The sequence below is a fragment of the Hydractinia symbiolongicarpus genome, chromosome 3 (assembly GCF_029227915.1).
Source record: "Hydractinia symbiolongicarpus strain clone_291-10 chromosome 3, HSymV2.1, whole genome shotgun sequence".
NCBI lineage: Eukaryota > Metazoa > Cnidaria > Hydrozoa > Anthoathecata > Hydractiniidae > Hydractinia > Hydractinia symbiolongicarpus.
The window spans coordinates 33665819-33737907 of NC_079877.1; the positions used below are offsets into that span (position 1 = coordinate 33665819).

The 72089-nt window shown below is 32.6% G+C and overlaps 5 protein-coding genes and 1 long non-coding RNA gene across 9 annotated transcripts in view; 3 read left to right on the forward strand and 3 right to left on the reverse strand.

Moving 5' to 3' along the window:
* Nucleotides 1-2369, reverse strand: part of LOC130636787 (uncharacterized) — a 6913-nt gene extending 4544 nt beyond the window's left edge. The window contains exon 1 of the mRNA XM_057446631.1: nucleotides 2177-2369. The gene's annotated coding sequence lies outside the window, so the exon portion shown is untranslated. The remainder of the gene's footprint in view (nucleotides 1-2176) is intronic.
* An 8677-nt stretch (nucleotides 2370-11046) lies between these two features.
* Nucleotides 11047-15605, forward strand: LOC130635484 (uncharacterized). 2 transcript variants are annotated; one of them, XM_057444819.1, is made up of 2 exons: nucleotides 11047-11085; nucleotides 14401-15605. In XM_057444819.1, exon 2 carries the CDS (start codon nucleotides 14412-14414, stop codon nucleotides 15372-15374), a length of 963 nt encoding a protein of 320 aa, XP_057300802.1. In that variant the 5' UTR covers nucleotides 11047-11085; nucleotides 14401-14411; the 3' UTR covers nucleotides 15375-15605. The 2 variants fall into 2 exon arrangements, with proteins under 2 accessions (XP_057300802.1, XP_057300801.1); XM_057444818.1 differs by lacking the exon at nucleotides 11047-11085 and adding an exon at nucleotides 12235-12535.
* A 15994-nt stretch (nucleotides 15606-31599) lies between these two features.
* On the reverse strand, nucleotides 31600-34051 carry LOC130636790 (uncharacterized). Its single transcript, XR_008982289.1, has 2 exons — nucleotides 33353-34051; nucleotides 31600-32473 (listed from the first exon to the last, which is right to left on the reverse strand). It is a non-coding gene; the product is annotated as an uncharacterized LOC130636790 (long non-coding RNA).
* Nucleotides 34052-34873: 822 nt separating this feature from the next.
* Nucleotides 34874-50911, forward strand: LOC130636788 (uncharacterized). Of its 3 annotated transcripts, XM_057446632.1 has the most exons (28): nucleotides 34874-35521; nucleotides 38115-38223; nucleotides 38296-38446; nucleotides 38717-38915; nucleotides 40564-40620; nucleotides 40698-40727; nucleotides 40808-40840; nucleotides 41378-41440; nucleotides 41514-41547; nucleotides 42390-43414; nucleotides 43488-43532; nucleotides 43603-43661; nucleotides 43860-43881; nucleotides 44320-44340; nucleotides 45165-45209; nucleotides 45279-45335; nucleotides 45457-45561; nucleotides 45721-46168; nucleotides 46869-48044; nucleotides 48470-48532; nucleotides 48764-48826; nucleotides 48913-48999; nucleotides 49096-49128; nucleotides 49506-49544; nucleotides 49733-49777; nucleotides 50128-50160; nucleotides 50267-50365; nucleotides 50516-50911. In XM_057446632.1, the coding sequence occupies exons 1-28, from the start codon at nucleotides 35513-35515 to the stop codon at nucleotides 50659-50661; spliced, it is 4296 nt and encodes a 1431-aa protein (XP_057302615.1). In that variant the 5' UTR covers nucleotides 34874-35512; the 3' UTR covers nucleotides 50662-50911. The 3 variants fall into 3 exon arrangements, with proteins under 3 accessions (XP_057302615.1, XP_057302616.1, XP_057302617.1); XM_057446633.1 differs by lacking the exon at nucleotides 38296-38446 and having other exon boundaries at nucleotides 34875-35521; XM_057446634.1 differs by lacking the exons at nucleotides 34874-35521; nucleotides 38115-38223 and having other exon boundaries at nucleotides 38316-38446; nucleotides 38703-38915.
* Nucleotides 50912-59003: 8092 nt separating this feature from the next.
* Nucleotides 59004-59942, forward strand: LOC130637041 (uncharacterized). Its single transcript, XM_057446894.1, has one exon. The coding sequence runs from the start codon at nucleotides 59004-59006 to the stop codon at nucleotides 59940-59942; it is 939 nt and encodes a 312-aa protein (XP_057302877.1).
* A 7121-nt stretch (nucleotides 59943-67063) lies between these two features.
* LOC130637042 (uncharacterized) lies at nucleotides 67064-68092 on the reverse strand. Its single transcript, XM_057446895.1, has 2 exons — nucleotides 68033-68092; nucleotides 67064-67915 (listed from the first exon to the last, which is right to left on the reverse strand). Exons 1-2 carry the CDS (start codon nucleotides 68090-68092, stop codon nucleotides 67064-67066), a joined length of 912 nt encoding a protein of 303 aa, XP_057302878.1.
* Between the last annotated feature and the right edge of the window lie 3997 nt (nucleotides 68093-72089).

Sequence of the window (72089 nt, forward strand, 5' to 3'; positions counted from 1 at the left end):
AACGTCGAGTGTTTTTCCTCCACAGAACAAAACAGTATCATCAGCGTATTTGATGATCTTAGAATGTTTCCAGTTGTCAGCAAGATCGTTAAAATGTAACAAAAATAACAGCGAACCTAAAATTGTACCGTGGGGTACACCAACAGTGAGGTACTCCTTTCCCGAAAGTACACCATTATAGACAACAAACTGTCCACGTCCAAACAAGTAGTCAGTAAAGTGAATAAATAAAAGATCCTTTTCCCATATACCATAAGCAATAAGCTTTGACAAGAGTTTGTTCTGGCTTAACGTATCGAAAGCTTTACTTAAATCTATGTAAACCGCTCCGACAATTTCTCCTCTGTCTACATGATGTCTTATACTATCAGTGAAAGATATGGTTGCTAGATTGGTGGATTTTCTCGCTCTGAAACCATATTGATTACGATGGAGAAGGTTGTTCATTTCAAGATAATTAATCAATGGACTATGTACTATTTTCTCCATGATTTTTGTCACCGCTGGTATTACAGAAATGGGTCGATAGTTGTCGAAGTTACTTTTCGGTCCACTTTTGTATACAGGTATAATTTTCGCAGTTTTCCAATCTGATGGAACCAGGCCACTGAATAGTGACAAATTTATCACGTACGTTAATGGAACTGCTTATACTCTGATACAATCTTTTAACATAAAATTAGGCCGATACCAACTGCCATTAGTAATTTATGCTCACGTCAGCGCATCACAACTCTTCACTTTCTCGAACCTTTCCAGAATGCGGAGCAGATTGTTTCATAATGCATCGCGGAAAGTCCAGCTAGCGAATGTTTGACGTTGGTTATTCGGCTCAAAACCCGAAAACTGTGAGCATCACTTGGCCAGTTTCGAGAAATAGGCAAAAACGGCGTTTTGCAAATGTTATGTCATGCTTTATCTGGACTGTCATGGCAGCAACCTTGAGATTTCTTTGACGTTTAAACCAAATTTAATTAAGAAAAGATTGGGTAATTAAAAGCATTATATATTATATATATTAAGTATCATAAATTTGACAGTTCATATTCACACTATGATTAACAATTTGATACCAACTTGTTATCAATTGTTTTTTTTTTTCAAGGAGAGGCGAACAAAGAATTATTTTGTGGCAGCCAGAAAATAAATTTTAAGCGAGAAAATTTTTTTATAAATTTCGTAATCCTAAAATCTACTTAGATAACTACTTTAATAACAAGTAAATAATCATATTTCACAACTAAGTATCTATATATCTTCCTAGCAACATTTTTACAGAAGTTTAATGGCTGTATGGGGTGAAAATAAGTATGTTTGAATGTATTTGCCAACTGAAAACACCATAAATAAGATCTTTGGTTCGAGATAACTAAGAATATTTTACGTGCTATTGTAGTAACAGCAATATATGACCTTTGATGAAACTTCTTTGAACAAAAGAAGTATCTGCCATAACCACCAACAACACTTTTTTCATGTTGAAGTCCCTTTTCCACATGATACTACCAACTTCGAACGAAAAAGTTTGTTATGATGAGATGGCGCAAAAATTGAATAAATATACAGACCGGACAGACTTGCTTAAATACTTTGTGTATACTTACCCGTGACCGACACGAAGAGAAATATATTCCATCGTTTCTAACTTAGCCACCCGCTTGGCAAATGTGTAAAAATACTCACTTATAAGTAATTCAACACTCACAAAGATGTAAACAAAATTGATTTATAGTGAATAGTGATTTTATGGAGCAGAAAACTAAACCAATCAGTCAGGTCTTTAAAATCAACACTCCTCATGAACTTTTATTCAGCAGCCGTGCCGCAGCGCAGTTCGCTTCTCCTTTAAAGAAAAAAATTGAGAAGAATGAAGTGAACTCAAAGAAAGTACCAAGATTAGTAAAGTTTTTAACCGACGCAATGTCCATTCGCTTATTTGTACGTTTTTATGTCGTCACGACACAGGCGGAATGTCGCTTATAAATACTTAGTTACTCCGTATTTTCTGCACCTTTTATTTGACTTTAACTTTTTTAAACTCCTGAAGCTCTTCGTCACATTGAAAGCACAGTGCGTGTGTAACAATTTGGTTCACTAGACTTCCCTGCCTTGATCAAATCACCGCTAGAAAGGATAAAATAATCTAACAAGTAAAGTTATTAGATGGTTTTCCTACCTCTTACAATTCTTCTTACACATCTAATTATGAGTAAAAACAACGACAACTGTACCAGCAAATCGTTGAAGTTCCTGGTTATTGTTGCATCGAAAACAATTGAAAATAATTACAGAGATTAAGCCACTATTCAAGAAACTGCTTGTCTTCATGTTTCCAGGGTTTTTAATCTTGTTTAAATACACACTTGATCACTTTGCTTGCCAATAGCCTGTGAGGAAATTAGAGAGAACAATGGAGATGATGTCATTTAAATTTTAATTAAGTCAGCATTGACTTGTCGATACAAAAAAACCACTGTTTTTTAATTTGATTAGCTGCTGCCTTTATTGTGTCTAGTTTAAGACGCTGGTCAAGAAAATGTATAGAATCATGTGCTTCTAACAAATTGCTGAAGAGATATTGACGTCTAAATCCTTTCGTTAACGCACTTCATAGTTGTAAGACCACAAAGTTGCAAGTGCATTCCCACATTATTTTTCTTTTTTATGGCGCCGTAGATTAGTTGTTGTATGGCGCTGTAGCTTATCGGACCGGAACTCGATTCTCCTTGGCGGTGATTTAATATGTGCGAGTGAATATAACTGTAGTCCTGGACAGCGCTGGTTAAGTAAACCTTACCGCCAAGTCTTATAAAAAGCGGGGGTCTTATTTATTTTTTTTCGTCATATCTTAATGTTTTATTTGGTATTTATATCAGGTACGTAAACGAAATCGCGAATTAAAAAATGAAAGAGCTATGCTCCAATTTATTACCACCTAGTTTGGTTAAAAATTGTGCAAAAACCTGCTTGTTATTCATGTTAAAGAGGAGATGAGCTTGTAATTAATTTGTGGCCAAATAAATAAAAAAATAGATTTTTAAATCTTAAAGTCTGCCAAGATAACTACGCTAACAACAAATAAATAACTCTGTTTATAACTATATATCTATATTTATTAGCAGCATTTTTACATGTGTTAAAAGAAAATAAGTAAGCTAAGAAGCTCTTACCGTAAACATCAAAAATTAATATATAACTCAAAATATTTACACAGAATCGTAGTAAAAGAATATTGGGACAGTTTGTTATTACTCCTTGGAACTAAAGAAACATCTGTCATGGCCAATAATAATACATTTTCTCTTGATTTATATTCCTCTTCCATAACTAATTCTCAGTTTCGAGCGATCATGTTTGTTGTGTGAAATGACGACAAACCTAAACTTTGTTTTATCTTTGTTATATAAATTTTTTCTGCGGAAATTAATAACATAAAATCTCATCCTGGGATGAAACTCGTCCCGGGATAAGGTTATCCCTCTGCGTCTGGCCAAAGTCTTTATGCTGTTTACATGTCTCATCCCGGGGCGAGCTCATCCCGGTCAAAATGACCGAGATGAAATTTCAACCCGGAATGAAACTATGCTTAAATCTTCATGTAAACAAAAAAAAATATTTCATACCGGGGTGAAACTACGTTTATAGTCTGATGCTCAAAAGGAGTTTTAAATAAGTTTTGCTATTTTGATCTTTAACTTTCCGTAGTGTTAATTATTTTATAAAAAAGTGTATGATGCGTGGCAATTACAATAGAGAATTTTTTTTTGTTAATATTTTTGAATTTGCTCGTCCACTTGGTTAATGTGTAAAAATGCTGAACCATATAGCTATTATATTCTTCATACAATTATACAAACAAAACTGGTACTTCCTAGCAAATAATATGGAATAAGGACTTCTTTAACGGAGCAGAATGGACTAGCCAATCTGATCTTTAAAATTAACTTTGCAATTTTTTCCTTCATCTAACTGACAGGAACTAATGACGTTCGTGTCATTTAGGTAATTAAAATAAATTTTTAAAAACAGGAGCTAAAAAGACATGATAAAGTTTTATTGTTTCTGTTTACAGACATGTTTTTATCCCGTTTTAAAAGGTAATATAAGATTTTATCAAGACTAATGAGAAAATTACTCCGCGATGTTCACAAAAATCACCGCAATAAAACAACTATTGATAACGCGATGTGTAGTCGCTGATAAAAGAAGTATATATCAATTTTATTCTCCCTGTTCGTTGTTTTCGTCATGCCAACATGATAAATTTCTAGCTCTCAACATAAGATCACGTGATTATGACCATTGTTTAGTATTGTGATTCCCTGCTACTGAGCTGAGACTCACATTGTCATATACTTTCGATTGCTAATTTTAAATTTAATGTATGAAAGTTTCACCACTGATCACTTTTTTGTTTTATAGAAACGTGTTTTGTTTTGTTTTTCAGAAATTTTTAAGCCTAACACCTATTTTTAAACCTTAATAATACCCTCTATCAAAATCCATAGTATAACGTTTACTCCACGATTTGAGGAATCACTTGATTTTTACCGACGGGTGAATTCCTGGTTGAGGTCTTTTAAGAGCCGTGAACTGTTCCATACATTCGAGTGGAGCCTTCAAATTGAATAAAGCAAAAAAACAACTTTCCCATGACTTAAGCAAAAATAAAAACATAGTTTACAACCTGTTGTTACTCAGCCATTACAATAATAGTTGCTTCGATCTTCTCGCCAAATTTTAGACTGCTTTTGAGGGAGCGTAAAAAAAGCATTGCAATAAAGTCTAATCGATATCCAAAAATCTGCTCCTAATTGGTTCTTTATTTTAGCGGGAACTCGTTCTTGTGATACCCGAGTGCGCGGTAACACCGTTAAAAACAGACAGACGGGCAACGGCTATTATTAAAGAAATAAATTTGGTGATATAAAGATAGCTGAAATATAAAGTAGCGCTCCATTTTATATCAATTTTGACGTTGGTGATCTTAACTATGCAACATTTTAAGCCATAAATAATACGCGTTCTGTGAACATTATTAACCATAGTTAATAGACTGTACATTCATTGAAATGTCATTTAATAGAAAAAAAGTTCAATACCCTATATTTTTTTAAATTACGTATATTTTTCATTTTCCATACCAATTGGTCAAGCTTACCCACTGATTGAATTTCTATGCGTTTCTACCTTCAGCTAATCACATCCTCATCTGTTTCCGTACTTCAAAGTACATGCCTAAGTATCACCTTGTCTAGTTAGTAATATTTCATATCCGAGTTGGTCATTCAGCACAGCTATAATAAAGGGTAAGTGCTTCCAGTGGTGAAACATTTTCAATTTGATGTATTTTACGAGAAAATAACTTCTTTTGCTTTTTGAAAACATTCACTCTAAATTTTTAGACATTGGATCAGAAATGGCAGTTGTATTTTATAGCGGAATAATGAACTAGTATTCAAAGACATTTTGTTTCTACCTATGACTCTTCGAGAATGTTCATAAGAAATCATGCCTACCTGTTCAAATCACAGTATGTGTATTTTATGAAAGCATTATAAGGAAATGTAACTTGTTCCTAGTCCCTGGTTTTCACGTACAATCAACAAGTAAAGCTAAACGTAACGGTATTTAAATTGCTGATGGTAAACAAAAAATATAAATATTTAATTCCAAAGCAATAGGACCCTTGTCATATTTGATTTTATCAGAAAATGCCAAAAAACATACGTAGATTGTTTGTTAATTAATTTTATCAAATCAAAATACCGACATGGCTTTTTGATATAACTCATGACAACTAACTCAAGACGTTTTAAGATATTTCGTTTCATTATCGATTTACAGGGATTTTTTATAACAAAACACAAAATATGGCAAAGTTTCTATCTTTAGAGACTCAACTGTTTTTATACTTCTTGCTTTTTAACTACCTACTCGAGAAGACAATAATTAATGTGTTTACTAGTTCTGTTAGGCTGGTGTTTCAGTCAAAGTCAAACTTTTGATTTTATCACGTATTTTAAATCAAAATGACGAAGAGATGTTTTATAAATTATTGATGTTTTATATTCTGTGTTTAGGTCCTATTTTTATTTACTAACTTCACACTGGGCGTTTTTTATATACTAACTTCACACTGGGCGTTTTTTATACTAACTTCACACTGGGCGTTTTTTATTTACTAACTTCACACTGGGCGTTTTTTATTTACTAACTTCACACTGGGCGTTTTTTATTTATTAGCTTCACACTGAGTGTTTTTCATTTACTAACTTTACACTGGGGGTCTTTTATTTACTAACTTCACATTGGGCGATTTTTTATTTATCAGCTTCACACTGGGCGATTTTCATTTACTAACTTTACATTGGGCGTTTTTTATTTACTAACTTCACACTGGGCGTTTTTTATGTACTAACTTTACAATGGGCGATTTTTTTTTACTGATTTTACACTGGGCGTTTTTTATTTACTAACTTTACACTGGGCAATTTTTTATTTACTAACTTTACAATGGGCGATTTTTTTTTACTGATTTTACACTGGGCGTTTTTTATTTACTAACTTTACACTGGGCAATTTTTTATTTACTAACTTTACACTGGGCGTTTTTTATTTACTAACTTCACACTGGGCGTTTTTTATTTATTAGCTTCACACTGGGCTTTTTTTATTTACTAACTTTACACTGGGCGATTTTTTATTTACTAACTTAACACAGGGCGATTTTTTATCTACTAGATCTATACCGGGAAATTCTTGTAGAAGTTACTTTTTGTCGCTCAATCTTGATTGCAATTGAATTGGAAAATGCGGATGGTTGTTGACGAAAGAATTAAGTCTTTTTAGTGTTTCTTATATTAAAACAATCAATGATGAATGCATCGCCACTATCATCAAAAGTCGACAATATCGAAGTAACATGCGGAGAATAGCGTTAGTAGCAACAAGAAAGAAAGCCCTGACCAAGTTCTTACCCAGTATTTTGTTGAATTGTTTGGCAATTCAGTTAAGAGTCACACTGACTGATTTTAAACATAACAAGCCTGTATCTATCCCTGCTATCTCTAAATCACTCTTTACGACATTTGATTATATCTCCATCTTGCTTTTACAGTGGTTAGCGTTTTGATATATCGCATCAAAATCGGATAGATCTGTTGCAGATTTGGTCCTACAAATGGAAACGTTAGAGAATGTAAGCAATCAATCTGACACTGGTAGCGATATTCATTAAAATACAATCATATATTATTCGTGTTTGTATTTGTTAAAACATCTCGTTTCTTAGGTAATGTTTTTTTATTTTACCAGCTTTACAATTTATTTTATTTTTTAGTAGATGCGCAGCCATATTTTAATTCTGTTTAACTGTATCTGATGTACGTAACTTAATTTCGTTTTTATTGAACCTTTTCTTAGCATTTTAAGTTCTTTCTTATATAATAGGACCCAGCTGTACCTTAATATTGTCGAGCCGTACCTTATTTCAGCTAGCCGTACCTAACTCAATTCCCTTTTTATTGAACGTCTTTTAGCATTTGTATTTGTTTGTTATTTAAGAAGACCCAGCCGTACTTTATTAATATCCAGCCGTAATTTATTACTATCCAGCCGTACTTTATTTTAGCTAGCTTTACCTAACTTAATATTGTTTTTATTGATAATATAGATACTGTTTTCGAGTGAAATATATGTCGTTTTTATTTTCCTCTCTTTTACTTACCAATCCCCTTTATTTTACCTTATTCTATGGCGGCATTAAAATTCACCGTCCGTACTATTCACACATACTTGTTATAGCCAGCCGTATCTAATCTTTTGATTGTGGAATCGATTTCCCTCTGGTGTTTATAAAAGAAAGATGTTTCTCTAACATTTTTCGTATTTTACGGGTTCATTGAAACAGAAACAGAAATTGAGTGACACAACAAATTTACCACTACGATTAGCTCAGTTGTTTTCATTAAAATACATTACCTCACCTTAAAAATAAAAGTGTAGTTACGTTACGGGCTCAATTGATTCTTCTAAATTGATATTGATTTTGAATAAAATTGTTGCTTTAAAACCATCTCTCCATAGACCACGTGATACCGATCCAGAGCTTAAAACAATACTGCATTGTTGCAATCTTCCTTCATGCGCTGTGACAACTTCATTTCCAGGACGCGTTGTGTAGAATGCTTTCTATAATAACGCATTAATTTTTTTTAATTTACACTGTCAACTTTTTAAACTTGATTGTGGTTGGTGTGTTTAAATCACGTCCACGTTTTTTTCGATAACTTTACAATGTTCTTTTATTTTTTTTCTCCCAACTACCAGAGTGTGTAACTTCTATGAAACATTAGCTCATCTTAAAAAGAAAAGTGTAGTTACGTACGGCTTAGGTACGGCTAGCTTTACATAAGCATATCTTTTAGGTAGCTAGCTAAAAAATAATAATATGATTATAGATATAAGAAAACACATAGAATGAACAAAGCCATGCAACAGTAGCACTGTAGGATTGGAATCAAAACAAAAATCAAAGTCAAAATAAAAATAAACCTTAAAAAAACAAGTCATTATCCACAGCACAGTCATGATAAGCCATGTTAGAAATGTAAGACATTATTGTTTTTATGCTGCATAGCATGTGTAATCTGCAGAACAGATGATCTATGAAAAATATATATAAAAAAATAGGATTAATAGTCAATCTAAGGCTAAAACACAAACATAAAGGTGTTGTTAAGGTGTTGTTAAGGTGTTGTTAAGGTGTTGTTAAGGTGTTGTTAAGGTGCTGTTAAGGTGTTGTTAAGGTGTTGTTAAGGTGTTGTTAAGGTGTTGTTACGAATTAGAAAGATGTAAAGAAAACACGTTCTAAAATGTTGATAACTCATGTCTAGCACTTTTAAGAATTAACGAATTACACCTTTTCCACATTTGGTTTAAAAAAAGGTAACGCTTTTTCAATTTTTATGACTCTAATAAACTTACAGGAAAAGTTCCCATTACTCTGCAGAACCATTCTTATAGATAAAACCACATCTATAGTAAGATGTCTTTAGACTATTTATAAAAGACGTCTCGAAAACGCCTAAAACAACATGTTTTTATGTAAAATTTTCCTCGTACTTATTACAAAATTATATCAGTCACAGACGTTTTTTTAACCGACTAATCTTAAGACGTTCTTGTGCCGCTTTGGTACCAATTTCCCTCTACCAAGATGGTTTTCACCATTCAACAAACCAGAAAAATTTCTCTGACTACATAAATTCTCATTTTCCACAGAAGAACAGAGGGGCGTTTCCTGCAATTCAAAAGTTCAGTAATATGCACCCCTGCAGGTCTACAAGCCTTACTTAAGCTAGAAAGTGAAAATGCTGTGACCTTACCACCAAGTTCTAGACTAAATTTCCATCCATACACAAGGAATAGATCTGACTGAAATCATTCTTTTTTGAATTTTTTTCGCCGGGTCATAAGAACCCATAATGCCGTGAGATTTCTAGTCCAAATCCACATTAACAATTTAGCCATTTTTTCAACCCCTTTTGTTTCCCTGAAACTTGAGAAGAACCGAGGAACATCGATAATGCCTTGAATTTATATTTTTTTAGAAAATGCCTAACAGACGCTTCTCCTAACAAGTTAATCTATATGATATAAAAATCTTTTTTGTCAGAATCCGTGCCACAAGTTTCTATACAATGAACTTGCATAATATTGCTTTATGAGACAACGAAGAACAATAATAGACATATCTGATTTTTTTAGGAATAAATTTATAAAACTCTATCGTCGTGATAACAACCAAAGTGAGATTAAAAATGATTTTAATGAAAAGTTGGCAAGCAGAAAACGTTTCAGTTCAAGCGAGCAGCGTTCTACTAATTTTAATACAAAAGTTAGCTCATGATACAATCCATAATCCTTAAACTTCCATGCGCCACAATTACTACCCTTTCAGTAGAAGTGGGGCTAGACAAAAAGAAGACTTTGGTAAAACCACTATTTCACAATATTTGTTTTTTGGCTCGAATCAACATATAGATAACAACACTATAAAAGTAGCTTATTTATAGATATGTCTGAACACAAGAAAATAAAAAGATTCCGAGAATGTTCAGCAAGTTTGTGTTTTTAGAAGGAATAGTATAAAGGTAGTGGTAATACCTAAGAAATATTCAAAACGTGGTTTTTAACCAGAGAAAAAACATACAGTGCTTACTTCTTCTTGATTTTAAAGGTATTGTAAGTTTATTTGCTTCAACATTTGCTTAATTCTTTTAATTTTTCTATTAACAGCTCCATGGAAAGCACAGGAGAAGGAGAGAGACGATGGGGAGGGGCTTAGTCTTTCCAATAATCTTTCTAAAATTGTTGCTTGTAAAGAAAAAAGAGACATAGGACACAAAATTATTTACTTTTCTTTAAATACCAAATCCATTTTACTCGCCTTCCAAAAACTGATACATATCACTCGCCTTTAAAACCCGATCCATTTCACTCGCCTTTAAAACCCGATTCATTTCACTCGCTTTCAAAAACCAATCCATTTCACTGATTTTATTAATTTTTCATGCGTTTTCCGTCCTTCTAGAGGCTCTAGTTTTCACAATTTTACGTCTTGTGGCACTGATTAACTACATCAACAATTTCTTGTTGTTGCGTTTCACGGATGTAATACGACGCCAAATGTGTACAACGGTTGTTTCCAAAGAGACACGAATCACAGCAATCTATTTTATCTGTTTGTTCTGTTTGAGAGAGATGTTGTTTTTTGTTGGTGACAGATAAAAGACAATTTGAAGTTTTATAAGCCCATTCTTAAAAGTATTACAAAAAAAATAATATGCAACATGAGTTAATTGCAGCAGTGTTATATATGCTAATGACAAGAGGTTTGTGACTATAAAGCATAAAAAAAATGTCTTTGTGAAACAGCCAGGATTAACAACAACATGGTTTTGTTAATTTGTGTGTTTTATTATTTCACATGTCCCTAGGTTATTGTTTCGCTTAGTAAAAGTTACGGCTTTTTACAGAGCCTGCAACTGAGAGAAGAATTGTAACTGTCAAATGTTTTGTGTGGGTTATGTAATTTTTTTATATTTGTTTCTCTTTCTCTTGTATACTCGTTGCAATTTAGGTGAACTGCAATCAGTGCCCACATAACAGCCCAACATTTTAGCATTCTTTGAGACAGCTACTTACATGTTGCGTAGCCTTAGCAAAGTGTGCTGTATATCTTTTGTCGCTTACAAGCCGTAAAATTTTGCATGAAATTAGGCTTCTTTTTTAATACTAACACTTGATGCAAGTGCGTTCACAACATTACTTAATTTTCTTTTGGAAGATGTTTTCTTTTAATGTCTGAAGATATAATTGTTTATAATTTTACTCTTTAGTTCAGGGATGTTTGAAAAAGAAAGATAGATTATAGAAAGAGAAAAATAGAAGTTTTTTTTTTCATAAGAAAGGTAAAAATAAGAGGCTTAAATTTTTTAACAATGCAACTGGCGAAAAACCGCCAGGCTGAAAGTGCGTAACCCAAAAAAAGGGCAAAAACAGCGAACACACGACGTCGTACTGCCATCTATTGATAGTCGTTACTACGTGGCGACATCGGAAAAATCGTTACAACGTAGTTTTGACGTGGTAATTTCTGACGTCGTATTTCGATCACAAACGACGTCGATCCGATGTCGGGATTTTTTCGACGTTACATGTCAACTATGAAGCGACGTCAATCTGACGTTAGGATTTTCAGGCGTCAGAGATTTGTTTTAAGTCATTTTAAAGTAATTTAATTTCATTTTAACATCACAAAGCCTGAGCCAAAATTTTGTTTTGCGTATTAAAAATGTGTATCAATATGTTAAAAGACACTTGAATCTCTGTATTGTGATATTTTCGACTATTAAAAAAATTTACATTTTATTCCGAAATAGTTAACGTTTAATTAACGTGGTAATTTTTGTTACAATACACGATCTTTTGAATCTCATCCCTTATTATTAACATCTCTATAAATAAGTTTAGATTGAATTTAAAAGCAAAGAAAACTTGACAGTGGCAATCCTTTTAAAAACAAAGAAAAAGATAACAATGTTTTTTTTTACCTGATAAATGATTACTAAGTAAAGTTATGTGAAATGAACTTGATATGATAGTTTGGATCGTGTAAAAAACTGCTTGAGTTCTTAGTGAAAGTTTTTAGTAACAATTTAGCATTTAGGAGATACAGCTGCTTTATCGTTGTGCAAAGAATTAATGTAGAAAGTTATATTGGTTGAATTATTATTTGGTGCTGGTTTTGTGACTTCTCCAAAGATATATTTGATGTTTATAAGGTGCATAGGTATCTGTAATATTTCAAAAGTGATTAACATAGGGATGATTTTTCGTGAGTTGGTTCCGTGAATTGTATTTCCACCACACGGGCACACTGAATAAAAATATCAGAAGTTGATGATCATTAATAATTGAGCGTGGAAGTATTAATTAAAAGTTATAAGGAAGAAGGAACTTTCTAAAGGTAAAAAGTTAAAAACGAATAACCAGATCTATTTTTTAGGTGTTATTGTTGTTTTTATAGAGAATTCTTGGTACGATTTGCACAAAAACATTTTTCTAGAAAGCGATAAATGCTTCTTTATAAAGAACATTAGAAATATCAAATTGTAAAAGAAATGACAACTGCTTTTTGTTTATTGATGTCATTCGTCTTGTCACGGCATGTCCGAAGTACGACAGATGTCTCTGAGCCGGTGATGATGAAATGTTTCTTGAAGTGCTTAGTACGTATTACCATACACGTTGCTCTTAAAAAATGAAACTTATAATAATACAAATCAGGTGAAAAATCCTAAATCCTATTCGAATATAAATCCTTTCATCCTCACCTATAAGTCAATCACAAAGAGTAGCTTAAATTATAACCAACTTAGCATGCTTTTTGTCTATGTCAGGAAAATTAATTTGGGCAAAAAGTACTGTAACTCTTTCTATTCGTAAAATTTGCGAATATTATTAGCCATTAACAGTACCTTCTTCTCCTAATTTACCTCGCATTTATGTAGTAAATACTTGAATTTCAATTTTAGCAGCCTTTATTCATGACACCAATAAAAAGACAGTATAACTGAGGGAAGATTTTATGAATTTTTTTTACGAAATAATAGTTTATTTTATTTTCGCGAAAAATAATTCAGCCAAAATTTTTTTTCCTAAAAGTATCTAAAATTATTCCCTTCAGATATTTTTTTTGTTTATTTTGTCGATCGTATTGAAAAATATGCTCACTCTCGCTACAAAAGTCTTATTTACGAACATTTTGACTCTTTAGAGAAGCGGTCTGTAATTGCCTCAAGCTGCTTTACATAGCACGAAAAAGTTAGAGTTTAAAAAGATTCATTGAATTTATTTTTATTGATAAAAACTTTTTAAGTCAAATTATCTTTGTTCGGACTTCCAATGTTTAGGTTCAACTTTTGATGAGAGAAAAAAAGAAAGCAAACATATGGCAAACACATTGCGATGATTTAGAGAAATTATAGACAATTTAGAATAGTCCTATCGAAAAGTTTTGACCACGTGTCTGATTGTAGAATAAACTTTTTTAAGGTTCACAAAGGTTTGGTGAGGATAAGAAAAGAGACGAAAAGTGCAGAAACAAGAAGATCAAATGTCGTGTTTTTCAACGTTTTTCAACGTTTTTTAACGTTGTTTAACGATTTTGTTAGATAATAATATGCCTTGGTGTATGAGACGAAACTAAAACTTCACCTTCTCGACATCGTAGTTCTTGCAAACTCTAAAAAATCCAATATTGAACTTGGTTAACATTTCATACGAATGAGTTTTAATATATAGTTATGTCAAGCTAAAAGAGTAGCTACTCTGTTATGTTTTTCGGATAGAGCTATTATCTGGATAAATATTTTATTGTGCCTTTAGCCGTTCCAGGCAAGGTAATTCTTTACAATCAACACAAAAATTGAAGAGCCAAAGTCCTTTGATTTTGATTTTTGTAGCTAACTTACCCGCTTAAGTATGTGACAAATTTTTATCTTTTGTATGAGTATGCCTTATAAGAATATGAGACTGGACTGGCTGATAACCGGTGGAAGAATCCACTGAATCTTTCTTTGAGTCGATATGAGGGATTCCAAATATAAACATAAAACACAGTAATTTAAAGCTTTTTGGGATTTAAGATTAAAAACTATAGGTCTATTGTGTAGAACAATGGAGAAATAATATTAATGACCTCCTGGTTAGAAGAAAGTCTTTTCACTGGAACTAATTTGTAACTGTATTACATTAAACAACGGGAAATGTGAGACATAATAATATCGCCGATAAATTTTTATATAAAAATTTGTTTCCTATTTTTTTAAGGACAATTGAAGATGTTTAACAACACGACTATTTTAAAGACCGTATCACAAGAGAACTGGTGTATTAACTACAGCGCAACATTTTTATCAACACAAGCCGGAAAAATAAACCTCATAGCTTTTTGTGTTGCATCATTATTATGTTGTATTGTAAGTGTTGTCTTAAACACCATCTACATATGCGCAGTGTTAAAAAGCAAGACCTTACGAAAGTTGGTCAACGATTTATATCTCATGTTATCTATATGTGATCTGGTCTCTGGTTTATCGTTAATTCCTGTTTACTCTTTATGGTTGGACGGATTTTTGCATGAAAACCCTCGCTGTTTTCTTATTAATGTATGGACAGTAATGGCGTATAGTTTTATTATGATGTCCGTAACAGCTATTGGCTTAATCACATTGGAAATATATATAGCAGTGTTCAAACCATTTTCGTATAAGTATATAACAAAGAAGAGACTTTTATCCCTGTGTTTGTTAGGTCTATGGATACCATCTGTTGTATTTCCAACCTTGTCTGTATACGTGTTTTCCGATACAATTAGTATAATGAGAGCAGTCTCAACTGTTTATGCCTTGGTGATATTTTTAACTATGATTGTGTGTCAAAAGAGGATATATGGCTACATTAGAGCGAACGAAAGCAAATGTAGCAACCAGAGAAAGAAAGCTGCCAGAGTTGCCCTTCAGATTTTACTGGCGTACGGGTTATGCAGCGTGCCAGCAGTAATGGCAAATGTGATTAATAGATTGTTTTTCGATTCGGTGATTATTGATAACTATGTCAATCGCTGGTGTAATTTTTTGGTACTCTCGTACTCTCTGTGGGACACGTTCATCTATGGTTATCGTTCTTCTAGAGTTCGAAAAGAGGTTTTAAAGATGCTATTATGTGGATATGTAACCAATCCATCCATATCGCAACAAGAAAATCGAAAATCAGGAGCTTTTGTTGTATCAAATAACTTATAACAGACTGCTCATAGTGATACGCACAGCCAGTAGTAAGACGAATAGGTCATTTTTATTTTTAAGATAAACAGAAGAAGTATCTACTGAAGAGAATTGCATGTATCATGTACTCTGCTGTTTGAATTGTAGCTAATGTGCATTTCTCATTGTTACATATTATTTTTAGTAGATTTCTGTATTTAATTACCACAGAAAAATTCTACACTTGTTATTTTATACTGCTCTGTACCATGTTATAACTTAAATTAAGGATACTGTAATGGTATAAACAAAAAATTTTTACATAAAAAAATTTTTTTTTCAAAAATATGTGTAGTTTGATATTCTCGACCATAATAAAAATTTTTAATGAGTTGATTAGGCTATTGTTAAAAGATCAGGTTGCGAGAAACTCTTTTACGAGAAATTTAGATGTTCGTTCTTTTACGAGAAATTTAGATGTTCGTTTTTCACGATGTATACATGACTTCAAATGTCCGAAACTCCCTCCACGATGGAGAAACTCAACAAAACTTTGCACACGAGGTCATCGATACCTGCTGCAAATGACTTTGTCACTTTTTATGTATATTTTGATTATTTAAAGAAAAAGTGAGGTTAAAACACAAAAGAGCGAGCAAAAATTCATTTTTTCACTAATTTTTAAATAAAAAGCGAACGACTTTTTCAAAAAAATGTGACAAAGTATTGTTGCTATGGTAATGCTAAAGTGCACGCTCATTCAACATAGCCCGCGGCAGCGAACTTCAGAAACGCACATGCGCGAAAATTGGAAAACATAAATCGTAAAAATCCTAGGCGGCGATGACGTCATCACATTCAAAGTAATGCACTAACAGCCCAAATAAAGTCTATCACCTACATATTAGACCCAAAATGTGTTTTATTATGGTATGTGAGGCCACCGTCTCGTAGAAACAACAAAAATTGCAGCCATAGCCAGTGTTGTGGTTACGGAAATAACGAAACTATAACCGACGAGAAATCAGTGAATTTCCCCATTTTCCACGTTAAAATTACAAAAAATAAAAGTTTTTCTAGCAACATGGTATATATTCCTATAAAGGCACATCATTTAAGTTTTTAATTGTGAAAATTTCATTCTACTTACATATTTTTTCAGCTAAATATTAGGAGAAATGTAGAGCTCATATTTTGTCTAAACGCAGTTACAGCCGCTAGCCAAACGTTCCATAAAAACATGGCTGCTAAACACATGTTTGAATTGGACACACTATGTCGAATATGTGGATTTCTTCTCCCGAAAAATAAGAACAATACGTTCAAGGTTTCAAACCCTGAGGTCAGTAGAAGAATGCAGGAACATTTGTTTATAAACATTGAAAATGACACTGAGGCGCTCCACCCAACCAAAATCTGCATGAAGTGCTACTCTAGACTTGGACAATTGGACCATAGAAAAAGCACAAGTAACTTTGAGTTGTTTAAATGGACAGAGCATAGTGAGCAAAATTGCAATGTATGTGTAAACGAAATAAAGCGAAAAAAAGGGGGAAGGCCTGGAAAAAGGATGTCCACGGGACGTTATAGTGTCTCAAATTCACACTGGACCAGAAATGAGACATCAAAAATTAATGAAAAGTTAGGTGAAACAGTCGTGTTGATGAAGCAAAATTTTAAAGAAAAATTCAATGATAACCTTCATTTATGCATATGCCAGTTATGTGAAAATTTAATGCAGAAGCCTGTGCTTTTGAATAAATGTCAACACAGCTTTTGCTTCAAATGCTTCATACCAACAGTGGAGGGTCGCCCTCTCGAGAGTACCATATGTCCCGTTTGCTTCACTTTGGTGACTCCAGAATTCGTTACACACTCTCAAACCATATCCCATTTATTAAGTAATTTGAAAATTGATTGCGAAAAATGTGGTGAAGTTTTCAAACATGGGGAATATTGCAAAGAAAATCATCTCAGCATGTGTATCGGGCAAAAGTCGCCACTATTGAGTGATGTTTTTAAATTAAACAAGGAAAATGATATCCCGAGAGAATTTGAAAAAGCTGCTCTCCATGTGATCAAAACAAAATTGGCACAGTCAACATTACCAAATAATGGCATTAAGTTTATGACTGGTAGATCAAGAGTAAGAATAACATTATTTCAATCCAACATCACATATTAGTTTGTCCCAAAAACGATTAAAATTATATGTACTTTTTTTATAGCCCTTGGTCTTCACATCAACATCAAGCGTCATATTATCACTCACTGGTGAGTGATAATATGACGCAGAAAAAAATAAAACGGAGGGGAGTTTCGGACGTTTTAGTGAAAAACAAAGATGTGGATTTATGACTACCTGGAAAAAAGTTAAATTTCATACTTACATTATCCTACAGACAATTTAATTTGCTTTTATATTCAATAAATAATTTTGATGAAAAAAACATATTTTTTGAGAAATAATGAATATACTGAATATGTGTCTATACCCTTACAGTATCCTTAAATAAATGTAGTTCCAGTATCTCTGGCGGGGGTGCAGTTGGTGGTTTCAATATTTCGATATTTATGCTGCTTTTTGTCTGGAATTTCTCAATCTGACAAACGCAAGATTTATTATGGTTATTGTTGGTAAAATTTTCGGTCGCCAAAAGCTTGTCGGCGTTCGCAGCAAGTCATTACGATGATGTAAAGACAATACTTCTACAATTGAAATATTGCAATATAAGAAATAAAAAAAAAAATGCTTATCTGTAGTTTTTTTGTACGAATAAAATAATGCGAACAAAAATTTTTAAAGATTTAGGAGTATATTTTTTCAATAAACATCAAAATAAACTATTTCCCTTTCAACATTTGTTTGGAACACCAAATGTCAACTTCTTGTTGCGACAACAGGGAACGTAGCAAGTATATTTACCACCACTAACAGCAGAAGCTAGCGTATTTTCCACGAGATAAAAACAATTTTTATTTTTTTTTAAACAAAGGGTTTTCCACAAAAGAATTCAGACTGCTACCTCAACCTAATAAAAACCTTTTGAATTGATTTTCTTCGATGTACTGCACTTTTTTTAAAAATATTTAACAAAAACTTACTTATACTAAATCCTACTAAATCAGTAACCTAATACTCCTGTTGCTGAGGCGTTGACAATACAACAAAAGGATAAAGATGGCGCCATTTGTTTGAAATGTTAATAGCTAATAGTTTTTGACTTTATGAATTGTACTTCTTGGATATTTGTTTGTTTTGGATCCTGTAGATAGCCACTTGCATTATTACACAATAACGACATGGAGGAGTACGCCAAAATTTATCTTTATTTATTTTTAATTATTAATTCAAGTTTTATTCACGGGAGGATTTAGACTCCAGCCATTTCGGCACTTCCCTAAGTAGAATTTGCGAATTCGAAAATCCTGTGTATCTAAGACTAGTAATGTTGCCGCATTTCGGTGATTTTGTTCCTCTCGATTCCCTTATTTTCTGCCGTAAAATCAGTCGACTTCGGCGGCTGTTGAAGGGTGGACTTCTCGACCCTCTTAAAACAAAAAAAAAATTGTGACGTGAAGAAAAATCTCGCCGAAGTCGTCGAAATTTACGGTAACAGAAACAGTAATATTAGGCGATGGGTGCGTGTGAATAATTTACTCTTTCTATTCTTATTATTTTGCGGTAGCCGATCTGTTTGGTATGTTCTGCCAATTCCAGCAAGCTGTAATTCTGAATTATTGAAGAAAGTTTATCATTTTTTTTGAACATGATAGTTTAGTAGGCGACTTTCGGGAGATCCTTCTCCCATCATCGGCCAAAGTTAAATGATGTTGAGCATGTATATATGTAATAAGCAGAGGATTGAAATTCGTAAAAAAATAACCAATCAGGAACAAGCTGATAATTACAGTTAATTACGGTAATTAACATTACCGAAATTACCTAGATGGAGATAACTACTCCTTCTGTAGGACTGGTAACCAAATCTCAGGAAGTTGATACGAGATGCTGTTTATGTGTTTGTCACGTTCTACACTGTTGATGGTTTCTTTAATCTTCCTGGCCGTTGTTCTGGATTCTCTGTCAATGATTATACTCTTATTCCAATTAAACTGATGACTTCTGCTCCAGCCGTGGTCCGCAATTTTGTTTTTCTTCACATCTCCGTTTCTCACTGCGCGCATATGTTTTTGAACACGTTGCTTAAACTTTCTTTTTGTTACGCCTATATGCACTGCATCACAATCTTTACACGGGAATTTGTAAATATTGCTTTCTTCTTCCGGGGTTTATTTTGTCTTCTGCTTTAGACAAAGTGCTTCCTAGGGTGTCTTTAGAGTTAAGAATGCATTTGATCTTGTCTTGCTTGAAAAATCGACGAAGGATCTCGCTGGTATCTAGTAAAAATGGTAGGAATGCTGATGCGATGAATTCTTCGATGATTCCCTGTTGTCTCGGTTGCATCTTCTGTTCATTTTATTTTTTACTTGCGGGATGACTTTCTGACTTTATCCATTTGCGATTAATGCTTTCTTTACATGTCGAATTTCTTCTTTGCTCCCCTTTTTGTCACTGACTACGCTGTTGTCACAATACAGTAATGAAGGTATGACACTTTCTTTGCAAGATTTCTGATGGTTTGATTCGAAATTAAGGTACTGGTCAGTGTATGTTGATTTACGATACACTGAAACTGAAATGGAACCATTCTTGCGTTTAACCAAAGTGTCTAGGAAAGCGATACTTCCATCTTGTTCAAGCTCAACAGTAAATACTTTTGTCGATGCAGGCCGTTTATGTGTTCATGGAACTCTTCCAGATGGGATCTTTTGATTATGGCGAATACGTCGTCAACCAATCTTTTCCAAGCCTTCGGACGTCTGTTTGATGTGACTAATGTTGTTGTCTGATGTGCTTGCATGTATATTTCTGCAACTATTGATGAAGCAGGACCTCCTATGGCAACTCCATCTGTTTTAGTGTAGAAGTTATTATTAAATAAGTTCAATCAAATGCAGAAAATCTGGTACTAAAATCTTTGTCTTTTTGCCAAATGCAGTTTTCGATCAGGTGTTTAATGATGTTCAAGGTGTCTTTTATAGGAATATTTATGTAGAGTGATTTGACATCAAATGATACCATGCATTGTTTAAAGTTAGCAACCGTAAATCTCAAGCAAACGAATTTTAAGATTTTGGCTACAAACGCAGATTTTGAGGGAGCATGCTTAAGTTCAGCTTTAGCAAGCTAGCTGGTGTAATTTATTACTAATTTTTTGAGGTTTTTATTCGGTTAGGGTATAAGAGCTTCTTATCATAGCCGAAATTTTTTTTTATGTTTGGGTTTGTGGCTATGCAGCTAGCCCTTTATTTATGACTATATTTATATCTGGCTTAAAAGTGAAAGTATATTTTCGAATGCGGTTTAGCTACTCCAAAAATTCTTAATTAATAATTTTATGCTAAATGCTGTAAGGTAGCAGCTATACCTGTTATTACTGTCATAAAAGCTTATTCTACAAATAAATTGTTGAGTTATTCTTTCACCTAGGAGAGGTAACAGCAGGCTTTTTTCCTGTATCTTATTTAAACAGAAGTAAAGTTTTTTGAAAAAGTGTATTACGCCTATACGTAAATGCAAGATGGTACCAAGCGCTTAGCCTGGTGTCACGATTAATTTTTTAACTTTCACTGGAACTTTTCCCGCAGGATGAGGTGATTGTTTAGCTGCACACTGTGTTTTTATTTAAACTAAAGTTGCGATAAAGTTTTTTGGAACAGGCAGGCCGTTCCCTGTGTTTCTATTTAACCAAAGTTGTGATAAAGATGGCGCCATTGGTTTTTTTTTTGGAAAGGGTATTTATACCTATATGGATGTGAGACATTGTTTACTTGTACTAAGCGCTCAGCCTGGAGTAAAATTCTTCTGAACATCCACCGGGAACATTTCCCGAAAAGTAAAAACGGTTTGCCAACAATTTTTGCTGTCACGGGGGTAACAATGGGTTGTGAATTGTGTTTTTATTTCGGCTAAAGTTGTGGGAAAGTTATTTTTTTGAAAAATATATTACACCGGAAAAACAATAATGTTGTGTGCGCTTCAGTCGATTTATGACATACTGCATACCTGTACTAAAGCGCCCTACCTGAATGTGTGGCACGGTTTAAGGTTCTTATTAATTGCTCCACTGGGTGTTGAACGCCTGGTAATAGGGAGTTTCCGAAGTTCCAACGGCGACGGCGACGGCAACGTAGTAGCGGCGGTCGTCGTCCTCGTTCCGGTTGAGTGAATAGGGAGTTTCCGAAGTTCCAACGGCGCTCATTTAGTGGCGGTAAAAACGAAAGTGGAAGATGCCTATGGTTTCAGAGTTCCTGGAATTACAGCATTGTGTATCTTATTGAAAAGATTTTTTTATCCTTGCTGATATTTGGACATGATGCCTCATTTTGCATTATCTTTACCTCAAATGTGTATCATATTCAAAAATTCAATGAACTTCGTGTATAATCGTTTGCGTCACTTATTGTTAACATTCAATCAAGATTGGCTTTCTCCACAGAATTTAGAGAAATTTGCCCAGGTTATTCATGCTAGAGGCGCTCCATTACAAAATTGTTGGGGATTTATAGATGGAACTGTCAGAAGAATTTTATACAATGGACACAAAAAGGTGCATGCAAGAAAGTTCCAATTAGTAGTTCCACCGAATGGACTCATAGCTAATCTATATGGGCCGGTGGAAGGCAGGCGACATGATGCCACCATGCTAGCAAGATCTGATCTTCTACAATTGCTTCAACAACATTTCAGAGCTCCAAATGGACCATTGCTGTGTATTTATGGTGATCCTGCTTATCCTCTTAGACAGCAACTACATGCACCTTTTAGAAGAGCTCACGTGACCCCTTTACGAAGAGATTGGAATAAGACAATGAGTGGAATCCGGACTGCAGTAGAATGGGTCTTTGGACATGATAAATTATATATATATATATATATATATATATATATATATATATATATATATATATATATATATATATATATATATATATATATATATATATATATATATATATATATATATATATATATATATATATATATATATATATATATATATATATATATATATATATATATATATATATATATATATATATATATATATATATATATATATATATGTCTATAAGTAGGTTAGGGTGACATGCTTTACCTTAAACACGCACATTAGGGGGACGTGAAATTAAAGGGGACATATTCGTGTCCCCTTTGATTTTCGGGCATATTTTGAACAAAGTAAGGACTATTTTGAACTGTTTATATATGACTAAAATATTCTCCATTTAGCATGCTTTAGAGTCCTGCAGTTAGTTTATTGATATATTTTTTTCTAACGGAATCATTGACCTTAAAAAATTTGGAGTATATATTTGTTGAGCGTGGTAAATGAAGTTTAAGGTGACATTTGATTTTTTTAAATAAATAGAAAATTTCAATGAATTTTGAAAATGTCTTATATATTCTATGAAGCCCTCATGTAAGTTCAGTGTTTGATGTGACATCGATATACCTGCTTTAACTTGGTATTCATTTAAATCAATTTACATTTTATATATTAATTTTCAAGGTGATAAAGCTAGAATTCCTTCATTATTTGACTTGGACTATGTCATTTACCGATATATCGTTATAATATATCGTTATAAATAATAAAAACAGGATCTGACATTGAGATCATTTTTTAAAATTTTTGTCCCCTTTTTATGCATATCTTACATATAAATCGTGTCCCTTAATTGTGAAAAGCATTCATAAAACGCAAAAATATCCATAAATTGAAATGCCAGAAAATTGATTATTTATAGTGCCATTAGGGTAAAAAATAACTTCACACATACAAAAGAGCCCTACAGAAGTGTTATAAACGCAGCTACACATGGTAAACATCAAATCAAATGTGCTTATATGTAATTAAGCCAGTCAACGGACCAAGAATTGCGCCATATATGAATCAGTGAACAACTATGACAATAATGCTGAAAACAACAACTGGATGTATGGTCATAATGTAGGTGTTTTAAAAACTTTTGACGAAGATTGCAGGTAGTTAACTAGTTACGTGAAATTCTCCTATTCATAGATTTCAAATACTGGTAAAAGATGTTGGTAACGACTTAGCGTAAATTTCTCATATTCATAGATTTCAAATACTGGAAAAAGATGTTGGTAAGGACTTAGCGTCAAATCCTGACGTTAAAAACACATTCGTGAAGCCATAAAGGACACAGGTCGCAAAGAGAAAAATGCGTCGTGACTATGTGCAGTCACATTCGAGGTTGGGATTTCTGGTAAATGTCGGCGCATGTGAAACAAAATTTAAATAGTTTTCTTTACACTAGCCGCATATAATTTTTTTTAAATAGATGTTTTAGCAACTCTAAACATAAAGAATATGCAGATTATTGCACGGGATTGCGCATGGTGTTTGTAGCTAGCGATGTTGATTTCAAAGTGCGAACAAAAATGACTGTTTTTACTGAAACCACCTGTCATTTGTCAACGTTGTTATGGGTTGCTCACTATTTACACAATAGTATATAGTCAGCTACTAACATAACCACAGACCTTAGTGTACATAAACACCCCAGTATATAGAGAGACTTCGTCTTATGAAGAGGCACATTTAGCTAGTTGATACTTGTTGTTATCTGTGTCTTTTAATTCTTTAAATATCTAGCAACATATAGCCGCTCGACCATAACTGGATATAACAAACTTCAGATACTCATATTGATATAAAAAACATTAGAAAAGGTTTTTTCACCTGTACAAGCGATAACAGAAATTCTGTGTTCAGCAGGGTCGTCGTAAACTCTGTAAAACGTCCTGCTGGATCGCGATCCCCCTTAAATGCTCAAAACAGCTTAAAATTAAGTCATATCTAATCTGCTAAGTTGGTACATGGAAGCACCACCAAAAATTTAGCAATAAAATTTGTTTTTTTCTCAACATTTAGTATTTATTTTTTCACGGACAGTACACGTTTCCATTTTGTATTTGTTTTTGACCTGAGTCTCAATTTTCTTAGCAAAATGCCTGAATATAGGCTGAATTTTTCTTAATCATTTCTTAAATTTTATCACTCTATTTACTTTTTGATGAGACTTTCATTATTAGCAGAACAAAAACGACTTATTTTGTTATTTTTAAGATAAAACTTTGTTTAGTATATGTGTATTTATTTACTGATAAAAAGAAACTTGATTCTGTTTTGTTTTTTACAATTATGATGACTGTAAATTGCAGTTTAAAACGCTGAGGCTGGCGGTTTTCTCAAAATTTTATAAAGATTTTGAGGTTTTTGGGGATAGTTTCTTAAAAACACGTGAATATAACTAGTGACAGGAAATATATCACATCATAATTCAATTTACGTTTTATTTTAGTTCTTATAATATATACATCTTTATCGTAAAAAAATCTTTCTCCAGTACTTTGATCGGCGGAGTTTTTTCAGTGTAGTCTTTAGAAGATATTAAAATCCAAATTTTTTTTGTTGTAATGGAGCTAAAAAGTATAAAAATCTTTCTTGAATATATACTGCAAATGTTGCAGAATTTTGTTAATAGAGGTGTAAAATCAGAGATCAAAACAAGCACAGTTGTTTGTTAATTTAGTCACGGTTGATTCCTATGGTATTGGTTTTAAACCCACAAGCTTCATTTTTATAGAACTTAAACCAATAAGGATAGCTTAAAGCAAAATTATTTTTAATAGGCATGGGATAGAAAAATAAAAAAACCCGAGCTTGGTGCTTATTTAAAATGGTAACATCCTTTATTGCTAAACAAATGTAAAAGATTTTGCATAAATGATATAGCGCAAGCTTTATCATTTATATCATATACTTATAACAGAATTTTATAATGAAAATAACTTGTAACGTTGAAAATAAAATGTGTGCACTAATTCTGCAAAATAGAAATAAGTCAAAAAATAAATTGTGTGCCCCATTTCTGTTAAATAGGAAAAAAAGATGCAGCCCTATTCATAACAGAGTTGCACAGAGATAATAACCAGCAATGTTTGATAAGTCAAAAAATAAATTGTGTGCCCCATTTCTATTAAATAGAAAAAAAAGTGCAGCCCTATTCATAACAGAGTTGCACAGAAATAATAACCAGCAACGTTTTATAAGTCAAAGAATAAATTGTGTGCCCCATTTCTGTTAAATAGAAAAAAAGATGCAGCCCTATTCATAACAGATAGATAGATAGATGTGCATTTTTTACATGGCTAGCCTCACAAATATCGAGGGATATACCCTGTCTATTATTTCCAGGAGGGGCCATGGCGTAGATGGAGAGTCCTAGAGTATTTAATGCTCATTTTGAGCTAAGCAGACCCAATTAGAGCCCGCGCTCTGCTAGACAACTCCCGGCAACATCCAACGGCCCACACAGTGTGCCATCTTCCCAATTTCCCTCACATGGCTTGGGTTAACCCGGGGCTATGGTAACATTCACTCGCCGATGTTGAATCGCTGTCAAGAAAAATCGAACCCCGGTCTCCCGCACAGAGTACGAGAGCTATAACCACTAATCTACGGCGCCACAAAGAGTTGCACAGTGATAATAACCGGCAACGTTTTATAATTGAAAAAATAAATTGTGTGCCCCATTTCTGTTAAATAGGAAAAAAAGATGCAGCCCTATTCATAACAACAGAGTTGCACAGAGATATTAACCAGCAACGTTTTATAATTCAAAAAATAAATTGTGTGCCCAATTTCTGTTAAATAGAAAAGAAAGATGCAGCCCTATTCATAACAGAGTTGCACAGAGATATTAACCAGCAACGTTTTATAATTCAAAAAATAAATTGTGTGCCCCATTTCTGTTAAATAGGAAAAAAAGATGCAGCCCTATTCATAACAGAGTTGCGCAGAGATAATAACCAGCAACGTTTTATAAGTCAAAAATTAAATTGTGTGCCCCATTTCTGTTAAATAGGAAAAGAAGATGCAGCCCTATTCACAAACAGAGTTGCGCAGAGATAATAACCAGAAACATTTTATAAGTCAAAAATTCAATTGTGTGCCCCATTTCTGTTAAATAGGAAAAAAAGATACAGCCCTATTCATAACAGAGTTGCGCAGAGATAATAACCAGCAACGTTTTATAAGTCAAAAAATAAATTGCGTGCCCCATTTCTGTTAAATAGGAAAAAAAAATGCATCCCTATTCACAAACAGAGTTGCACAGAGATAATAACCAGCAACGTTTTATAAGTCAAAAAATCAATTGTGTGCCCCATTTCTGTTAAATACAAAAGAAAGATGCAGCCCTATTCATAACAGAGTTGCACAGAGATATTAACCAGCAACGTTTTATAATTCAAAAAATAAATTGTGTGCCCCATTTCTGTTAAATATGAAAAAAAGATGCAGCCCTATTCATAACAGAGTTGCGCAGAGATAATAACCAGCAACGTTTTATAAGTCAAAAAATAAATTGTGTGCCCCATTTCTGTTAAATAGGAAAAAAAGATACAGCCCTATTCATAACAGAGTTGCGCAGAGATAATAACCAGCAACGTTTTATAAGTCAAAAAATAAATTGCGTGCCCCATTTCTGTTAAATAGGAAAAAAAAATGCATCCCTATTCACAAACAGAGTTGCACAGAGATAATAACCAGCAACGTTTTATAAGTCAAAAAATCAATTGTGTGCCCCATTTCTGTTAAATAGGAAAAGAAGATGCAGCCCTATTCACAAACAGAGTTGCGCAGAGATAATAACCAGAAACATTTTATAAGTCAAAAATTCAATTGTGTGCCCCATTTCTGTTAAATAGGAAAAAAAGATACAGCCCTATTCATAACAGAGTTGCGCAGAGATAATAACCAGCAACGTTTTATAAGTCAAAAAATAAATTGCGTGCCCCATTTCTGTTAAATAGGAAAAAAAAATGCATCCCTATTCACAAACAGAGTTGCACAGAGATAATAACCAGCAACGTTTTATAAGTCAAAAAATCAATTGTGTGCCCCATTTCTGTTAAATACAAAAGAAAGATGCAGCCCTATTCATAACAGAGTTGCACAGAGATATTAACCAGCAACGTTTTATAATTCAAAAAATAAATTGTGTGCCCCATTTCTGTTAAATATGAAAAAAAGATGCAGCCCTATTCATAACAGAGTTGCGCAGAGATAATAACCAGCAACGTTTTATAAGTCAAAAAATAAATTGTGTGCCCCATTTCTGTTAAATAGGAAAAAAAGATACAGCCCTATTCATAACAGAGTTGCGCAGAGATAATAACCAGCAACGTTTTATAAGTCAAAAAATAAATTGCGTGCCCCATTTCTGTTAAATAGGAAAAAAAAATGCATCCCTATTCACAAACAGAGTTGCACAGAGATAATAACCAGCAACGTTTTATAAGTCAAAAAATCAATTGTGTGCCCCATTTCTGTTAAATAGGAAAAAAAGATGCAGCCCTATTCATAACAGAGTTGCGCAGAAATAATAACCAGTAACGTTTTATAAGTCAAAAAATAAATTTTTTTCCCCTATTTCTGTTAAAAAGAAAAAAAAGATGCAGCCCTATTCATAACAGAGTTGCACAGAGATAATAACCAGGAACGTTTTATAAGTCAAAGAATAAATTGTGTGCCCCATTTCTGTTAAATAGAAAAAAAAGTGCAGCCCTATTCACAAACAGAGTTGCACAGAGATAATAACCAGCAACGTTTTATAAGTCAAAAAATAAATTGTGTGCCCCATTTCTGTTAAATAGGAAAAAAAGATGCAGCCCTATTCATAACAGAGTCGCGCAGAGATAATAACCAGCAACGTTTTATAAGTCAAAAAATAAATTGTGTGCCCCATTTCTGTTAAATAGAAAAAAAAGTGCAGCCCTATTCACAAACAGAGTTGCACAGAGATAATAACCAGCAACGTTTTATAAGTCAAAAAATAAATTGTGTGCCCCATTTCTGTTAAATAGGAAAAAAAGATGCAGCCCTATTCATAGCAGAGTTGGGCAGAGATAATAACCAGCAACGTTTTATAAGTCAAAAAATAAATTGTGTGCCCCATTTCTGTTAAATAGAAAAGAAAGATGCAGCCCTATTCATAACAGAGTTGCACAGAGATAATAACCAGCAACGTTTTATAAGTCAAAAAATAAATTGTGTGCCCCATTTCTGTTAAATAGGAAAAAAATGCAGCCCTATTCATAACAGAGTTGCACAGAAATAATAACCAGTAACGTTTTATAAGTCAAAAAATAAATTGTGTGCCCCATTTCTGTTAAATAGAAAAAAAAGATGCAGCCCTATTCATAACAACAGAGTTGCACAGAGATATTAACCAGCAACGTTATAAAGGTCAAAATTAAATTGTGTGCCCCATTTCTGTTAAATAAAAAAAAAAAAGGTGCAGGCTTATTCACAACAGGGTTGCACAAATCAAAATACCCTGTAACGTTTCAAGTCAAAAAATAAGTTGTGTGCCCTATTTCTGCAAAATAGGAAAATTGAATCAACCTTATTTATAGCGCAGTTGCACAAATCAAAATAGCCTGCAATGTTTTAGGTCAAAATCTAAACTGTGTGACACATTTCTGTAAAAATAGAAAAATCAATGCAGTCTTATTTAACGCAGTGGAACAAATCAAGATAACCTGATGTTTCAAGTCAAAAAATAGAATGTATGCTCCATTTATGCAAAATAGAAAAATGGTGCATTTTTATCCAATATATATAATATTTACTTATCTTACTTACTTAGTTATTACTTATTCTATTTTTATACTTTTATTTTTATATTTTTTATTTCATTCTATTTATATAATTTTAGATATTTTAGCATCATCAACGAAGTCAATGCATCTAGAGACTCTTGAAGCTTTGATTATTAACGATATACGTCCTAAGTTAAACACTAAGAATGAATACAAAAGCCATACTTTAGTAATAAAATTTTAATTATTTTGATTTATACGGATAGTGTCTCATGGGAGACTTGTCAATTGTTTAATTTTCTTTTCTCTTGTACATTTGAATTTTTACTCGGTTGTTGATAAATTTTTTTTACTGTAAAAAGGAGTGATACTCAATTTACATTTTTTTATATAACGGATTTTAATCTTGTTTTTATATATTTTAAACCTGAAGATGATTTTAGAAGATCGAAATATATTGTCAATACAAAATTAAATTGCTCAATGTTGGTTCTATACTCGTATAATTCTTATTGTAAACCCAGGTGCGCATTGAAATTAAGATGTATGTTTTAACACAAAAAAGAATGTGTGCCCAATTTCTGAAAAAATAGAAATATTGATACAGCCTTTATTCATAACGCAGCTACACAAGTCAAAATAATCTGCAACTTTTAAGTAAAAAAAAAATATAATGTGTGCCCCATTTCTGTAAAAACAGAAAAATTGATACTGCCTTTCATAACGCAGTTGAACAACTCAAAATAACCTGTAACGTTTAAGTCAAAAAATATGTTGTGTGCCCCATTTCTACAAAATAGAAAAATGTTGTATTCTTATTCTTCATCCAGTTGCACATTGAAATTAATATATAACGATTCAACACAAAAAATAGAATGTGTGCCCCATTTCTGCAAAAACAGAAAAATTGATACTGCCTATTTATAACACATTTGCACAAATCAAAATAACCTGTAATGTTACAAGTCAAAAAATATGTTGTGTGCCCCGTTTCTACAAAAATAGAAAAAAAAAACAATATATTCTTATTTATGCTGCAGTTGCACAAATCAAAACAAGCTGTAATGTTTTAAGTCAAAAAATAAATTGTGTGGCCCATTTCTACAAAATAGGAAAATCGATACAGCCTTATTTATAACACCGTTGTTCAAATAAAAATAACCTGTAACGTTTAAGTTAAAAAATACAATGTGTGCTCCATTTCTGCAAAATAGAAACATCGATGCAATATGATTTGTAACACAGTTGATGAAATCAAAACAACCTCTAGCATTTTAAGTCAAAAAATAGAATACGTATGCTTCAGTAATGCAAAATAGAAAAATTGATACGGCCTTATTTATAATGCATCTGCAAAAGTCAAAATAACCAGTAACGTTTTAAGTCCAGTATCCACACACGCAAAACGTTCCACGGACCGAACCGGATAACGATAAAAATCTGTTCTGTTTCGTTCCGTTCTGTTCCAGTACGTTAAAGACCGAATATTAATTTCTACGTTGCTACGACAATAATAACAACATAATATGGATAAAAAACATGTGCTTGCTGCTGCCGGTCGTTTCTTGATGTCACTTGGCTATATTTTGTAGCTTGGTATTGGTCAAAAATGCTAGTCGCTTCGCGGACCAGAAAAAAAGTTAAAAACATTTCAACTGTCTTCTAGCTTCTCGGACAGCACAATTTTCCGTTTCGATTGCGTAATGAGCTAACAATGTGCATGGGCAAAGCTTTGTTTTTGTTTGATCCGGTCCGGTCCGCGGAACGTTTTCCGTGTGTGAATTTTGGCCTTAAGTCAAAAAATGTGTGTGCCCCATTTCTGCAAAAATAGAAAAATCAATATAACAGCCCACAGTTGCACAAATCAAAGTAACCTGTAATGTTTCAAGTCAAAAAATAAATTGTGTGCCCTGTTTCTACAAAGTAGAAAAATGGTGTATATATACTTATTCTAAATCCAATTGCACATTGAAATTAATCTGGAACGTTTCAACACTACAAATAAATTGTGTGCCCTATTTCTGCAAAATAGAAATTTGATGCAGTCTCATTTATAATTATACAACCTACATTTTTAAAGGTCGTACTACCTCGCCAGGCACGGATGTAGGCAATTTTTTTACTATGTCAAAGCGTAAAAAAAAACAAAAAAAACACTGCTTCGGGTCTTTGCGTGTTTTACGCAACCAATGCGTATATAAGTGTTTTAATTTGTAAGGCCTCAGGTATGACAGAATAGGAATATTTTCGCAATCGCTTCTGCACCGCAATAAATAAGACTGTTTCCCCCAATGTCAGGGCTCGTCAGCATGCCTGTAGGACAAACGAAAAACATATTGAAAATATAGCTTGTTAAGTCCAACATGGACAGTCATACTGCCGCTCCAGAAACCAGGTACTGTCTGCTGGAGTCATGCCGAGCCCGGTAGGCAAGAAAAGAAACATAGAGAAGCAAAGAGAGGGGCTCTGTCATCTGCACGCACAGGAATTCAATGATAAGACTTAAACGCTAAGAATAAGTGTATTTATCCTTAAAAAATATTATTATCATTGCAGCTACCTGTTTTGTTACTACCATACAACAGTGTATGGTCAGTGTTTTACAAAAAATCCTTGCAAAAATATTATCATTACAGCTACCTGTTTTGTTACAATTTGTATATAACTAATGTGTGAAAAATTTAACAAAAGGAAGGTATGGATTAATCATGTCATTATAGCAATCACAATCGCAATCATCAATGGAGAAAAGAAAAAAACTTAGTTGCTCCTTGACCCAGGTACTGTCAGCGAAGTTACTGAGCCCGGGGAACATTTTGAAATCAAGCAGGTTTGTCATCACCAAAAAAAAGGGGAGAGTATTTCTTATTATATAATTATTTACGACACTACTACTATTACTTTTTACTATTTATTACCAATATTTTAATATAACCTTACTATTGAATTAATTCACTTAAATTTTGATGAGAGAGCGCATCTTACTTAAAAATAAACTCCAGCACCAACATTGGAATAGTTGTTGTCCATTTGAAATATTCTGAAATGTTATCAGCAGGAATGTTGGACCTCTTTCTTTGACGGCCACAAGTCCCAGATTTTGCAGGAGTAACACACTTTTTGAGCTAAAAATATAGCTTTCTCACACCAAATGTCATGGTAAGCATCAACCGATTTCGGGTAGCTATGGCAGCACTTTTTAAGGCATCAATCATATGAATTCCTTCAAAGACGTCAATGGACTTGTTCTGAAGCATAATACAAGAAGCTCTGGGGGCTCTAAGAATTTCCGCTCGCTACCAAAATATTTGATGACAACCTGCTAATTCGTTGTGTTATCGTGCCAGACATTCGAAGAGGTTTGGTGCATTAAGCTCTGAAGATAAAGCACACATGTGACATTATATCTTAAACAAACGGAAACAAAACGAAACGTGTCATAATAAACTCACATTTTAAAAGAAATTGCTAACAAAATTACAGCCTATCATTGATAGTTAAAAGTCTTGCGCTTGAAACGTTTATGGTCTTAAACAGCATTTAGTTGACAAAAAATCAAAATTTTGATGTGACCATCATTTTCAGCATACTTTTTTTCTGTGCCAAATTTTGTTTAAAATAAAGTAGTTAGAATTTTTGGACCAATTTTGGCCTAAAATGACATTTAGGTGACAAAAATCAAAATTATTATGTCACCATTATGTTTAGCACATTTTTTTGTTAACTGTGCCAAATTTTGTCGAAAACAAATACCAATTTTGGCCTGAAACGTCATTTAGATGACTTCCAAGTAGTTAGGGAGCTTGGGTAAGAAGTTTGAATCTGTGACGGAGGAACGTGAAATCCCAGGGTCGATTTTTTCTTAAAAAATGCTCCGAAAGAAAAAAACGTCGGTTTTAAAGAATTTCCTACGCCTGCGGGCACGGAAATTCAATAAAGAATAATATTTGCCTGTCATACATAAGTGGGCCTGCCCACGAGGGTGCCGATAAGCCGCATACACCGTAAAAAGTGCGGGTGTTTTCGGGTAAGTTCGGCATTTTAAAGAAAATTCAGTATTTGGCCGAAAAAAACCCGCATAGTCCCGAACAATGCCCGAAAAAAAGATTCACCATAAATGACTCTCGAAGAATTATTTAAAAAAGTATCAAAATTAGAATGAACTAACTATATGGTAGCTAAGTTCTTAAAAGAACTGTTTTTATGGTTTTGATAAGATTTACTTGATAAATAACTTATATATAAACTTTATTACCTCCTTTCTCTTCAAGCGTGTTCTTTAATTGTCTTCCGCCATGTTTATGTTACAAGGTGTTGCATTTCAGGAATGTTTCGAGCGAGTTCGGGAAAGTGCAGGCGGTTTCGGCGGACAACCGTCAATTTAATTCGAAAAGTCGCCCGAACTCGCCCTTATATATGCGCAGGCGTTTGCGGCTTATCAGCACCTTTGCCCCAATTATGTTCATTCTATAATAAGTGAGAAATAATATTAGACTGTCGTACACAATCTGGCCTGACCTGATTATGTTCCTTTTATAAGTGCCAAATAATTATTTTGAGTAATAAGCCGGCCTGTCCTGATTATGTTGCCCTGATTATGTATTTCCTGCCCTGTTCTTAACCAGGGCAAGCTACTTCTTAATCAGGCCAATGTTCATTATCCAGGGCAGAACAGCTATATGGCTAAAACCTTTACACGCCATTTTTATGAAACAACTGTCTACATAAAGTTTGTTTACAAAATTCAACTTGCTCAGTCTATAAGAAATTTAAAAAACATTAACAAAAATAACTGAACAAGTAAGACAACAAATTAAAATGATCTAATTACCCAAGATTATAAACCCCTTAACATACACAGGCGTAACTAGGAAATAAAAACTTAAAAATTTAAAGTATATAGATTCTCTGACCATCTCCTTTCGAGGGCAAAACAAAGTGTAATCTATTGTAACCATATACCTTTTCATAATTTCTCCAGGCACCGCTGAATTTAGCGTAACTATGTTCGCCATTTATATATGAAGGCAACCAAAAACTGTTGACCAATAGCGTAGCAGTATTGACCAACATTACGTCATATATTGGACGCGGGAAAGTTCTTCGCGCTTTGAGCTGCCAAAGTTTCTTGTGTTTTTATTTTCTGTTTCTTACTTTCTTTGTTTTCTTTTATTTTCTTATGAATTTGACTAAAACTAACTTCACTGTGATAGCTAGCTAGCATAGCTGAGTGTAAAAACAGTTTTTCTTATTTGACGCCTTATTATTCTCTTGGTCAAGGTCATAGCTTTCAATTTAACAGCTTTTACTACTGTATATTGTCATGGTTGAAATATGGTTGTTTGAATTGCACAAAATACTGGAATCTTAATGTGTGTGTGTTTTCTGGTCCAAATTTGCATTTTTGCACAGAATCATGCACATTTCTTGTGCACTTAATGCTCATCTGTCATTGCTTGATGTCAGACATTAGAAACCAGCTTGATACAGCAAGCTTACATTTATTGACTCACCACAAAAAATATAACCTTCCCTTGAAGTGAGAATAGTATTACAATTTTAACTATATGTCTATTGATCAAATTGGATCAAATACAGCGTTTTCGAAAACAATATCACCAAACTATCTTGCTAATTTCCCAATGATACTGTTCTGCCCAATCTTGAAACGGCCCCCGTCTTAGCCAAATCTGGCCTGGTCAATTCAACAGTACTGGCAAATTCGTTTTTGATGTACATACCCCTAATATATTTTTTTTAATGTGCCTGAGAATGTTTGTAGGGTCTTGCAAACAACAGAGCTTGTGTGTCACATCCATGGTCTCCTGCCTAATCTTTTGACGAACTGGGCATTTTTATGTCCAAATATTGGGCAGTCTCCTAAGATTGGGCAGAACAATACTATCACAGTATATCTGAATTATGTTTTCCGTCAAATTTAAGCAAATCTTGTTTTGATTGATAAATTAATGTTGTCATAAATTATTTGATTTTCTGACTTGGTAGTTTGTGGGATGCTCAGATATAGTAACGATGTTTTACTACAATAAAAAAGTATATGTTTTGCTTAATTTTTTAAACAAATGTATAGTCTTTTCCTTGCAAAACTAGGAGTTTCTTTAAATACAGTAAACTCTCCTGAATCTCTTTCGGTAAGTTGCACCCCGCTATGTATTCCTGACCCACTCACACATTTAATTAATCATTTTGTAAATTATTGTGGTTGGTTCTATTCAGCTGAGACATGATTGCCGCAACTACAAACACCCTGAAATATCTATGTATATATATGTTAAAAAAAGTTGATTATGGTAATAGGTTTTCATGTGAAACAGAACAATATATTATGGTCCATGTTTAGCATATTTAAATCTTTGTTACTAGGTAAATTGACAATAAATAAAAGTTTGCATCAATGTCAAAAGTAAGTTTTTTTTCTTGTAGAAAAAAGTACTTAATCCTACTATGGGCTAAATTTCACCATGCAAATGATGGTGGTGAAGAATTCAATAGAATAATTATTCGATTATAATTAATAAATTATAATACTTAACAGGCTTAATATAAACGTACTATATTTTGACTTGTATTTGGCATAAAATCACTTTGTCTTTATACTACCATATATTTACATATATATTATATATTTAACATGGCCATATTTCTTTTTAAAGTGATGAGAAAACGTCTCTATGAAGCTTGAAAGTTGTATTTATTTTTAAAATGATGAGAAAATGTCTCTACAGAGCTTTAACGTGGCCATATTCCTTTTTTAAGTGACAAGAAAACATTTTGTATCATGTTATAAAAAAGTTTGTATGGACTTCGTTTGTACTTTTTACTTTAAACAAAGCACTTAATATTGTTTTCGTTTAGCATAACGAAGTATATAATGTACTTTGTATCGTTTGTTTTATGACACAAAAAAACATACAAACATTTTAAGACAAAACAAAACAGGTAGCAATGATTTTTTGTGTGAAGGTTATTTTACAAAAACACACATTTAATACCCACAATGATTTAACTTTTCTAATATGTCAGGCCAGAGCCAGAAAAAGCACCCGCTAAAAAATTACCAGTGCTATATGGAGTGCAAAAAATCGCACTTGTAAGCAAAATTTACAAGTGCAATGTGAATATTAGCCAGTGTGAATCACACCTAACTATTTTTTTTTACCACAACGTTTCGTTATTTAAGATGTATAGAAATGATTTTGCAGACTGCCTCATATTAGGTGCGCGATCGCACGCATGCACCTTGGCACGGTCCTAAAATGTGTTAGACAAGTGAATAATAACTCGCCTAAAATACGAACTCATTCCTTATGTGCGTGAACAATCAAGCTCCTAAATAAAACTGTAGCGAGTAATATTATTCAAAGAAATCACATGGAAATAAAAACGCAAAAAATGAAGCGCTGTTTTTAATTCTTCAATTACGCAGTCTACAAAAGAGGTAATGAATAAAAGATATTTATGTAGAAATGAGACATGAGATCCTAAAACTTGTGTACATTTAAGCGGTACTGTATATGTTATTACAATAATAAAACATTATTTTAAGGTGGCAGTAATCCTTTTAAAAATCGGATTTTTTTTACATAATTGGTGACGTAAGGTTATTTTCAGACTATATATATCCAATTTTTTCTGTTATAACACACTTGTCACGATTTTATGGCTATAATACTATTATCTTTCACCAAAAATATTTAGCCTTAAAAATTCCTCTTTAAAATAAAATTCATGAATAATTAATTAGTTTTCCCGAGTATAGTTTAAGTCTACATGGTTGTGAAATTGTACAGAAAGAAATGATGTAATTATTAAAGAGAAACGTTAATAACAACAAAGATGGCGCATTATGAAGAAATTTAAGATGATCTTCATTATGCTACATTGCACAAGCTGTAACTTTCAATAGCATTTTCGTTTTACTTTAAAATTTTCAGACATGCTTGGTGAATCATGCAGCCATGATACGGTGTGCGGAAATCTTTTTATTCGGGATATTTTTCTTTTAACAGCGTTTGATGCAGCAGGGGATGCTAACAAAAAATCTTTTGAAAAAAGATTAAAGGCTATTGTTAAAAAAATAAGAATGAACAAAAAAAATCCGCACACCGTTTTAACAGGGTTAACCCAAGGTTCATTTAAAAACAGAAGCTGATGAAAAATAACGAGATTGTAAAAAGTTTTTCTTGTTTTTGAAACATTTTTAAAAAGAAATTTCTGCTGACTCAGCAATTTTAGTGTTAAGTTAAAATCATTTTCTTATGTATTAAGGCCTATATTTCTAGGAAATAGTAAAATAAAATGGTATAAATAAAACACTGAGTAAATAATTCAGCTATTTGGACAGCTAAAGAAGGGTTACTGCCACCTCAAAGGTTACCTCCCGCAAAAAATTAAGTTAAGCTCATATGAAAGATTTTTGAAAGTTCTCTAGAAATCCTTTTATTTTTTTGAAAAATCTTTATCCGTTTCTGAGATATTTGTCTTAAAAGTTGTGCTAATTATGCAAAATTATGATGCCATGAGTATGAATTGAGCATAATTATGATAACTAAATGTTAAAATTTATGTAAAAATGTTCAAAACGCGTCAAAGTGAATGGCTAGGAAACATTTTTAACTCTCTATGGCTTGTCATCATGCATAATTAGTAAATCTTCTTAGTCCAAATTCTAAAGAACCAATCAAGAATTTTTAAAAAAATATTCAAATTCCTAGACAGCCTTTCAAGTACTTGTATATGCAGTTACCTTTATTTTTCGCGGGAGGTAACCTTTAAATAATTTTAGGTAACATAAAATTTATTCAAATTTTTGTAAAATTTAAATTTAATTTAGTAAAATTATTTTTTTACTATATGAAAGGAATTTTATTTGTGATTCTTTAGAGTACATCTACGTTTCTTGAAAAAAATAAAAAAGTGACCTGGCTGCCAAAGGGTGAAATTCTACTTTTCATTTACTTCAATTTTTATTTGTTCATCTTTGTATTTATTTTTAGAGACGACAGAATAAGCGTGAGACAGACCCACGTTCTATTGCAAAGTATTATTGCAAACAAAAAGCAGATCAAAGTGGTTTCCAGAAATTATTCATCAATGACAACATAGGTATACATCTATTATGCTTCCAAATAGGGTGTGAACTGTTTTACATTATTATGATACAACTTTTTTTATAAGGTTTTGGAGTGTTTGCTACAAAAACATTTCAACATGGTGAATTTCTTCTTGAGTATGCTGGAAATTGTATTAGTAAAGTTGAGGGTGAAAAATTGCAATCTACATATCCTGATGAAGCTGGTTCCTTTTTATTTTTTTATAATAACAGTTGGTAAGCAAATTGTACATATATGTTGTGATTATTTTAATATCCACAGCAGTTACTTGCGTAAAGATTGTTGGAAAGAAACTTTATTTACGAATTTTGTAAAGAGCACAGGATAATTTTTGCAAATAAATGCCGGCAAAAAATATTTTCTTTTGAGAAAAATGGAAAATTTGATTTTCATAAAATATTCAGGAAAATTGTCACAAAAGTCAGTTGTGAAATTTGAAAAGTACTCTAGGTAATATACTGCAATTTTAAGATTATTTATAATAGCATTGATGCAACTGAGAACACACAGTTTGGGAAATACGTTAATGACAGCAAAAATGCCAAAAACTGTTGCATGAAACCGATATATGATGATAATGGGCATTTGCATCTTTGCCTGTTTGTTTTGTGTGACAAAGTCATATCTATTGGAGAAGAGTTGAGATATTCGTATGGAGATATGAAAGAACTTTTTTGGAGAAAAGTGAGTATCTTTGTCACTTTTTTGTTATTTCTTTTTAGTTAGATTTTATAGTTGTAATGAATCAGGCTTCTCATTTTAAAAATAGGTGCTTATGTGATCAATCACATACGCCAGTTCACCAAGTTACGCGATGCAATTGTCCTCTAAAAAGGCATTCCTGGAATGCCTTTTAAAGGACATCAACTTCCATTAAGGATACGGTAACCCCCTTAGACACATTCTCAGTATATTTAAAATATCTTCTCTGCTTGCTTTATTAACTGTAACAAATATATATATATATATTCTGAAAGCCAAATAAATTATCTCTAGAATGATGATAAAATATTTCCATAAAAAAATCCAAGAAGGAGAAAAAAAATTATTTACAGAAATTCACCTTTCTAGTATATTTTACCAAACACTCCCTTCAGTAAAATTTTTGTTTCTTGAAAAACATATGGTTGCAAAGATCTTATTCAGCTCTAAATAACTTTGCTTTCTTTACTCAAAACAAAACGTGGTTCAAAAAATATAGCATATTTTGTTTTACAACAGCTGTTTTATGACTGATTTATCAATTTTTAAGTATATGATGGATCAATAGCTCGATATTTTCTCACTTTTGCGCTAAAAAAAGCAAAGTTTTGTAGCCAAATAAATTGTCGCAACAAACTTATTTTCATAGAATTTCGACAAAATGGAGAGGAGTGTTCAACAAAACTATGTACTGTTACGTTGGAAAATTTTATTTCGAGAAAATGCAATTCAAAAATTTTGCACTGCAAAAATCATGCTAAAGGAATGTTATGTTTGTGAATAATTAATAAGTCATGAATATTTTATTAAACATAGAGGTAAAGTGTTTTTGCAGAACCTAGTTATTACCCTAGTTACCCCTTACTTATCATACAGGTTAAATATATTAGAGGAATTTTAAAACTCCTTAATTATCATACAGATTAAATATATTTGAGGAATTTTAACTTTGAGCACACACAGATTTTTTCTCATTTTGTAACTTTTAGGCGACTTCAACTTCATTAGTTGTTCTACAGGCTCGACAGACTCTAATTTTCACGAAAACAAAAAAATAATATCGGCTAAAACGTTTTGTAACAGAAAATCTGTTACATATTCGTTTTTAGCGAAGAATTTTATTATTTCTGCAAGAAGAATGCAGTTATTTACGTAATTTGATAGTTAAATTTCTTTAGAAATTGACAATGTCTTATAAACATGTGTGACAATTTAAGTGATTTTAAAGCAATTTGAACCGAAACGAATTTAACGTAGATGAAACGAATTAATTCTTATTTTTGTGAAAAACTAATGGGAAATGAATACAAAATGATTTGGAAATGATTACGAAATGAATTTCAAATCAACCAAGCGAGTTGAAACGGTTACAAACGATTTTTTTGAATTTTTTTATTTTTTAACCGCCGTTGTTAGTGTGTATTTCTTTATTTTTGTTGTTGTTCCAACCATACATTCTCAATAAAATTATTTTTATTTTGCCACCCGACCGTAAGTTACTATCGATTTCTCCCGTAGAACATTGGAGTTGCCTTAACAATAATTATTTTTGATTCTTTTTTGAAAAATATCAAAAAAATATTCGAAAATTTTTTTTGAGAACTTCAACCGTTACTTCTATTATGTTTAGAACAAGGAGACTGCTTCACCATATTTTGCAAATATTGATGTTGTTACCAAGCAGGGAGTAAGTTTTTTTGTAATATATACATTTTTCTTTTTCTTCACTAGAGTAACTGCTATTTTTCTTTTCTTTCTTTTCAGTTTGTTTTGTGCGATCCTGGGAATGTAATTGTGAGTATCCAATCATAGATTTTGAACTTTTTGTTCAAAAAATTCTTGTGTTTATAATAAAACCTTTTTTGTGATTTTAGAATAACCAAAAAAAGAAAATTTATTCTGAACATGTAAGCCATCTACATTTTTAAGGCAAAATGTTTTTGTATCAATATTGTAATCTTTCATGATGTCCACGTTTTGGTTCCTGTTATTAGCCATACTAAAAAGTTAATTTTGAAGAAAAGCTTCCACGATATTAGCTCTAATTACTGTACAAGTTATTTTGGAATAATTTTAAGTTATAATCAGTTATATATCCACAATTTTCATTTTCTCTTTTTCATTTAAATATTTTATGTTGTGTAGTTTTTAAGATTGGAATTCTGATATGTGTCAAAATGACTTAATTTTATCCAATTTTTGAAAATGATTTGTTTAACCAATATGTTATCGATTTCAATTTTTTTGTATTTAATAACAAGAGTTAAACTGTAGCACAATATTTATGTTTTTACCATACAACAAAAAATATGTTGCTAATAAAGCAATCTTTTGCTCCTCCATATAGACGAAACATACACAAAGATAATGTTTGAGAATCACTCCCATAAATAAAACAAAATTATTTCTACTGTACAGTAATTTTTTGCTAATATTGCACTTAGGATGATGAATTCATTTCTGGTAGTGCAACAACAGAGGAAGATGTCAAGGAATGTCTGGACAAGGTAAGATATATACTTTAATTATGTTGTTTTTAACGTTACATGTATCTTAAAAATATTGAATTATTTTTATTAGATTCATGATTGCATTCTTCAAACAGAAGTGATAGGTTTGTAATGTGTGAAAAATTCTCAATTACGTAACACCCTTTCCCATGCTATCTCTAAAAATGTGTTTGTTTCGGGTAAAATGGCTGGGTGAAATGTTATAAGTACAAAAAGTTTATGAATTATTTATAAATACACATTGTATGCCAAATCCATATAATTTGAAATAATCAGTGTAAATATTTTAATTCACACTCTTTATCTAATTAAATTCTGATTTGGTTTGTTTGTTATGTTATTAGGTTTATAGGTTGATTTATTAGGTTTGTTATTTTCACGTGTCATGCAGATTTTCACATGCTTTGCGCAGAATGTCAAAAATATGACAATATGATACTGATTTTTTTTATGTAAAAAATATTATCGCCTACCTAGCTGTTAAGATATTTTAATGTGTCGGTTACAGAAAACAGACATATTTTTATGGATGGTCTCACTTTAAGTGCCTAATTCCAGTAATTATAACATTATTTTCCTAATTTGCTTACACTTATCTATTTTATGCTGTACTATAGGTTCTGGATTCTGTAGATACTGTTTTGACTGATTTAATTCAAATAGAACTTATGCAGGCTAAATTTATTTAGGAGGGTCCATCTGGAAAATTAATCTCATTCTTCTTTGGGATGATATGAAAAAGGTTAAACAAAGATATTACAACTTGGTTAAAAAAGGAAAATCCAGAGGCAATATTGAATTGTAACTAAATAGTTTAGAAACATGAACTGAACAATATATAAGTTTCTGAATAATTTGAGTAGCATACACCCTGAACTGCAATATATATGTATTATACACATGTTATTTACTTTTGAATACTCCTTACCTGATCTATTTGTTTTAGATAATGGGGAAAATGACGAAGAAAAATGTGATCAAGTAGTTGTTCGGAAAAAAGACGGAAGTATTGAACTAAAATCTGACACCTGTGTAAAAGATAAAGATGATGTGAATGCAAAGTTTATTGATGTTGTTGATGTATATGAACCCAAGAATAACGATCCTGTTCGTTTATATAGTAAAAACGTAGGCGAAGGAAAAGATTCAGTTGCTATCAATGGTCAGAATGTTGATTTGTGTGAAAAATTAGAGGAGGAAGTAGAGGAAAATATTAAATGCAAAGGTTTTAATGGTGGTTATCAGACAAATGGTGCTACTGTTTACATGCAATTAGAAAATATGGGAGGGGAGAAATATTGTGTTCATAAACTCCAACTTAAAGAAAATGTTGAAAACACATCTATCATACAGGATATGGAAATAGTTGGTGAAAATAAAGAACAAGTTGCTGCTGAAATCATTACAGATATTGTCAGTGTTATAGATAGAAGTGTCACTAATGACAAGGTTCTTGATTTTGTTGATGTATGTGAACCCAAGGGCAATAATTCTGATAGTTTACACAATCAAAGTGTAGGTGAAGGCAAAGATGCAGTTTTGGTCAATCGTGTTGCTGGTAGTGTGAGTTATAAGGTGGATAATCCTACTGTTTATACACAAGTAGAATCAAACGAAGGGGACAGATATTGTGGTGATGAACCTCTACATGGACAGAATGTTGAGGAAACGAATATTGCTGGTATACAGGATATGAAAATAGGTTGTGAAAATAAAGAACAAGTTGCTGAGATCATTGCAGATGTTGTCAGTGTCCAAGGTCGAAATTACAAGAGTGCAGATGTGGTTGCATCAGGTGTAAATACGTACAAGAACAGTACTTACCAATCAAAAAAAAAGATTCAGGAAAATATTGGCAGTGGTGTAAATAAAAAGAATGTCATTGGTGGAGATAAATTTGCAGACTACTACAAGGACATAGATTTTGCCAAGCTGGATTGTAGTGACGATGATGTAAAAATTACTTATCCAGTATGTATGCAATTCATGATTCCGTTTAAAGTATAATTTTTAATTGTATTGATGATAAATATTTATGTTTCAGGAAATTGAAATTGTCCCTGATTTCAGCAGTTCTGACAGTGAAACAGTAAGTATTGAAGGTCCAGTAATTCCACTAATAATACTTAAAAATTTTAAACTTACTATTCATTTTTTAGTGTTCCATTTTGAATGGTAGTAATGAAGAAACAACTTTTCCATTAAAAATTAATTTTAGGTAATTATTGTTTTCAAATATTACAAAAAGTGATAAAATATTACAAACGAAACTATGAAAAATTGGTGTTTTTATGGTGTCATTCACATGAGATTTGCTGTAAACGATGTAAACAATGCTTTTTTAGTCGAAATTAAAGTAACTTATTTAGTTCTTTAAAGATAATTTTGTTGTAATATTTCTATGTTTATTTTTTAGAAATGACAAAACTGAAACACTGGTATGTTAGAATTCTCCCATATACATTTTTGTTATAATGAAGAAGAACTATTTTGTTCATCACTAACATACTGCCAGGCAGCGAGTGGGATTCGAACTCCGGACCCTAGAGTTGGGAGCCAAAGACAAAACCACTACACCACACTACGGCAATATGTTAGATAGTTTATCTGGATGGTGCACCTATGTAGGTGAATCTTTATTGCGATATAATAAAGATTCACCTATGTACATTTTTGTTTTTGAAGATTTTAAATTGTGAGGAGGAGATATAGATAGCACCTGATTTAATATAAGAAATGCTTAGACTATTACCGTTATAATTATGCTATAAAGACATTGCACATTTTTTTTATTGGAATACAGTGTAGTTGAAGTCCACTAGAAAGTTGTACGGTGTGATAATTTTAGTAATAAATTGATGCTATTTTATTTTTAGACAAAAGTATTGGAGAAGTTCGTATGTATTTCATCATTACTCATATATTTTTTACATTGCAGCATTTCTAATTTAAATTTAATACAAATGCCGGTATATTTTCAGCAAATGTTAGTTCAGGTTAATAAAATTTTCATGTTTTTTTTTGCTGCTAAAATATACTGTCATCGATTTACCTAAATGTTGAAAATTATGAATTGTTGAAGTGAAAAAATGAAAAATTAACTTCATGGTAAAATTACCTGACAGTTAATTTTGGTTTACAAAGGTTACATTGTGATGCACTGGTTATAATTAGAGAAAATTATAGGAAATTCTTCATTTATTCAGAAAATCATTAAATTTAAAAGATTAGATTTTATAAAACCAAATCTTTTTTTGTGCTCAGTAACTTTTCCATTTAACGCCAATTTAATGGTTTATTGGTTGAAAACTTATTTTTGTAGAACTTTTGTTGAAAATCATGAAATATTGACATTTTGTGAGAATTTAATTTCTCGGATTTGACCCAAACTTGCTTAATTTGCCTTGTGCATTGAAGGCATGTAATTTCAATTTTTTTGTTTTTATTTTTTTTAAAAATTTATTTTAAAAGTACTTGTTTTGTCAGTTGTCTGATGTTATGACTTGGTAATAAAGCATGCACCACCAAATGATTACTTAATTAAAGCAATATGTAGTGTAGTTCCAGCATTCATGCCAAAGTAAGAAGAATGTTAATTCTAGGAGTCCAATTTTCTCATCTCCTGCATTTATAAGGTCAAAGTCCAAAATCAATTCCATTAGGTCCCACGGTCAATAGTAATAATTAAATACACCTAATAGTTACTCTTTATTAATGTTAGATGAAAGTTGATCTTGAAGAAATAGAAACTCTAGCATCGACAAAGGTATTGTATGTTTGTAATAACTTTTCATACATCCTTGCATAGCTTTTTTTATATCTGGAAATTTTGCAGGTGTGTCAAGTTGCTGAACATACGCAGACCATTAGGGAAGTCAGCTGTTGTGAACAAGTGAGTTTTGTGATGATGCTTATTTAATTTACAATGATTTGTTCAGCCCTTTTGAACTACCAACAAGTTGCTTCCTAATTTATTATTTTTAATTATCAATAGTATTATTTAACACAAACAGGTTTCAGTGAAAAATGATTCTGGTTTGGAGATTGATGAGGATTTAGACATTGTGAATACTGATAGTGAACAGGAAACAATTGAAGCCGGGTCTAAAAAACTGCAGGTACTATTATCGATGCATTTTAAGATTGTGTAAACTTATATACTACTGACTGATTAATACTTTCCAATGCTATTTTATTTAAATTTAGGATTATTGATGCAAGGCTTTATGTTTTGTGTTATGTAGCAATTCTAGAATCATCTTATCTTTTTATTTCAGAAAAAAAGTCCTTACAAAAAACCGTATAGAATGTGCATTTATTGTTCTATAATGTCTTCAAAATTGAGCAGACACATTAAAAAATGTCATAAGGAAAATGAAAGAGTGAAAAATGCACTAAAGATGACTAAGGTGAAGCAAATTGAGGAATGGAAAAAAATTAAAAGGGAAGGAATTTTAATGTACAACAAGTTGCAAGCTACCACAGAAAATCCTATTTTCCAAGGAGAACGTCAAAGAAAGAAATACTTGGAATTGCAACGTTGTAATTTATGCTCTGCTTTTATCTCTAAGCGTTTCTTTGCCAGCCACAAAAGAACGTGCATGAGAAGACAAGATGCTGTCCCAACAGGCTTGCCATTGTCACTGGACTTCCTTCCAATGTCACTCCAAATGTCGGATCAATTCAAGGAAGTCATTTTGGCCAAGCTTAGAGATGATCCCGTAGGTAAGTTATCATTTTTATATTTACGTTACGAGCTTTTTTCCATACTTGTTCATAGTTTAGCAATTGATTTGTAGGACAGCTTTATGGTGATAACATCCCTGTTCTTTACATTTGTTACCAATTCATGAAATTTTCATTGTTCTTTATTAAATTATTACGAATAACTACAGTAATCAAAAATAATAAAAAATTGCAAAGGAAACTTCTGGGATTTAAGGAGTTAAAAAATACTTGTACTATTCATTAAAAGTCCTTATGTATTTCATAGAAATCCTTAATTCATTCAAATAATTATTTAATGAACATAATCATGTTACATCCTGGATATGATCAAGTGTAACATTTTTTTGTTGTTTTTTATGAGCGAAATAGTAAAAAAGTGTTCAATTAAAGTTGTAGTTTAATTTAAAAAAAAATATATGAATTGATCTTTTAGATTATTGACCTAATTCATAAAATTATGTTTTCAAAAGGTTTTAAGTTTATTTCGTTAAAATAAATACTCACAAATGTTTGACAGAAAAAAAATGTAGGTTTATTTAATTTGTATTCACGCCCCCAAAGGTTTAAGAACATCTATTTCAATGTACAACCTTCCACTGTACATTAAAATTGATGCAAATAATGTTTTTTTCAATTTTCTAAACCTTTAAACACAAAATGAATATTTGAAAATTTAATTTGCCTTGTTTAATAATAGGAAATATATGTCGCAAAGATGAAATGATATTACGAATTGGAATGAAGTTGTTTGCAAAGCTTGTAGTCAAAAAAGAAAAAGCAGCCACCGTGAATAAATCTGTTAGGGGTCATATGCGAGTGTTAGGTAGCCTGTACCAATCTTTTAAGAGGATGAATGGCGTTTGTCATGATCATGGTAATTTGTTAGATATGTTTGTGCGAAAGAATTTTACGTGTTTTACTGATGCCATTGACGCTGTTACTTTGAATGTTGATCGTAGTCTTAAGCCAGGACTACGCCAGAATGTTTTTTACATCATCAACAAAAGTGTAAAAATATTGTATGCTCATCAATATATGTTAGCTAACGAAGAGGAGGCCAGTGAAATCGAAAAATTTATGGTATGCTATAAAGCCAACGAGGATTGCATGGTTTCCTCTGCACGATACGAGCTTGAAAAAAAAAGGCTAGTTAAAATAAGAAAACCATGTCAGTTGCCTTTGGAAAGCGACATTGAGAAAATACATCAACATATTCTCAAGAGAATGGGTGAACTACTGTGTGTTTTTGAGTTATGGACTGCTCACTCTTTTGTTGAACTGAGGAACTTAGTACTCACACGACTAACATTATTGAATGGGCGCCGTGGTGGGGAAACAAGTCGCCTCCTAGTAAAAGATTGGTTAGAAGCAGAAAGCGATAACTGGATTGATCAACAACGTCTTCAGAGTTTGAATGAAGCTGACAAACTATTAGTGAGTTCACTAAAAATAACCTACATGACGGGTAAAGGAAATCATCATTTGGTGTCTGTTTTATTTCCAAACGACACTACTTCTGCTATGAAAAGGTTAGTTGATCCAAAATTTAGATTCAAGGCTGGTATCGATAAAAATAATGATTTTGTGTTTGCCAGCACACAGCTGTCATCTTTAAATGTGTCTGGCTGGCATGCATTGAAAGAAGTCTGTAAGAAACTAGAACTTACCAATGTGGAAATTATAAATGCAACCACTAATAGACACCGCGTCAGCACTTTATATGCTGCGTTGGACCTGCCACAACAGGAAAGACAACTGTTCTACGCCCATATGGGTCATTCTGAAAGCATGAATAAAGATATTTATCAAGCCCCATTAGCTTTAATGGGAGTCACAAAGATTGGAAAACAATTAATAAATCTCCATGCAAGCGGTATGTATTTATTTGTTAGGGAGGAGCCTTTCTCTATGGAATAAAATTGTGGAAGTGGCACGCATTCTAGGTAACAACTTTATCATAGATCATGAGTGGTAAATTTAATTTTTTTCTTGTTTATTGAGATTTAGGAAACCAGGATATAATGGAAGACTTGCCGGGTTATGTTTTATTAAACCTTTTTTATAAATTTTTGTCGTTTTAACCACTGTATTTCATTTATTTGTTTAATTTTTTCTTATAATGTATTTAACAAATGTTCAAATCAGCTAATATTATTTCACGATTATTATGATCGAAATAATACGTGTTCCAAATTTGATTTCATTAAAAAATTATTAAAAGATTGCAGATGAGCAAAATGTAGAATGACTTTTCATGATTAGCAAGTCTTTCAGTGTTTATAACTTGATTGTTTATAGATAACGGTCATATTGAAGAAACTGATAAAAGTTTAAAAACATTTAAAGACAAAACTCATACAGGTATGTGTTGCTTTTTCTAATGTTGTCTGGTGCAAATAGAGAAAATTTCTGTTAGTTACAAAACTCGTTATTTTGTTCTTTTTATTAGTCATTGTTTTTGATGAAATTTTTTCAAATCAATGTGTGATCCAAAACCTAAAGATCTTCCCCATCATTGTTTTATATTGTTTGGAAAATTACCTTGAAGCTGCTCAATGGACTACATAGCAGACTAATACTTTCTTTCTTTAGAAGACAAGAAATTGGCAACTAACTATGCAGTGACAAGTACTCCCGTAAGAACATCAGCTGAAGGTTAATACTTCACTGTAGTTTATTGATTCAATCCTTTGGGCCTCAGTGACTTGCAAAGTGTTTGTTTTTTTTGGTTTTTTATTCAGCGACAAAGACAAAAAGATCAGTGGGGAAAAGAGTGATGATGCTGTCGAGCAGTTCATCGGATGAAGAAGCTATTGAATCAAAAAATGGTTAGTTTTAAATTTAATTTAAAACAACGTCTGATTTATAATACCAACCATGACCTTGTTTTAGATATACGATGGTTTTTTTGTTTTTGTTTTTAGTACCAGTTGAAGCTAGGAAGTATCCTTTGCGTGGTGAGTGGTTTGAGTTTTGATTTTTTTGCCAAACAATATTTATTCAACCTGTCCTACTCTGCATTGTGGGAAATGTTTATTTATAGAACATTGAATTTGAAAACCAGACCTTATTTGTTTTAAATCTCACATAGGTCAATTAAAAATCATATCTGGTCTTGATGAAATATAAGTTGTTTTTATAGTCCTCTATGCAAAATATATTACTTAACGTTTTTGCGGAAAATTGTCTAGTATCACTAATATTAAACGTAATATTTTTACAAATTACATGTACTTAACTTTTTTTCACTTACTTAAAAGTAATTGCGAGTTCACCGAAATAAAAATGTATTTTTTGTTGACCATTTGATTGTACATTTGACTTTGAATTATAGGCAGATCAAAAAAAAGAAAAAAGTACGTTAAAATTACTGGTGAGTATCCTTTCAAGAGTCTTTCTGTTTTAATTATTTATTTTAGTTTTCTCAATAACACTTAGACAGTTATGAAAATTATTTATATACCGAGAAATATCAACCTGGATTGTTTAAAATTTATGGGATGTACAAGTATTTTTTGCAAAAGATGTATTTCATGTTTATGAATATCCATTTCTATCTAGATGCCCAAATTAGAGATGATTCATGTGATCCTACTTCCTATGAAGGTAAGTGATGTAAAAAATTAAGTTTAAAGAAACCTTTGTAGGTTGCTTCGTGTGCAAATTAGATTTTAAAGAATTTGGCGTCTTCCCCAATCTTAAATTCTCTCAGAAATTCAACTTTCCAATGATCCTGGAGATTAAATATGTTGAAAAATGCTTAGATCTTTCAAGTGTCATTAACTTTACTGATTTTTGAGTTGCCATAGTATAAAAACGCTGCTATATATAAGTTATAAAGGACAATATTTTTTCTGTTAAAGCAATAATAGTTTGAATGGTCGTCTTGCTAACCAAGAGTTATAATTTCCAGGAATTTTCTAGTTTAAAAAAACAACCAGATTTTATTCCAATAGATAAAGAAGAGAATGAGAGATTGAAATGCAAACGTAAGTTGAACACTTTTATCGCTTCTTCATATATATAGGTTTAGTTAAACCACTTTTTTAGGTTTGATATTAACAAAACTTATCTTATTGTTGCTTTTATACTTAGCTGTCAAATCCAGTGTCAAGTGGACTTCGGAATTAAATAAAGTGTTCTTCGAAAAATTTGGTTGTTACGTGCGTCGCACCAATGATCGACCATTTCCAGGTATCAAATAATTTAGCTTTTGTTCGATGGTTTTTAAGTATAGGTAAATAGATTGTTTGAACAATCACTTGCAAATGAGGCATAGTTGCTTAAAGCAACTATTTTGTGTCTTTTGTGCGAGTATACTCAATCATTCTTGCATTATTTTAGGTCGACTGGAAATGGAAAATTTTGCAAAAAGTTACTTTGGATCAGCCAATTTTGCCTTCGCTGTGCGAACAAAAATAAACAACGAGCGGAAAAAGTTCGATGACATAAAGAATAAAAGGTTGAAAGAAATTGGACTAACTAGTTAATCATGCAGTTATTTTTGCTTTACTAATTTTTTGTTTGGATATACTGACTTTAGCTAACTTGTGAAGTTGTCGCTTTGAATTACCTACTTTCTAGTCATTTTGGTGTCTATTTACATTCCTGCGTTCTGTACATGTATTACGCACAAATGAGTTAGTGTGGATTTTTTTCCTTTTTTTTAAGTTATGAATCGATCCATTTATTCTTTGCAATTTATTTGTGATTTTATGTTCAGAAAGAAAAATTAGTCCACATTTTGCTTTCTTTATTTCTCCTTGGTTCAAACCTGTGAAATGACTATGTGTCATCCTATAGGAAATGTTTTGCGCCAATACACTAATAATTACCGTCGGGTAGACCTTTTGTACCTTCTCACGGTCACGTTATACGCAAGTGATTTTGCTGTTTCACCAATCTTCGGAGTAACAGGTGTCTCAAGTGTAAATCCACTTCCGAACAAACTGGACAGAAATTTATAAATTGATTAAACGTAGATTGGTCAACTTTTACATTATTTGCTCAAAAATATGAAGTGAAAATACATAATAGTTTTAGAAACAGCGAAAAGCTCACATTTAAAACGACTGCTTCAAGAATATTTTTTTCCGACATGAACGGAACAGGTAACTAAGGCATGATTGGGTATAAATCATAAGCCATTCTTTTCGTTTACCGAAATTTTATGATCCTGCAAGTGGAAAATTGTCTTAGAGTAAAGAGTTGTTTTAATGTCTTTTCCGTTTCTTGAGATCGATCAAAGAAGGGTAAACTTCGTTAGTTCGCACAAATATTGACATCTGGTTAGAGTAAACAAACAAAAAACCAATCAAAAATATGCCTCGCCGGTCGTTATACCACAAATAAGGCACTTCTTATTTCCATCATTTGATTAGAGAAGTACTATTTCAGAATTTTTTCTTAACATCTAAAATGACCTAATTAGCATTTCTAATCAGTTTATTTTCAGTTCTTCTCAGTTATAAGAAGATAAAATATAATTTGTATTGTAGCTGTATTGTAGAAAAATAATTTACCAAAGTCAAGGTAAAAACCCTGCATTTTCCTTATCTTAACTAGAAATTTTATGATTTCATTCTTTGAATTTCTTCAGATTCTAAGATTACGGAGTTTAATATCGCGCAGGTCTGCCCACTAGAAAAGCGCTTGTAGGAAAAAAAATTTAAAACCCCGGCAGAGCGTAAGGCATAAGGAAAACATGAATTAGTGACCTTTTGCTTTGTATTTTTACTCTTTAAAATACTGCGATAAATTGATTTATTAATTATTTAAAATACTCAGTACTCACATAAGAGCTTGTCCAGAAGAAACAAGGTTCAAGATCGAAACATGCTAAAATTGCTTCAAGCTGTAGCTGCACCAATGTTACAAATGAAAAAACTTTATTTATGGCAGCTAGTTACCTCACAAGTTTTCATTATTGTCTTAAAAATACCGCAATGCGTAAAAAGGGAAAGTAACAACAATTGTCAAGTCTTACCTAGCTATATTGCTATAATGGGTTAGGAGATGAAACGCAATAATAAGAAACAAGTTGGAATGATTTTTTATTGTTATAGCATAGCACGAGAGACTTATTTAGCACTTTGCATTTCAAAAGTAATGTGCACATAATTGTGCAAAAAGGATTTATTAGATATTCAATGCTGAAGCTTAAAAAATATATATATATATTTGTAAATCATGTCCGTAACGGAGAATAAAGGTACGTAAAACATGTTATAGTGTTCCCTAATTCCCGAATGTGTATAAATAATTTTTTAATTATTTGTGCACTCAAAAAAAAATTTATATTTTTTTGTCCTAAAGGAAGATTGGGGAGACACGTCCCCCGAATCTCACTATTGTACTTTGAAAAATTAAAGGGGACACAAAAAATGTGGCTATCGCCGAAACCCCATAAAACATACCCTAGCTGTGTCAGCATCCCAAATAGGTCTCGAATATTAAAATTGTTTTGAGCAAAAAAGCTTTGTTCATGAAATATGAGGTGTCACCTTATTATACATTTCGAGCGGGGTCCCCCTAACGTGGAATAAAGAAGTATATATATATATATATATATATATATATATATATATATATATATATATATATATATATATATATATATATATATATATATATATATATATATATATATATATATATATATATATATATATATATATATATATATATATATATATATACGGCTTCCTAAAATGATAAAAAATATATATTCAATTTGATCCCCAACTGATCAGCCAAAAAATTATGCTTAAAAAATAAAAAATTAACCTTGAAAAACATATTTGAAAGCTCTCTTATAACTGACTTATTTCCCTAGTGGAATGAGAAAACAGACTCGTTCAGAACATAAAAAGCCTCATGGTTCCCTAGTGAAATGAGAAAACAGACTTGTTTAGAGCATAAAAAGCCTCATGGCTATGTATGTTACGATTATACAGCACATTTTTTGATGTCATTGCCGTTTTCTTTAATTTTGGCAAATCGCCCAATCCCCTTTTTGCGCCAAAACAGAGCATGGCGGTAGTGGTGAAGAAGCAAGAAGGTGAGAAATGCAGAAAAACAAATGAAATTTATCTTTTTTTTTCATGTTAGGATATAATTTCAGATGTATTTTAATTTCAATTCCAGCACCCTTTTTAATCTGAAATAAATCAAAAAATTAATCAACTAAGCAATACGCTTCTCAACTTCGTCACCAGGACCTATTAGGTTTTCTGTATTTAGACAGAACATGTTTAGCTTCCGCCATTTTAATTACAAAGAACCTGACAAAGGGAATAAGGTTGTGTAGTGTTAGCATAGTTAACTACGCTTTCTTTCAGGTTAGTAAAATAAGTTTCTCTCATACGAAAGCTTAGATGCCAACGATAAGTCAGAGCAAATCCAACTTGGAGCACACCACAAATTACATGGCTATCTACACGAACAAAATTACGAATCCAAGGTTATCTACACGAACAAGGTTACGAATCCAAGGTTATCTACACGAACAAAATTACGAATCCAAGGTTATCTACACGAACAAGGTTACGAATCCAAGGTTATCTACACGAACAAGGTTACGAATCCAAGGTTATCTACACGAACAAGGTTACGAATCCAGGGTTATCTACACGAACAAGGTTACGAATCCAGGGTTATCAACACGAACAAGGTTACGAATCCAAGGTTATCTACACGAACAAGGTTACGAATCCAAGGTTATCTACACGAAAAAGGTTACGAATCCAAGGTTATCTACACGAACAAGGTAACGAATCCAAGGTTATCTACACGAACAAAATTACGAATCCAAGGTTATCTACACAAACAAGGTTACGAATCCAAGTTTATCTACACGAACAAGGTTACGAATCCAAGGTTACGAACTAAAACATTTATACAGTTTGCCAGGATTAAAGTATTTTCATCAAAATATACGTGGATTATTTGGAATGAAAGACGAAATTCAAAATATTTTGTTAAATCACAACATACAGTCGGCGCTCGTTATCTCGACCACCCGCTATCCCGATCTTTCCGTATCTCGACCAATTTTTATTAGTCCCTTCGGCATTCCAACCTCTCGTAGGCTAAAACACGTCCAATATCTCGACTACCCGTTATCTCGAACTTTCCCTATCCTGACCTATTTTTACGGTCCCTTGAGCACATTTTATCACGTTATCTCGACTTTTTCTGTAATTACGGAACTTTTACTTACAGAAGACATCCATCAACGTTTGTTAGTATCCTGGGGTACATTTTTCTCAAAAAGAATCGCTCAACAGGTATCGGAGGAAGTGCAGGAATTTATGTCAAAGACGGTGTTCGTTATGTAAGGCGACAATCTCTGTGTGAAGCATTTTGGGTCAAAATTTGTTTCCTCTATACTAAGTCGTTTATGGTTGGAGTTATATACAAACCCCGGATCTTCGAAGAAGAATTGACTCTAAAAACAAAGAGGTCATTATACTAGGTGATCTAAACTGTAACTATTTACATAAAATTACGAAACAGATTTTTGAAATAAGTGGATATAAACAAATATTAAAAAAAGCCGACACGAGTTACTGAAGCAGCAAAAACATTATTTAACGTGATTCAAACAAACAGGCCAATTATTGTTTCAGCTGTTATTCCGGCAGGAATGAACGATCATGATATGATCGGCTGTGTCCGAAAAGGGTATAAATTCAAACGACATCCTAAAACAATAATTTGTAGGAATTTCGCGAAATATGACTCGGAAGGTCTCTGCGTTACAGCCCAAGATTGGTCCAGTGTTTATAATGCTTCAGATACTAACACAACTTGGCACTTCATGAAAATAAAGATAAAAAAAGATAAAAACAATCAATCACTATGCGCCGTTTATTTCTAAACGTGTCAAAAATAAGCCAGCTCCGTGACTGACAGCCGAGCTCAAACTGAAAATGAATATCTGCAATTAAATGATGCGCAAGGCTAGAAAATCGGGTCGCGCAGAGGGCATGTCAATGTATAAACGGAAAAGAAGCTATATTACGAATGCTATCGCTTTCAAAACCGTCAGCCATTCAACTATCTGAAATAAGTTACCCAATTTTTGGAATTATTAGTACTCCTTTAAAATGGTTCACTAGTTACTTGTTCTGTCGTCATTAAGTAGTTTAAATGGATTAGATCGTATCAAATCCTAAGCCAATCTTTTGTGGAGTTTCACAGGGGTCTATTTTAGGGCCCCTGCATTTCCTATTACATTTCAACGATTCTATTAAATGTCTTGTTTACTGTAAAGTTGTTAAACATGCAGATGACACTGTATTGTTTGTGTCTAATAGAGATATCAAAGTTGTAGAAAAATAATTAAATCAAGATCTGTCTAATATATGGATCTGGCTGGAACAAAATGAATTAATAAATAACATGAAACCAGGAAAAACAGAGTACATGGTTTTGGAAGCAATAAAAGATTAAAGCAACAACCCATCCTTACGACTTTAACACATCTACATTACAGTGAACCATAAAACATCATGCAAATATCTTGAGTTGATAATAAACAGTTCACTGAACATGTCGGAACACGTCGATAATATTATCAAAAGAGCATCCAGCTGCTTGAAATTATTGAAAAGAATTCCATACTTTATTGACGCTTGTACATTTAACACAAGCTAACATTTGTAATCATGCCACTTTTGACTTACCGCCCCCTCGTTCATGCATGAATAACACACAAACTCTGAACATTCAGAGTCTGGAATCGAGAGCATTTCACATTATTTCGACTGGTGTTAAAGCAAATGTTTCCAACGGTGTTACTTATAAAGTGGTTACTTATAAAGTAGTTGCTTATAAAGTGGTTGCTTATAAAGTGGTTGCTTATAAAGTGGTTGCTTATAAAGTGGTTGCTTATGAAGTAGTTACTTATAAAATGGTTGCTTATAAAATGGTTGCTTATAAAATGGTTACTTATGAAGTGGTTACTTATAAAGTGGTTACTTATAAAGTGGTTGCTTATAAAGTGGTTGCATATAAAGTGGTTGCTTATAAAATGGTTACTTATGAAGTGGTTACTTATAAAGTGGTTGCATATAAAGTGGTTGCATATAAAGTGGTTGCTTACAAAATGGTTACTTATAAAGTGGTTGCTTAAAAAGTGGTCGCTTATAAAGCGGTGACTTTTAAATTAGTTGCTTATAAAGTGATTGCTTATAAAGGGGTTAGTTATGAAGTGGTTACTTATAAAGTGGTTGCTTATAAAGTGATTGCTTATAAAGGGGTTAGTTATAAAGTGGTTGCTTATAAAATGGTTGCTTATAAAGTGGTTGCATATAAAGTGGTTGCTTACAAAATGGTTACTGATAAAGTGGTTGCTTATAAAGTGGTCGCTTATAAAGTGGTGGCTTTTAAATTAGTTGCTTATAAAGTGATTGCGTATAAAGTGGTTACTTATAAAGTGGTTGATCATAAAGGGGTTGCTTATAAAGTGGTTACTTATAAAGTGGTTGATCATAAAGGGGTTGCTTATAAAGGTGTTGCTTATGCAACGTGTACTAGCTTTACAGGCTGTTTTATAAAATTTGCTTTGCGAATTTGTCTAACCCGCGTTAAAGCAATGATTTTCCAAACATTAGGGCAGGTGGCAAAATCCTGAAAATATATAAAATTTAAGTTAAAACAACTGAACTAATTACTGTATTTTTATAATTGTTATATTCTTCTATTTGTTATGTAATCGTCGTATTTGCTGGGTTTTGATTTTTTTCACACGGCCAATATGGTGATATAATGGTCACTTGTCACCTTGCATAGACTTTCTTGTAAACACTCAACAAGAAAATTAAATTGCGCACAATGCAACCAGTATCAATGAAAGCGTATACTAAAGAGTTTTCAAAATTAAAAATATCGTCCAAGCACAAACAGCTGTTTGTAACACGTCTGAAAACAATATCTGCGGTAAAAATGGTTTGGAGCATATGCAGCTGATAAAAAAATACAAAAAAAACTTTTTTTTGGAGCACTATAACTTATATACTTCGAAGCATAATTTGATAGTTTTATTTTTATCATGGCTGTTTGAATTTATTTTTTTTCTAATTTAGCGATGTAAGTTAGCATATAGGTCAAGTTTAACCTGAAGAAGAAGTAATTGACATGTCGTAAGGTTGTAATTAATTTACAGATAAAATTTAAGTAATGACGATTTTGAATGTTTTATTCTGTAAATATTTCCAGTGTTGTGCATGCAGAAAAATTACTCCTATGGGTTCAAGAAAAAGAGACTTTCTTAACAACTTTAAATCTCAATGGCGCTCCAAATGGTGTGTTTAGTAATAGGTTTTTTATCCCAATTTAAAAATTAACAAACTATAGTGAAAGTTTTTCTATATATTTCTTTTGGTAATTTTACATCTTTAGTTTAAAAACAGAGAAGGTATTCCTTTTGTTTATTGAGATTTTTGCAGCCAAAGCAGATTTGACGCATTGTATGTTTTGACACAACGCAACGGAGTAAGTGGCGGATCTAAGGGCAATTACCATCAATTTCAAGAAGTGCATTGTTCGCTTTCAGTATATTAGTAATTTTGCAAGTCATGCTGATCTATGTATGTCTGTGCGTGTTGTGTATAATGTGAATTGAAAAAAATATTTATTCATTTTAGACAGGCTAAATAACGCCTAAAAAAACTAAATCTAATCCCTGCCAATAATATTGGCAAGTATAAGTAACGGCTTCAAATGGCCTGTATTCTGCCTTCGATAGGAAATAGTGATATCACTAACTTTACCAACCAGGAAGTAAAGGTTTAGATTGTGCTGGTTGAACTTTCAAGAACGTCTGCTTTATGGCAAATGTCGGAGTCCAAGACAGAAATTCAGGAAAAACAGTCAGACTAACGTTTTAATAGCTTGACTCTAACTATATGAGCTAAGATCCTCTCCCCTCTCCCTCCCCCTTCCTGTAAACTTGAAAATGTGCATTAACTTCGAATTTTAAACGCAGGTGAGGATGGTAATGCAAGATCAAATGATTTTGTCAATTAGCTACTAAAACTGAAGCTTTACTTAAACCAGTAAACTGTCCATGATGTCATGCGTACATAAAGATACAAACCTTTTTTCCCCCATTAAAGGCGACAAATAAGGTTAAGCTAAGCAGGGCAGACAAACAGGACACTCTCTGCCTGAGATTCTAATTGCCTGCGTTAGATATTTTTGCTGACAAAAAAAATTAACAGAAGAAACCAATTTTGTGGCAACCGTAAACTTTAAAAGACTGTGATACTACAAATGCTTACTGTGTGTGTCCGCTTTACAATTTCCCACAAAATGTCGTTAATTAGTGAATATATGACGTTGTTGTATTGTTATAAAAACATAAAAATACTTAATTACAGTCGTCAATGTTTAATGGACAGTAAATTATAGCTGTACTTGTGTAATTTTGTAAAACGATATGTTTAATGTATAACGCGGTAGTAAATACCAAACGGAGAAGTGTATTTATCATGTAGACGTGTTGTTCTGGTGTTGTTGTTGTTGTTTTTGGTGCTATGCATTTTGTTTTTTACATTGCTATTTGTTTTGTGTCGTTGTCGTTATCGTTGTATTGTAGTTTGAATGAAGCATATATTTACAGATAACATGTATAGTGCATGGAATCAGGAAAAGCAGGTAAAGGTTCATGAGAAAAACATTTTTAACAATTTTTCTGCTTTAGTGTTTGTCAGCAGTCGGGTTTTTGTAAGATTTATAAGCTTTTTATCTTTAATGCATAGATTATGTGACTTTTTTTCTTTTTTTTTGTTAGAATATGGAGAAAGTGAATTAATTTAACGTCGCGATGGACAATGCCCGTTATAACAGCCTTGTCATTCACAAGTTAACAACACCTCTTGAAAACGATTTAATCATACAAGTCATACTCTTCATATCTCTTAGCATGCTGATCGTTATATCGAACGTTGTTTTAATAATTGGTTTATACAAAACAAAACAAACAAGAGGGAAAATAAATAAACTTTTTATAGCATTAAGTATTACTGATATTAATGTCGGCATACTTACTGTGCCTATCATGGTTAGCTTCATTCTGTTGCAACATAGTGGCACACAGTATCTTGTATTGAACATCCTAGCAAGAATTCCACCTGTTTGCTCGATATGTTTAACATTATCACTAGCAATGGATCGTTGTATTACCATCATATACAATAAAAACTTATCCTTGAGCATTTTAATCGTATGTAGTTTCGTCTCCACTGTCATTATGTCTTTACCTGACACTTTGACTTTAGTTCTAAGGAGGATACCAGTCACCATATATGCAAATGAGTGGGTTGATAATTTATTACTTGCGTTTGGAGTTGGATTCTGTGTTGTTATGCTTGTGTTAAACTGTAGGATTTTGTACTTTATTAAAAAGAAGACAACGCAGATATCCATGCACACGATAATTCCAAGTAATTATCGAAAGAAAACGGTAAAAACAATTATATTAATCATGGTGTCGCAAAATCTAACATACGTATTGTACCTCTGTGGTAGATGCATTATGGCTTTTGCTATCCAGAGAGATGTAGACAAAGTATGTGTCCGGGGTTTGTATTTTTCATCCCTTTTGATAATGTTTTCGAATTCGTTTATTAATACACTCATTGTGATTGGACGAAATCAGAAAGTGCTGATGCATTACAAAGATTTTATTTGGTCCGGTAGAAACACGCGCAGTGATATGATTGAATCAAGGGGAAACAAAGTGCAATCATCTTCGCAAATGTAAATTCTATTCTAGAACACGAAATATAAATAAAAATATGCATTTAAGCATTTTTGTAAATTTTTATATATATAAGAATTATTATTTAGATAAAGTTGTTCGTTTATTAAACATAAACTTCTCATTAAAGCCGAAAATAGGCGATATTTTAGCTCACTAATGGTAACATGATGGTTTGTTGTTGTTTATGGTGCACGAAGAAATACATAAATGTTTTGTTTGATTTCTAACTAAAGCCTGAAAAATTTGCTAACAGCGAATTATTAAAAAGTTCGTTTAATAGCCTATGGGTGCTAATTTTAAATCTGGGGTTGTTAATTTTAATGGAGTGTTTTTATCGAATGCCTTTATCAGCAGAACTAGAACATTTTAAGTTTGTAAATTTTGAAAATAGCTGCTATACATGAAAAGATTTAGCAACAACAGGCGAGTAGCAGCTAATAACAAAAAAATGAAGCCGTATCAGCAATCATTACCTTAATGATACAAAAAAAAGTTAGTATAAAAAATCCGTTGATTTGGTTGGGTTATTTTAATAGGGCCTTGCATGGAGCCATAGTTTTGGGAAGCCATTATTAAATTGGGAAGCCATTAATAAAGCAATTAAAATTTAATTCACATAAAGAACGATTCAAGTTTGTTTTGCGAGCTTGGTTTTTTGTTTATTTAAGGAAATCTATTTTTTAGATGAGACGCAGTCAGGTAATAAACCGGATACTAACCGGTTTTGATGTTGCACCATAAAATACAAAAATCTCGGTCAAAGTCACGGACCCTGCAAGCTCGGTCTGTACTTTTGACCTCGGGCATTGTATTTCATAGTATATTATCAACACCGGTCAGTATCCGCTTTAAAAAGGCATTTTTTTGTTCAGTAGCATGGTTTTTTTGCAGAAGTTTTAAATGATAACTTTATAATTCGAATGCATACGTATAGCACCTATAAAGGGTCGTACAAATTTAACTAACGGTATTTAAATTTATCAGACGCTTCACAGGTAGTACATCAACTTGCCTGAGACCAGCACAGCAGCTTTTTAAAAATCCAATAAATATATAGCGATATATAGTGTCAAATTCCTGTACCTCCTTGAGCATAACCAACATCCTTATTCAAATAATTTTATGTTTTTGATGAACGACATGGTGGTAAAAAATGGCCCTGGACTCAGTACGCCATTTGATTGGTTAAAAAATCGCAATAACTTGAATTATTTTGTGAATTACCATGAGTTTAAAAATGACCCCTCTAGTTATGGAGTTAAATTTTGAGCAGATGAAGAACAAAATTATGGGCCGAAGATTAACTTGAGCCTAAGATTTTCCAAAAAGTTAATTTTAAGAAAACGTTATAAATAAAATATGACTTAACCGTAAGGAGTTAGTTTTTCCCGAAATTAAAGTTCAAAAAAATTTTGCATTTATTCTAAACCTCTGTAAAATATGTGAGTATTAAGGAACAACTTCCTACCACTCTTCTTAACCTTTGCCTTGACGTTCACTATTTGTGTCATCAACTCCCTTTCTATACTCTTTTTGGTATTTTGTAAAATGATAACGACAATTTAAAAATGGATCAAGGTATTTGTCAATTCACATACCTAGCTTATTAACTTTTGTAACCATACCTTTCTATGCACAATGTATTAGAGAATATAAATACAGAATAGTAATAAGAGTAACTAAAAGTCTGTCTCCAAATAAAACTAAGAAAGACTACAGGATGGTGCTACAATATTGATCCGATAGAAATTCGATATAAAAAACAAAAATGTGTCTCTTTACTATGAGGTTATTGTTAACGCAGTATGACCGGAATTTTAAACTTCGTAGCTCTAAAAAAACCTAAACATTTAAAATATACAGTACGCGTCCTCTATTTCGAACACAAAAGGAATTGGGAAATGTGTAAGAATAAACAAATGTTCGAATTACCTTTAAGGTATTACTTTCGCGTGTATTTAATTTTGCGATTTTTGCCCAATTTCGCTAAATTAAGTACCCGCATTAAACTCAAAGATGTGAAACTCGCGACATAAAATACCCGCAAGATTGTGTACCCGTAAAATTTTTTACTCGCGAAATTTTCTACGGGTAAATTTTAGTAGCATTTCCACTGACCTATTTCGAATAATAGAATACAAAACAAAGTTAAGCATTTTTCTTTTAGTCTAAAACCATTTTGGGCTATTTATATCAAAATCTGTACTTCTTGTGACACGTGATGTGGTCTCTTGAAAGAAATTACGAATCCTGGCACTCTTTGGTGTAGCTTTGTTTTGTTTCTTTTTTCGATCATACTTTGTTGCGCCATCAAGGGGATTCGTAATAAGAACAAAAATTGGACACAAAATTTCTTTATTCTTAGGCGTTGTATACAAAGAATCCCTTCCTACTTCGAACAACATTTCGTTGTGTCCTGAGTAGCCATTCATCTTCGCTATAACGTAAGGGATCTTTAATCCATCTTGAATAAGAGGTGTTCGCCGGTAATGCTCGCCTGTTATTATCGCCGTCAGCACACCGCGATCCATTAAAAACTCTTGAAAGTTCAACGGATTCACAGCAAACATATCAAATAATTTCATATAAAGGTAATAAAAGCAACAAAAATGACAATCCTTTTTAGAGATATCACCTTCTAAAGGCTGTTTAGAACAGCATTTTTAACAAATACAGTTCTTTGTGTTGTCTTCGCTTCCTTATCAATACAAACTCGCTTTTTCTGTTATGTATTGTATTTTGCAGAACGTAAAATATTCTACAGCCAAAAAAATAGGATTATAAATGTAACAACTCATTAAAAAGTAATTATTCATTATCAGGTTCTCTATATTTCAGCAATAAAGTGGATGCAATTTCTTTAATTTTCTTCTTCAATTTAATTACCTATAATATTCTTCTGAGTTTAGTCTGGTTATTACACAACGTTATTTAGAAAGTGCGACGACAGAGAGTAACATCTTACGGAAATCTTACTTAAGTCATTCCGCAGCTTCTTTAATAACTTTGGTTTGCGTATTGGTTTCTTGTTAGAAAGTCTGTATTTCACCTGTCTCATTATATCCCACCTCATTACTGTCTGTGTGCTTTTAATTTATTACGTCTTGAAATTCCACATTGTCGCTCTATTTTTTCATTGCTGATAAACTTTAATGGAATTAAGAAGCCTTGCGTCGACCGCTCATACAGCATAACTTGTTAACGTCCCAAACTCCCCATCAAGAAGGACTGTTTTTTCTAAGCTTTTTTTATCGTTATCGTTATCATTCGTATACGGGAGTACTGTAAAGTTAGGAAGAAATTAATTTGGTTTGTTGCCATGGTTTTACTGGGCAAAATGTAATTTTTAGGACGTCTGTGCTGCCAGGAAAGCATGTGGCTTTAAACGTGCTGGCAGGAGTTTTTGTTTAAGGTCACGCCTGTATTTTCAGTGATTTGGGATTTTTCAAGGTCGTGTTTTGTTTTTCAGTGCATAGAATGCCATGCATGGATCGAAATGTGTTAAAAACAGGATAAGTTGTTTGACTACTTAAAAACGTTGAATTTAGTTACGAGACGTTGCTATGCACTTAGTTTTGCTGTCGGTTGCTAAAAGAGCTAACATACGGGATGATATCTAACTTCTACAAAAATACTCGATTCCATCGTGTTCTGTATTAAGTTGTGTATCTTGTGGAAGACAAAATATAGTTCAGAAGGGATTTCCACCTTAATTAACGCCATCAAGGTAAACAAGACTTAAATATTCCACAAGACATCAAATCCAATTGTCCATTTTAAGGTCTCAGTACTAATAAGTGATAACTCGCCATAGACTTAACTTTACAATGCCAAAGATTTTTAAGGATTTTACAAATTCGAGAAGTCTACCTGTAGCATTGTCAATTTTCATTAAAAATCGCGGTGAAGTTTATTCACCTTCGTATTAAGGAGTTTGTGTCATGGCGGGGTGTAAAGAAACAATCACAAGTACATTATTATTTTTCGGTTTAAGCTCTACGTACAAAATTTAAAATACTTTACTGTTTTACAAAAAATCCTTTAATGTTATCGATCCCACAATAATATTTTTCTCATCTAAATCCCAGAAAAATTTCACAACAGTGTACTAGATAGTCATATAATTCGCATGAACGCCAAATGCCGCCATTTGCACCAAGCATTAATACGGCGGATAAGAAGAGTTGCAATATGTTAAAATATTTGCTAAGCCAACATTCCCAACTTGAGTCATATGAATTTTAAATGAGGCAGCAGTTGTTAAAGCAAAGGATGGCGCATGATACAGTGTACACACAAAGGTATTCAAAAAGATAACAACTGTGAAAAATCTCCAATGTCTGCTCTAAATATTTGGAATTGACATGCCAAAGAAACTTTTTAAGTATAAGATCACCATCGTGTTTAATATAAACTCCAACAAGATGGAAAAAGACACTTTTTTCGCAAAGTCCATTACATGATCCACGAATTGAAATTCTTTGCCATCTTTAAATGGTATTCTTTTTTGAAAAGCGTAAAACATAATGAATGCATTTGCCACAGTAATTGCCCATATTTCCACTATCATGCTGACGATGATTAAGTTTGTTCTGTTTATTTTCCATCTATTCGCCATTGCCAAACATCTTCTCCTTCTCAATTTTAGTTTTTTAAGAAACCATTGAACCACACTTTGCATATGCTGCGAAAGTATTCGTTCCAAAAAACTTATCACTGCGTGAATTAAGCTTAGTAAAAAATACTTTTGCAAATTGTCAATGTAGGTTTGATACGCACGATAGAGTAAAACACACACTACTGACAGACTTGTCGTCAAAGTAAAAACTCTGTCTGTCTCCACAAAATCTGCATTTGACCCAATAATAATATTGCATATAATGGTACATACATAACCAATAAGCGGAATAAATGAAGCTGTTAGGAACTTGAAGAGTGGTGAAAGACTAATATATATCGGGGTAAGTAAATAGAAGTTAATGCAACCAAATAAAATCACTGTTACATACTGCGCAAACAACACCACGCATATTTTTAATATCCCTTTCCTGCGACAATCAATTCTTGAAGCAACAATCCAAGTTGTATGGAACAGCATTATTGCACAACAAACATATAACGGGGTTTTAAACAATTTGTGACTACCATAAAAATGCGAGATGTGTGAAACCAGGTTGTAAATTACAACAAAACAACTGGCAATAACATTGTTTGAAATTAAAACTCTCATCTCGCTCAAGGGAAACTTTGTTATCAAGCATAAAGCGAATGGAAGTGAAATTTGAATTATAAAATCTTTTATACAGTTGCTGTAAAGTCTTACAAGTTCGTATTTTGGGTATATCTCTTGCCATTGCGATGTGTCGCAGAGTTCTAAAAACATAACACTAAAGTAGGCTACACCAGTAGACACTGCTGCCATAAACACACCAATAATGGTGATGTGAAAATTTGTTAAACAGGTTCTTATCCACACTCGAACTGCGGCGTCCATCTTCTTTGAAAGTTAAATATTCAAATGCTTTTAATTGGATTATAGCTACTAAAAAGTAAAACAGAATTATATTAATTTTTATAGACTTGTAGCTATTTAGTTTTTAGTAAGTGAAAGCAAACTAAAAATACATTTAATAGGAAAAAGTAGAAAGTAGTTAGTCAACTAATTATTATTATTATTTTTTTTTTTGGTTTTGGTTTTGGTTTTGGTTTTGGTTCTATGATGTTGAACAAAAAATAAGAGTCATTTTTATTAAGGAGACTCATTATCAACTTTTTGCGATTAATGCTTTTCGGTAGATATAAATATATATTTTGCATATTTTACTTGTACAGGGGTGAAGTTTTTTTATCGCCCTAACTAAAATTCACCCAGCTAAAAATGAAATAGCAAATCAGTTTTGAATTCGTTCATTTTAAGAATGGTGAAATATCTTTTGAGCTGGATACTTCCAAAAAATTAAAACGCAGCTAGGGATGGAAGCTTCATCAAACTATAACATTCAGGAAACATATTTTATCAAAACTAATCTTTGCATGCTACCATTGATGCCTTTTTTGGCAATTGTTATCACAAATCGAAATTTTTTGCTACTACGGATCTATTTGTAGTATGTGTTACTCACTTTGAATGCAGAGGTTTAATTATACTAAATATCAAAGCCTTTCTTTAGCAATTCTCAATCTGACCAACGACATACTTGACCATGAAGAAGAAAGAAGAAAAGAAGAAAAGAACCTATCTGACATAAATCTTCGTAACAATGATTTCACAAAAAATAATAAACGTTTTTTAGAATTGTCTGACAACCTTTGAGAATACGAGCAACAATTAAAATTTCAGGCTCAAATCATTGCTTTTATAACTCAGAGCAATCTTGAAATATCCAAAAGTATTATTTCCAGTGTTGCAGTAATATACTTACGGCATTCAAATATGCCTACGTAGCCAATAACCTTGCGAAAAAATTATTTTTGTAAAATAATATGAACCACTTAAGTGATCCCGATAGCGATTATAAATTAATATAGCGATTGCCGATGGCGATTATAAGGTAATAATAATAATAATAAATTATTTATTTAAGTAATTAAAGGTTTTCGTTTGAAATAGATCGGTACGGCGGGCTTTTATTGCCCAAAATGGTGGCATTTTTAATGATGAATGTATTGTCACATACGCAACAACATTTTTCTTGGAATTCACTATCTTTTATACCAAAGTAGTCCAATAAAGTTTTTCTTTGGTATACATCAACATTGAAACAAACCTTTTTCATGGATTTATTTATATAACCTTTCCTAATTTTATCTTCGAATAGGTCAGAATTGCAGAAATATAATGTTGCCTTTGAACATTGCCCCATTCTGCCAGCTCTTCCAATCTCTTGGGTGTACGACTTCAAATTTGATTTTGCATCCACGTTCATCCCCAATCCCGTTGTAGCAAACACAACCCTAATGTTGGATTCTTCTTTTTTAGGCGCGCTTAAAATTGTAGATTTCATTTCTATGGTTTGAGGAGCATGAAATTGGGCAAAAAGTCTATGTGATGGAATTTTCTTACCATGTACATACTGCTCTTCACCCAGAAAACGATCAAATGAGGAGTAACTTTCTCCCCATTATCTACGTTTCATGTATATAATAGTTAGAGGATACTTCTTCCGCAGAACTTTTAAGTTTTTCATTATAGGTATAACTTTTTTCTCATAGCTTTGGAAGCCATAAACTCTATCTACCCTGTAGCAGTTATCTAAATAAACATTTCGCCGATTCGGATTTGCTCTGATTACTTTGCAGCCAATTAATTTTAATGTATTTATAAGTATGTTTGTATTACATGGAGGAGCAGTTGCTGTCAAACACAAAAAATGTATATTTGGAAAAAATGCTTTCAGTGATGATAATTCTGAAAAATCTCTCCTAAACTCTTTACCCCGCATGTCACCACAATTTGCTTCATCAATGACGCATGCTGCAACATTTTCTTGATATGTGATAGAATTCATCAATAAACTGCCACGTTCACTAAGAATGGCTTCAGGATGACAAAACAAAATCTTGAGAGAGCCATTTAGAATTATATCACGCAACAAAGAAAAGTCCTCCTCTGTTGCAACAGAATCGTCTACATTTTTGTTACGCACATCTGCCTTGAATAATAAAGGAATAATATGGTTCTGTCTCAGACCTTGAAACATCAGCCTGTTCATTTGATCTTCGATAATGGAATTTAAGGGACATGCGACAACAACAATATTACTCTTTCCAGGCAAAATATCAGGTAGAACTTGAAACAGAAAAGTTTTCCCAAAACCAGTAGGCAAAGCAGCAATGACATCATGTCCATCTATCAAGTGTTGTAAGCACAAAATCTGTTTCGGTTTAAAGTTAAAGTCATCAAAAAAATTTCTTTCTATTCCAGATTGAAGACGCTGCAACATTACAGGAACCATGACGGCTTCAGAGCAACGCTAAATCACAAACCTAATTCGTCTGCATAAACGGTTACTTTTGCAATAAAGGCGACCAGCAATCAAGTCACAAAAATATGCAACATATAGTGGCATATTTTCACCACGTGACCAGACAGGTCCAGAGCTACTTTCGAGTTTATCTGAAAGAGCTCTGGGGTCGAGAATGATCCACATTTTCTTGTGATGCGGAATTTAGTATCAAAAAGACTTTTGGTCCGCACCTTTACAATTTATTGTAAAACAAAACGCAAATGAAACTCGAACAAAGAGGTATATGACGTTTTTGATTAAAATATCATAATGCATATAAAAGAATGTATAATTTTCTGCGAATACACAACGAATAATAACACACGAAATGAGTATATATAGGCTTCATTTTTGCTGGAATTAAAATATTAGTTACTGATCAATACCGAAAATTATTGTTTTCAAATTTTTCAAATTTGGCAGAAACCATTAAATTGCCAATGCTCCACCGCAGGCTGGTTGCGAAATTAAAACTTCTGCATATACGTATGCACGCTAAACGGTGTTCAGGATTCGCTCGTTGCACTTTTAAACATGCCACAGTCATTTTTCATTTCATGTCAGGTGCCACGAAGTGGCGAAATATGGAGAAAATCAGTTTATGCAGATGTTAGCATCAAATAGCACGGATCAAGGGTTTCGGATTCAACAAAATAACCTAAGTTCTCAACTGCGTGGTGAACGCGAACATTCCCAGGTGCTCAAATTGTCCACATCTGATATAGAAATGAGCGATATTGCTACTTGGGGCGACAAAGTTTAATTTTTGCATTCATGTGTCAACACTTTTTTCACTCAGTGTAGATTAACAGATTGAATCTCCTATATTTTTTGAATTTCCCCTTCGATTAAATAAGATACATAAACCTGAAGAACTACATCAGTGGCAGATCACGTTAAGAAAGTATAAAACTGTGTGTAAAAATTTGCGGGATAGAACAAAGTTTTAATATTTGCAGAAACATACAGAAACGACAACAATTACAATTATTGCCAGTAATTAAAACTGCTTCTGTATACATTGAGATTTTAAAAAGTCAACATATAAAGAGCTATAACTCAGGGACAGCTGTAATTTTTGTAATTTTAATTAACCATTGAACACTGGGTGATAGCGCGTAAGACGACAAAAAGGGCACAGAGAAATAAAGCAAATTTTTGACGATAGAATGTATTATCATGCAGGAAAGGGGACGATGGAGAATATTACCAAGACACTTCTAGAATTTCATAAATTTTTTACACTTGAAATCATTTCATCGTTTTGCTTTTGGTCTGAATCGAAACAAGTAGTCACAAGAAAGCTTTTGACCAAATGTCGTTTGATTAAACAAACTTTGAAGACTATCGTGTTCTAATCGGGTGAATGCGGGTAAGATGTCTCACATGTTGTTGCAGTAACACCCGAGATTTTTAATCTCAAGAAGTTGTGTCTCAGCTTCCGTATGCCAACATTATTTCCCATATACTTATAACACCATAATTTAATTGAAGTGCTTAGAATCAACAAATGCTTTATATTAAAAACGTTAGTAGGGTGGAAAAGAAGAGTTGCAGTATGCCAACCTACTCGCTAAATCACTATTCCCAATATGAATCAAATAAATTTTCAATGCTTCTTCAGTTTGCAAAGCAAAGGATGGCGTATGATACAGTGTACACACAAAGGTATTCAACAAGATAATAACTGTGAAAAATCTCCAATGTCTGCTCCAAATATTTGGAATTGACATGCCAAAGAAACTTTTTAGGTATAAAATCACCATCGTGTTTAATATAAACTCCAACAAGATGGAAAAAGACACTTTTTTCGCAAAGTCCATTACATGATCCACGAATTGAAATTCTTCACCATTTTTGAATGGTATTCTTTTTTGAAAAGCGTAAAACATAATGAATGCATTTGCCACAGTAATTGCCCATATTTCCACTATCATGCTGACGATGATTAAGTTTGTTCTGTTTATTTTCCATCTATTCGCCATTGCCAAACATCTTCTCCTTCTCCATTTTAGTTTTTTGAAAAACCAATGAACCACACGTTGCATATGCTGCGAAAGTATTCGTTCCAAAAAACTTATCACTGCGTGAATTAAGCTTAGTAAAAAATACTTTTGCAAATTGTCAATGTAGGTTTGATACGTACGATAGAGTAAAACACACACTACTGACAGACTTGTCGTCAAAGTAAAAACTCTGTCTGTCTCCACAAAATCTGCATTTGACCCAATAATAATATTGCATATAATGGTACATACATAACCAATAAGCGGAATAAATGAAGCTGTTGAAGAGTGGTAAAAGATTTAAATATATCGGGGTAAGCCCATAGAAGTTAATGCAACCTAATAAAATCACTGTTATGTACTGCGCAAACAACACCACGCATATTTTTAATATCCCTTTCTTGCGACGTTTAACTTTTGAAGCAATAATCCAAGTTGTATGGAACAGCATTATTGCAAAACAAACGTGTAACGGGGCCTTAAACCATTTGTGACTACCATAAAAATGCGAGATGTGTGAAACCAGGTTGTAAATTACAATAAAACAACTGGCAATAACATTGTTTGAAATTAAAACTCTCATCTCGCTCAAGGGAAACTTTGTTATCAAGCATAAAGCGAATGGAAGTGAAATGTGAATTATAAAATCTTTTATACAGTTGCTGTAAAGTCTTACAAGTTCGTATTTTGGGTATATCTCTTGCCATTGCGATGTGTGGCAGAGTTCTAAAAACATAACACCAAAGTAGGCTACACCAGTGGATACTGCTGCTACAAACACACTGATTACAGTAATGTAACAGTTTGTTAAACAAATCTCCATCCATTCCTGAACTGTAGACACCATATTTCTAAAGATCTATAACATTTAAATGCTCAGTACGGAAACGTCGTAATTTTTTAGGCAAAATGACTTTTGCATTTGTAGTCAAGCCTAATTTTATAACATTCTCTTTGTGTGTGTATAATTTTTGTTTTAACTAATACATACTTCGCCACATAGAAGCTTTCACATTTGACAACATGAATTAAACAGAAAGTATATGAAGAAAAATTAGACTGTGCGGTCATGCCTTCTTACACTGCTAAGCTGTTAATGGAAAATATTCTCATAAAGAAAGTTATTATGGCCAATTTAAATTCGTGTAAAAGTATTGAATACATAAATAACTTTTAGTTTAGTTGATACAAGCTGATATTATTCTCTCCATAAACCAAAAGCGGGTTCTGTTTGTGCAATATAGGGAGCCTAAGAATAAAAAAAAAGATTGAATATACAAAGTACATAACAAGACTTTTTCCTGGCAATTTTTGTTTGTTCTTTTAGATTAGCGTCCACGTAATTTCCTCATGGTTCAATATTATCACTCTAAACGTATTACGTCCCCATTCCCTAGACAGGAAACACTAATAACATATTATATACTAGCCCGAAGACCTGGCGTCAAAACGCCCGGTTAAGTCACGTTGAACGCCCGGTGGAGCGCTTAATAAGAGCCGTGAACTGTGCTACACATCCAGATAGGGCGCTTTAGTACAGGTATATGTCGTAAATTGAGTGAAGCGCACACAACATTATAATGTTGCAGGTGTAGTATATTTTTTTATAAAATACTTTCCCGCAACTTTAGCAAAAGTAAAAACAAAGTTTATAAGCTGTTGCTACCCCGTTATCGGCCAACATTTTTTATTTCGCGGAAAAAGTTTTCGTGATGGTTCAAAAATTAATCGTGAAATTGGGCTGACCGCTTAGTACTGGTAAACCGTGTTGCACATCGGTATATGCGTAATAGTATCGAAAGAAACTTTTTCGCAACTTCGGTTTAAAAGAGAAAAAGGTCGAAAGAAGACTAACAAGCTCACTTCCAAACCAAAATGGCTTTCGTAAGCGTAGCCCGATCCGTAGCATGTTTCTTCCGTCGGCATGTTGAAGCCGCGAAGAACTTGGATTGGTTATTACCAAAAATCGAGTCCGTGATCGGTCAAAACAAAGCCGGTTAAAAATGGGTTCTGCCGACATTCGAAATTAAGCTGCGTCGCCACTTTTAAACAGAAAATTATGCCAAGTTTTTGTTTCATTAAATTTAATAAAGTTATAAGACTTTGGTTGCTCAATTTCTTTTATAGATTTTAGC

Excerpts from the sequence above, each read along its gene's own strand:
- LOC130637042 (XM_057446895.1), bottom strand. The coding sequence starts at position 68,092 with ATGTGGATCATTCTCGACCCCAGAGCTCTTTCAGATAAACTCGAAAGT. Across the intron at positions 67,916-68,032 it reads TCGAAAGTAGCTCTGGACCT|CGTTGCTCTGAAGCCGTCAT; the intron begins GTCTGGTCACGT and ends TTTGTGATTTAG.
- LOC130636788 (XM_057446632.1), top strand. Across the intron at positions 38,447-38,716 it reads TTTTTTTATAATAACAGTTG|CATTGATGCAACTGAGAACA; the intron begins GTAAGCAAATTG and ends TATTTATAATAG. Across the intron at positions 41,548-42,389 it reads TCTTCAAACAGAAGTGATAG|ATAATGGGGAAAATGACGAA; the intron begins GTTTGTAATGTG and ends TATTTGTTTTAG.
- LOC130635484 (XM_057444819.1), top strand. The coding sequence starts at position 14,412 with ATGTTTAACAACACGACTATTTTAAAGACCGTATCACAAGAGAACTGG.
- LOC130637041 (XM_057446894.1), top strand. The coding sequence starts at position 59,004 with ATGGACAATGCCCGTTATAACAGCCTTGTCATTCACAAGTTAACAACA.